The sequence below is a fragment of the Erinaceus europaeus genome, chromosome 22, assembly GCF_950295315.1.
Source record: "Erinaceus europaeus chromosome 22, mEriEur2.1, whole genome shotgun sequence".
Classification (NCBI taxonomy): Eukaryota; Metazoa; Chordata; class Mammalia; order Eulipotyphla; family Erinaceidae; genus Erinaceus; species Erinaceus europaeus.
Window position 1 is genome coordinate 13,407,768 of NC_080183.1, and position 72,089 is coordinate 13,479,856.

Genomic DNA, 72,089 nt, shown 5'->3' on the forward strand with positions numbered 1-72,089 from the left:
CAGGGGTGAAGCTACAAGTGTCTCTGGTTCCTTCACTCACATTCTCTGTTTCTATCAAACACAATAAAAGTATTAAAAATGTTTGTAATCCCTGATGAATCATTCCCATTTAAGTTCCTTATAATTGCCCACACAATTCTGATGAGCTACTGAGCCTGTACTGACTTACACTGCCCAGTTCTAGTCCACCACTTAGCCATTTAATGGCCACTTGAGAGTTTGATAACCTCCATTAGGCTGAGTTTGCCTATATGTAAGCTGTAGGTTATTTTATTAGTCCATGCATAAAAACTGAATTATGGACATCACAGAGTAAGCTACGACCTTGTAATATTCTGGGTCCTATGGAAAATGTAAACAATTAGATTAGCGAGTGATATGTACTTCAAAAAAACACTCATGGAATTTAAATGGACAGAGTTTATTCTGATCATTAGAGATATATCAGGATAGAGATCACTCATGACTAATATAAAAATTATAATGGGATGGCCTCTGAATTATGGACATCATGTAGTAAGCCATGACCTTGTAATATTTTGTGTCCTGTGGAAAATGCAGACAACTAGATTAGGGAGTGATATGTACTGTAAAAACACTCATGGAATTTAAATGGACAGAGACCTAGAGAGGAGGGGCATCAGATAAAGTATTTAATAGCAATAATTTGGCAATAATTCAGAGAAAAAAGACATGAGTTTTAAAAACCTGACCAAGGGAGCAGGGCAGTGGTGCAATGGGTTAAGCACAGGTGGCGCAAAGCACACAGACCAGCATCAGGGTCAGGGTTCAAGCTCCAGGCTCCCCACCTGCAGGGGGGGGTCGCTTCACAGGCGGTGAAGGTGTCTCTCTTTCTCTCCCCCACTCTGTCTTACCCTCCTCTCTCCATTTCTCACTGTCCTATCCAACAACAAGGACAACAACAACACCACCAAGAACAACAATGATGATAAACAACAAGGACAACAAAAGGGGGAAAAATTGACCAAAAGAGAAGATTCTTTTCATATAGTATATAGAGTTAACAGCACATACTTTATCTAGCGGGAGTGATTTAATAAAGAAAAGCTGAGAATAATAAAACATTGCAGAGGCTTTATGCTGTTTTCCTAAATGAATATGCATGGAGATATTCAGATTACCTGCCAACTACGCTTATGGGCATGCGTGTGTGTGTGTGTGTTCATGAATGTTAAATCATGCCTTGTCGTAAATTGTGCTTAGCACTTTATCTAAATAGCAACCGTTCCCTGCCCTCAAAGATCCATGACATATAAGTAAGGCAGAGTAAGAGAGGTAAACTAGAGGACTACACTGGTGTGTGAACCCCGCTGAGGGCAAACTGAGAAATTCAGGCCTGCACGTCCAGTCCAGTCTCCACCAGCTGAGGCACCCCCCCCCCCACACACACACACACACACACACAGAATCAAGGATTTTGCTGCAGGCTAACAATCAGTCCATTGATTATTTCTTTCCTGATAACTTGCTTAATCCCAACTTCGTCATCCTCCATTACAGTGGGTTAATTTCCGGCTTTAGAATTCCCATGTTTGCAGCTGTGTGGTGGTGTGCCTGGTTGAGCTCACATGGTACAATGAGCAAGGACCTGGGTTCGAGCCCTTGGTCCCCATCTGTAGGGGGAAAGCTTTGCAAGTGGTGAAGCAGTGTTGCAGGTGTCTGTCTCTCTCCTTCTCTATCACCTCCTTCCCTTTTGATTTTTGAATGTCTCCATACAATAAATAAAGATAATGGAAAAAATATATATATACATTTTTTTAAGAAAAGAATTCCCATGTTCTAGCTGTGTCTCTATTTGGTTGGGATAATGACATTATCACATGCAACACCCCCCCCCCCAATAAACATTGCAAAATTAATGAGACACTGAAATTCCCTGGGGGGGTGTTTGTAATTACAACCATACTCATATAATCAAAATTCTGGGCAATTCTACCCCCCTTTCCTTCTTGTAAAAAATGAAAACTATTTATAATCAAGGAGACAAGTAAACAAAAAATATTGACCAACCAAATGATGTTGGACTCAGTGATAACCTGCCCTGAGAGTAATCACTGTTCTTTCTTTCTTTTTTTTATTCTTTTTTTATATTTATTCCCTTTTGTTGCCCTTGTTGTTTCATTGTTGTAGTTATTATTATTATTGATGTCATTGTTGTTGGATAGGACAGAGAGAAATGGAGAGAGGAGGGGAAGACAGAGGAGGAGAGAAAGACAGACACCTGCAGACCTGCTTCACCACTTGTGAAGCGACTCCCCTGCAGGTGGGGTGCCAGGGGCTCGAACCGGGATCCTTATGCCGGTCCTTGAGCTTTGCACCACGTGCGCTTAACATGCTGCGCTACAGCCCGACTCCCAAAAGGACAGAATTTAACTAATACCATTGTACTGATAATAACCCAGACTCCTAGATTAAGCAGAACTGATCAGTTACAGTACCCCAGTCCTTCTTGAATATAGTTTCTAGAACAAAAGACACATCAGAGCCCAGGAACTTGTCAGAATAGGAATTCTTAATTCTGGCTCAAGTTGAACAATTCAGAAACTCTAGGTGTGCAGCTGATGAAACTGTAGCTTGACAATGCCACCAGGTGCAGGAAATGTCTGAGGAAGCTTTCATGCACAGTCTTCACCTCTGATTCCCTAGGGCAGGGCAGGGAGATGCAAGGAGTCACACGACTGCAGAGTGTCAGCCAACAGGTCGCCTCCACCAAGGCCTCAGGCTTTCCCACTGACACTTTCACTAGAAACCAGCTTCTACAACTTCTGAATGTGTTTCTCATTCAAAGACAAGTGGACATTCAAAATGTTGACAGTTTCTTCTCTTTTTTTCCCCTCTAGGTTGATTTCTGGGGCTTGGTGCCTACATGATGAGTGCACTGCTCCTAGGAGCTGTTTTTGTTCCTTTTCTTGCCTTTGTTATTTTTTTAAATTTTTATTAATTTTATATTTGAGAGAGATGCAGAGAGAGAGACATACACAGAGAGAAACACCAGAGCACTGCTCAGCTCTGGCTTATGGTGGTGCGGGGGATTGAACCTGGGACTTAGGAGCCTCAGGCATGAGAGTCTATTTGCATAACCATTATGCTGTCTCCCCCACCCTGCCTTTGTTATTCCTTATTGTTATTGTTGTTGTTATTGCTGTTGTCATTGTTGGATAAGACAGAGAAATCAAGAGAGGATGGGAAGACAAAGAGGGGGAGAGAAAGACAGCTGCAGACCTGCTTCACCAAATGTGAAGCAACCCCCCTGCAGGAGGGGAGCTGGGGGCTCGAACCCTGATCCTTACATCGGTCTTTGCAGCCCCTGCGCTTAGTGCCAGCCCCTGCGCTTCATGCCATGTCCGCTTAACATGCTGCACTACTGCCTGGCCCTCTTGGCAGTTGTTTCTTATTCAAGAGGTAGTGGAGGGGAATGATATCTATGTTCTCCAAGACACAGAGGGAATATTTTCTAAATAGTTTAGAGCCTTTTGATTTTGTAAAACTCAAGAGACAAGCATGATGCTGGTGGCTTTACAAGCGGCTCTTAGTTGTGGTTCAATTCTAGGAATTTCCCTTTGGTCTGGGAAAATTGAAAATGTGACATTCTGAGACTATAATCAGACAGGTTAGAAAAAAAGCCCAGAGATAAAAAACAAAACAAAAAAAAACAGGATATAGAAGAAACGCTGACCTTTAAATCCTGTTCTATTAAGAAAACAACCACAACAGACAGTTCTACTGTAACTGGAGTATCTCTACACAGCCCAATTCAGCTTCTTGGGTTTATTTCTATAACTGAAGAAAAGAATTTTGATCACGAAGTGCTTTTTAAAAGTGAACTTTAAGTTACCTTCCCTATCACTCCTCACCAACCTTAGTGCCATGGGAAGGATAGTTCTTTTTTCATCCACACTAACAGACACAAGTCATTTTATGTCCAAAACTAGCACACAGCTGAGAAAGCCCGACACCAGAAGGTGACCCTGACTGCTGTACTCAGCAGCTCCATCCCATAATGAACAGACTTTCTCTTTCATCTGTCCTGACGGGGTTCCAGAGATGCAACCAGTATATCTGATGAACAAGAGCCAAGATACTAGGTGTGCCCTGTGGCGTGATGTAGGGGCAGGATATCTGAACTCCACCAAATCCTCCGCACTGTGGACCTTGTGAGGAGGCGAAGGAAGGGAGTGGAAGGTGGGGAAACCGGCACGGCACCAGGAGGAGGAGTGGCAGTGGGATAGATCACTGAGGATTCTGATACTCCCAATGGCCTTTCTTAGATTGATGAAGTTGGGCCCCGGGATAGAAATGGGCCTCCGGTTCACCGTGCTGGAAGTCATCTCCTGGTGACTGGGACCCAGCCCTCAGTCTATGGCTTCTTAGATGGCCAGCATCATTCCAGTGGTGACCTTTGTCCCTTGACAGCCCTGAAAGAGACCTGGGCACATCCGGTGGGCCACAGATATGACAGGGGCTGTTTCTTCATGTAAGGCAAGTGTCTACGAATCAGTCAGGGAACACCTATTAATTAAGTCAGGGAACACCTATCAATTCATTTTATGTCTTCCCATTGTCTTTTGGAAAGTTGTCCATTCTAAATATCCTGGAAACATATCTTAGAATGTGTTAAGGGTGTGACCAGACCTTCTGGGGAGAAATTCAGGTCACAGGCGTCGACCAGAAAATTCGCATAAAATGTTAATCTGTGTCAAAAAGAAACCACAACTGCTAAATTCATGTTAAGTCGATCTACATAAGCAGGGGATGTATACACTATGAAATCGTTTGGTCTGGCCTTGCCAAGGCAGCACCGCTTTCTCATCACAATGTCAAGTGCTAATTTTTGAGTTGACACCTTTGTAGAATCCACAAATTAGGTTATACTCACTCACTGGCCCTTCTCAAAAAAACAAAAACTCCCCCACCTTTGACCAATAGGGATAAAGTTATTCTGAAAAAAATTGAATAATCATTCAGCATGGGGACAGTTCGCCAAACTTCAGCCCTTCAGCTTTGACAAATATCTAAGACTCTCATACAATGAACATGAGAAGTGAATCAATGCTTTCCTTAGCTTGCACTGCCAAAGGTTCTTGGAAAGCATAGCTGATTGGGTGGGAAATCACCGATAAGAAATCAAAGAGATACTCAGAGATGAATACAAGACTCACTCAGACTCTTTTGTTTTAATTTGGAGCCAAGAGATAACTCACATACCATAACACACACACACACACACACACACACACACACACACACACACACACACATATGTGTGTGTGTGTGTGTGTATATATATATATATATATATATATATATATATATTTCATTTTTTGCCACTTATTCACTTCAAATCCCACTGAATGGGCTTCTTCCCACTACCCTCTTAGATTCTTTAAGAATTACAAATTAACCTACTGAGAGACAGATCAATAGAAGAAAAAAATACTATTTTACATTCATTTTTAGTTTTGCATGCACAGAGACTGTAGAGAAAAAAAAAACCTTATGCAGTACATAATATAATTTAGCAAAGGGTAATAAATGGGGGTATGATTAGACAAAAGAGTATAGATCTGAGGAAGATAGCTTAGATAGGGTAACTTGAACATGTATGCGAAATCAGGACTTCAGAGACGGACAGCTTCCTCTCTGCGTCTAAGACCGAGAGTCTCCAAGTATTAAGTGTACTTCTTTTTCTGCTTAGGAGAGACCTTCCTAAGGGCCAGCTTAAAGGGAAGGTATGCCCCATATATGGGCAGAAAGAGGAACAGAGAATTCTTCATCTATTGTTTCTCTCTTTAAAAAAAAAAATCAATGTTGCTTTGGTTTATTTAGTATTTATTTATTTATTTTACCAGTGAATACACAAATGTGGCTTAGGGTGGTACTAGGGATTAAACCTGGGACCTCTGGTCCCTTGGAGGTGAAAGGCTTCTTCCATAATCATCATGCTGTCTCCCTACCCCTATCTACGTTTGTTTCTCAACTGCATTCAGCTCCGTAAAATAACTAGTTGTAACGTGGCATATTTGAGAGTGTTTATTTTGACCCACTCAAGGCTGCTGCTTTTTCTATTCATGACTCCGCTTAAAATCATTCCACCCGAACCTGCCACTCAAGAAAATGTCAATCTTTCTTTCTTTGGCATAGTCTAGTTTCTCTTATTCTCTTTATAAGCATTTTCACCATTACTAATTATCTAAAAAATAATGAATGATTCACTTATTAATTAGGTTAGAGAAATGTGCACTGTTCATTGTTCTAGTCTCCAAGACAAGATAAATACCTGGAATTGATAGATACAAAAAATAAGTAGATACATTGCCATAAAGGTACTGGTATTTATTTATTATTTATTTATTGGATAGAAATAAAGAGAAACAAAGATGGAAGGGTAGGCAGAGAGGGAGAGGGAGACAGACAGACAGACATAGACAGACATGCAGAACTACTTAGCATTCTTCTCCACTGCAGGTAAGGACCCAGGGCTTGAACCTGTGTCCTTGAGCAAGGTAAAGCGTGAGCTCAGACTGGGTGTGTCACCACCTAGTCCCTGAATACAGTCTGCTGCGCTACCAACGGCTTTGTGTTATTTATCTATCTATCTATGATGATAATGATGAGGATGGCGATGAGTGTTATTTACCAGAGCTCAGCTCTGTCATATTGTTGTATGTGTGTGTGTGTGTGTGTGGGGGGGGGACTGAACCTTAGACTTCAGACCCTCAGGCATGAATGCCTTTTGCATAACCATTACGTTATCTCCCCAGTGCAAAAATGCTGATTTCTGGTGGCCAGGAAGTGGTGCAGCCATTTGAACACACACTTTACCATCTGTAAGTATCTGGGTTCGAGGCCCTGCTACCCACCTGCAGGAGGGAAACTTCAGGAGCAGTGAAGCCGCCTCTGCAGATGTCTCCCTTCCTCTCCCCATCCACTCTCGAGTTCTCTCTATCCTATCAAATTGAAATATGAAAAAAATTAATTCATATTTTAAAAATGCTGTTATCTTAATGACTGTCTTCTCAATGAACTGCTTACTGCTTTTCCCATATAGCCATTTCTGTTTCCATTTCATTTCCCCCCTTCCTTATATTGTCTCTTTAAGACAACCTTGCTTAGACCATCAAGGCCTTAACGAGTAAGCCCAGGCGGGCCAAAGGACAATCTGCGAGGACTTTAGCTCCATAGGGGGAAAAATAAAAATGGGCTGTCTTCAGAATTTGCTGAACAGATGTCAACTCCATTTGCTACTTCACAAATGATTACAAAGGATAATTGGATTTCATTGCTCCTCAAACAAGGTGACACAAAGAAGGATGATACTGCCAGCCAAAGAGCGGGCTTTTGTCATAGCCAAACAGCTGAGAGTTGCCACTCAGAAAGTCACTCACAGATAGATACAGGAGCAAGATACCAACAACAAATGCAGAGGAGACTCTGCGACAGCCCCATGCTCTGGCCAGCACAATAGGGAGGAGAGAGAACTTCCACCATTTGCTGAGTATATCTGATCATGAATACAGAGAAAATAAAAACACTTGTCTGTTTTCTTACAAAGAATGATTCTCGGAAAAATGCACTTGAAAGTCAAGTACATAGAAGGTTAGATAGAAACAGGCAGAGTGGGGGTACATAATATAATGGTTATGCAAAGAGACTCTCATGCCTGAGGAGGCTCCAAAGTCCCCAGGTTCAATCCCCTGCACCACCATAAGCCAGAACTGAGGAGTGCTCTGGTGAAAGAAAGAAAAAAAGAAAGAAAAGAAGAAAGAAAAAGTAACGGAAAGAGAGTCCAGTGGTAGCGCAGCGGGTTAAGCGCGGGCGGTACAAAGTTCAAGGACCGGCATAAGGATCCAGGTTCAAGCCCCCAGCTCCCCATTGCAGGGGAGTGGCTTCACAATCGGTGAAGCAGGTGTGCAGGTGTCTATCTTTCTCTCCCCTTCTCTGTCTTCCCCTCCTCTCTCCATTTCTCTCTGTCGTATCCAACAACAACGACATCAGTAACAATAACTACAAAAAAAAAACAGCAAGGGCAGCAAAAGGGAATAACTGAATAAATAAATATTTACAAACAAAGAAAACAGAAAAAGAAAGGAAGAAAGAAAGATTAATGAAAGAAATACACAGTTTGAAAGAGGATGAGTAGTAAATGTGAGGACTCCAACAGAATAGGTTTCCTCTTCTTGGGGGTCCTGCCTATGTTCTGGTTTCTTAGCAACCTGACATCTAGCAAAGAACCTTTGCAAAGGCCAAGAGTCCTCCCTCAGGCAAACAGCAAGTGTTCCCATGGGAATGGGCCATCCCAACGGCTGAGAACATCAGCCCAGCCACAACCCTGCAGCTCCGTCAATAAGCACTGCCCTGTGAGGCTGCACTGTTCACAGTTGTGACTGCTATGCTGTGACACAGTGTCTGTTTTCACTGAGTAAAAGAAATTTTGGTTGTGAAATACAGAATGAGAGAAACATGAGCTGTGCACCGGTTGAGCATTTTTAGAAAAAAAATACACAGTGGCATATTATAACTGATGGTACTTCAAATAAAAGGCAGTAGACATATACACATCAAAGAAGAATGTCATTTCTTTAAATAGCTTAATATCTGCAAGACGTCTGCAAATGAACTAAGCATGAATACCAACAAAATTTCGTCTGTTTGCTTTAGGGATTTAGCTGTTACCCCAGAAGCGTTAACTGTGTTATATGCTATTCAAGAAACCACAGCTTATAGAATACACTCTACCTCTGTTCTCATTCAAGAGCAATGGCTAAAGATGTGTTTTGCGTTATCACTATGGGGTGGTGGGCTTCAGCACTTAGTAGGTATTGAGCAAGAAATGCTCATATTCACCCTTCAAAGTAGAGAACATCCCCCACCTGCATTACCAGTCGAACTCTTTCTAACCCTCAAGTGGAGACACCCAGCTCTTAAGGAGGGACATAGGCTCGTGGAGAGAGAGAAGGATAGATAACAACTTTCAAAACACTTAACCACCGTGCCAAGCAATATATTACTAGAATATTAGTACTGTTGATTTGAAAGAACTGAGACTCAAATGTACAACGTGGCATTATCTCACTCCGGAGAAGTTTCCCATAATCCTGTGCCAAGAATAACCACCGTGTTCCTGACTGCTAATTAGAGTGGTGCAGGCTACAGCTTTCTTACAGATGGCAACTTAATATGCCGCTAATTTCCAAGCTCAGTTTTCAATTTTCTAGGACTAAATTTAAACATTCAAAGCTATGGCATCAACTTTTTTTATATTCACTATAGTAGTGGCCTCATCTTTGTCACTTATCAGAACTGGGCATATGGAAGAACAAGGTTGGTTTCCAAAGCCATATGTGAAAAATTACATCTGGAAATTCTATGGAACATAGAGTCTTACTGAGTTGGGATAAAACTATGTCTGATGATTAACTATCCTCCTCATAGTCCTTTACATGTTTTCTATAGTATTTTTATTTTATTCACTTATGTATTGGATAGCGACAGAAAGAAACAAGAAGTGGAAAGGGGAATTAGAGAGGCACTGCTTCACCGCTTGTGAAACATCCCCCTTGCAGGTGGGGATCTGAGGCTTGAACTCACTTTCTCGCACATAAGTAAATGTGTGCTCAACCGCATCTACAGCTGGGCCTTGTACATTCACATTTTCTTAAAATGTTAAAAACCCTGAACTGGAAGGCAAATGCTTTTCAGTCATGAAACAGGAACTCTAATTAGGTGATTATGACAGATTTCAAAAATATCTTCACCTTTTGTTTAGCCATCCTTACAATGCTAAGAATCATTTTGCATTTTGCATCATTGTTTTGCTTGCCATCCTTTGAAAATTTTATATATTGGGGTTTCAATTTTCTTCCTCTAAAATGCACATATTAGATTTTCAAGGCAGCTAGACCACAGAAGCCATCTGCAAATTCACTAGAAATCAGTGACAACTGCTTAGCACTTAGCCGTCTCTGCTTAAATCATGTTCTCATGCCATTTTGTTACTTTGAAAGTATTTAGCTAGGGGTTATAAAGTAAAAAAGCAGGTCACTCTGATCCAGGGATATAGCCTGCCTTCTGACCACTGCAAATCGAGGTCACACTTGTCAGCAAATGATGTATTAGATGGAACAGTGACACATTATGTCTAGTTCAAAATGCAACAGACAAAAATCAATCTTCAGAATTTTGTTTTCACAACTACTCTCATGAACTGAAATAAAAAAATTCTCAAAATAACACTAATAGAAACATCTGAAATTTGTCCGTGAGTTTTGAAAATACTCTATCAGAAATAATAAAACACAAAATATTTAACATTTGAATAATACTATTTCTTATCTTTGTGACAGCTTATGTGTACCATTGCTATGCCAACACGAGAGAAGTCACACAGTACACTACTTCTAGTTATTAATGAGTGAGCCTTAAAGATATAGAAAAAGGTAATACAATCATGGTCTGAACCAATGAGAATTATTACAAGTTTAAGAATATAAGCCACACTGCATATTACTGACCACGCGCTATAACAAGAAGTCAACTCTCTCAATAGGCTTCAGTTCCTAAGATTTGATTTCCCTTGGATTAAGGAAAACAAAAGCCTGTTTCCCTTACAAAAATTGAGACAATTTCTCCACTTTTTGTTTTCAAATAGAGGCAGAGAAAGAATAAAATAAACCACAGTTCTGACGATTCTTTCCTTGAGATGAGGGTTGGGTTCAAACCTGGGTTCACGCATGGAAAAGCAGCTGACCATCTTCCTGAGCTATTTGGTTGACTCTCATTTTTTTTTTTCCCCACCAGGGTTATCACTGGGGCTCAGTGCCAGCACTACAACTTCACGGCCACTCTGGGTGGCCATGTTTTGTCCTTTATCCCTTTTCTTTCTAATTTTGATTAGATAGGGCAGAGAGAGAAGGACGAGATGGCAGGGGGAGAAAGACAGACACCTGCAAACCTGCTTCACTGCTCAGGAAGAGTCCCCCTTACAGTGGGGAGCAGGGGCTCCAACCTGGATCCTCGAGCATGGTAATCTGTGCATTTAAAAAGGTGAGTCACCACCCATGCCCCTTGACCTGGGTTCAAGTCCCTGATCTCCACCTGCATTGGAAGGAAGATCAGGAGCACTGGAGCAGTGCTGTAAATGCCTTTCCTTCTCTCTACCACTCTCTCCCTTCCCATCCTTCTCAGTTGCTATCTGAACAGGGTCACCAGGAATGGTGGGATCATACATTCAGCAAGCTCCCTATATCACCCTGTTGGCAAAAACAGATGAAAAATGAATGGATGGATAAATATTCAGCTCCCAAGTAGTAGTGGAATCATCCAGGCATGAAGCCCCGGAAAAAAAGAAAGTGGGGAGGGGGAGAAAAAAATAGTGACAAAGAACAACAGAGAAGGGGGCACTGGAAAATATAGTTAACCGGCTGGAGCACTGGATCCTAAAAAAAGAATAAACTGGGATGGGATCTACCCTCTGCTGTCTGCAGCTGTTGGAAGTCGTTCATTTGAAACGCTTATTAAAACCTGGAGAAATTAGGAGAGAAACACACTACCAGGCTCTGTTCAGCCGGAAGATCAACATCAGGGACATAGACCCAGAAAAGCGGCTGGGCTTCTCGTTTAAACTTGTCAACAAAGGGGAAAGGAGCCACAGTCACATGGACACTGTCCCCAGAAACTACCCATTCTGGTTTTTGCTTGTTTTTGCCTCCAAGGATACTGCTGGGGCTCAGTGCCTGCACTAGGAATCCACTGCTACTGGTGGCCACTTTTGTTGTCGGTATTGCTCTTACTGTTGTTGCTACTGTTGTTGTTGTTGTTGGGTAGGACAGAGAGAAACCAAAAGAGGAGGGGAAGAGAGAGGGGGAGACAGAGAGATACCTGCAGACCTGCCTCACCACTTGTGAAGCGACCCCCCCCACTCTGTTTTGTTCTTCTGTCTCGTGTTTTCTTCTTCCCTTTCCCCCCACAATGTAATCGGCAACATGTCAAAAAGAGCCCACGCTATGTTCCTCTCACTGAAGCAATGAAGCAGACGGTATCAGAAGCTAACACAGCCCAGGAATCTCGATCACACACAGCTGAGTTTGTGGGAGCCTTGAAAGAGAACTTTTAAAGACATGATGGGTCAGGAGGGAAAGCTGGAGAGGGCAGAGTGGCTGTTTGATACAAAGGAGAGAGAAGTGGTGGTGGGGGGAATATGTTAGGAACCTCTAATGCTGCTTCACTTTCAGAAGGAGGTCAACTCAAGACCAAGCTGTGTCTCCTGAATAGATTGTAGCTTCTCTAAAATATTGTAACAAGGCCAATGGATTCAAAGAGATCAGTCTGCACGGAAACTTCAACTAGTGTTAGAGCAGCGGACTTTCTAGCACGGAAGTAATAAAGACAAGATGGTTTGCAGTATTTAAGGACAGAAAAGACGCTGTGGGACTATAGAATGGAACGAGCAGTTGAGAGCTTAAGCTCCGGTCCCCACAAGCAGACTGAAAGTTTCACTTGTGATGAAGCAGTACTACAGGGATCTCTCTTTCCCTCTGTATCACCCCTCATTCCTATCAGTTTATGGCTGTCCTCTCAAATAGAAAAAAAAAAAAAAAACAAGGAGAAAGGAAAAAAAATGTCACAGGGAGTGGTGATGGTGATGTTGTTGTGCAGGTACCAAGCCCCAGCAATAACCTCAGTAGAAATAAAAATAATAAAAACAAAAACTGAAAGACACAGAGAAGGGAGTCTTCCATAAGTCGCAGGATGCCATTCTTGCAGTTCTACACTGGGCTTATGTTCTGCTTGGCTTCACTTGCGCACACAATTTCTCAATGGTCAGTGAGAGATGCTGATGCCGCCCACACGTGGACATTCCACAGACAGTAGGATTCAATTATTTTCTCAAAGTCACAACTTACAGAAACGCTGACACTGGCACCACACTCTTCCCTGAACCTGAAAATAGCTCACACCAGCAGGGCATAGGAAAGAGACAAAGGCACCAGTCAGCTATCTGACTGGGAAATCTACGGCGAGATCTCATGGTCAACAGTGGACTCGTTTCAGCTAACAGGGTGAGGGAAATGCCAGTGTCACTGAGGCCGGCTCTCTGAGGGTATGTGATGTCAACCTGACTATACCTGGGAAAAACGCCTGAAAGAGTTAAACAGGAGAAGTCACCCATCAAATAGCAGCTTCGTCAGTGACCTTGCCAAACTGGGCCACAAGACAGTTGAAAACAGAAGAGAACAGATTCCAACAGAGCAAAAGGCTTCCGCAGGCTTGCAATGTGCCTTGGGGGCTCCTGCCCTATATTTACACCTGCTCTGCCAACTCCACTTGCTCAGATGCCTCTGTGTGTGTGTGTGTGTGTGTGTGTGTGTGTGTGTGTGTGTGTGTGTGTGTGTGTGTGTCTAGGGAGGGGGCTCTGAGCGTGAAGCAGCAGGAGGCAGCCTGGCAGATTGGCCAGAGGCCAGTCCCGAAGGGCCAATTCCACTGGAAGAACTCTCTGAGAACAGACTTCTTGCAGGAGCTCTTGAAGAAACTCTGAACTTATCACAAAGCAAAAGTTGCCAGCAAGCCCTTACCCAGACATTATTTCACTGTCCACTCTGAATTCTGGCATCAGGAAGCCGCTGGTTAGTGCCTTCTTGAGTACCCCAGGGATAAAGGGCCGTGACTACAGGGGTGGGAGGGGGCGCTCAGAGGGGACAGTATCTCTGCCACTTTGTAGAGAAAAGGAAATAGATTTCAACACATTTCACAGATGCCCTGTCCTCACATGCATTTTTTTTTTTTTTAACAATGAAATAAGTTTAGGCTGGTTAGATTATAGATGTTACTGATCTGGACACACCACAAAACTTGACTTCTAGAGTTCTGGTGTTGTGTCTGGCGCATAGTAAAAATTCTGGCCACCCATCTAATCAGTTGGCCTTCCTGTCTCTTTTCCTTCTTCCCCCAGGGTTCATGGGGGAAAAGTTTGACTAGTGAATATCACAGTTATGGTTTAGAAACAGAAAGTTGTATACTGGAGCAACTACAGAAGCTATGTTTCCCATCCCAAACCAACTTGGAATGGATAACACGTGGCTTCTTTAGAGTTTCATGTAGATAGTGGTAGTTTATAAGACCACATAGGTTCAGAGTTACTATTCCATGTCTCTGCAAACTATGTTACCACACTAAAGTGTCCTTCACGCTTTTCACTACCCTATAACCCCATCATAACTTCAGAGTAAGGGTTCTTGCTTGGCTTGCTTTGTTCACAAGTGAGTGAACCAATCTGTTACTTGTCTTTCTTCTACATCTTATGTCACGAGTTATTTGTTCATTTCTCTTGTTCTCTCCATATTGTAGCCAAAGGCAAGACTTCACCTTTTCTTACAGCCGGTTAGTATTACTATCTAAATTCCATGAGAGACCTAGAACTTTATATTATTTCTCATTCCACTCAAACCCAAGACTCACACAAATGGTATCTCTCTGTGTTCTGTGCACTTCTACATGCCCAGATTCTACCAAAATGTCTAGAAAGCTTGAACTCAGAAAGTATTGGTTGAGTATGTGACATGGAATTTACTGGACTGTCAAATCCATCTGGACTTGCCTCTCTATTAAACTGAAAATCACATTCATAAGATTTAGAAACTGAAATTTAGAAAAAAGATACCAACTTTTGATATGACCCACTTATAGTAAGAAAAAAAAAAGTATTTTTTTGCATTTTTATTAATAATTTAATAATGATTGACAGGATTGTGGGATAAAAGGGGTACAATTCCATACCATTTCCACCACACACCAGAGTACCATATCTGGTACTCTCCACTGGAAGCTTCAAAGGGGTATTCCTTTCAAACAGGCTTGGCTCAGAAGGAGACAGTGTTTCTTGTAAAGTTGGCAAGCCTCCTTATACTTTCTTTGAGAAGTTTCTACCAGGCATCCCCTACACACACCTCCACAAGCTCAGTTGTGGCTATTGAGAAGCTAGTGTTTCTGAAGTACTACAGACTTAAGTGGGGGATGTGTGGCGACATATCTAGTTAAGCGCACGTTACAGTGTTTGAGCCCCCAGTCCCCACCTGCAGGGACAAGTGGTGAAGCAGGGCTACGTGTCTCTCTGTCTCTCTCCCTATCTCCCCCTTCAATCTTGATTTCTGACTGTCTCTATCCAATAACTAAAGATAATTTAAAAAATTTTTAAAAACATTTATAAGAAAGGAACTTAAACTGAACTTAAAAGGACTTCTATCAAACAAAAATATTCAAGGGTGACATTTACTTAAGTGAATCTTATTCAGTTTACCCTGAGGAAGAAAAAAATAAGAATATTTTAACTGTAACCACTCAGGGTTTTGTCTCACTTTCCAAACAGATCAGGTTGTCAGAAAAGTCACGGGGCATTTTTTTTTGCACAGAAAAACATGTCACTTTCCTGATAACCTAATAATTTTCAAAACAGTACCAACCTGATTAAAATGACTGCTTGTTGTGGAACCAAACTTTGTCTAAGTGAGCTCTGTAATTTCCTTTTGTAGAGTTTCACTCTTGTTATGTGAAGCTTTTCTTTTTTTAAGTGTATTTCTCTGCTTTTCTCGATAATTTCAACAGTCTGGGGGTTCCACCACCTTTCTAGAAAAAGAATCACTTCATTTCACTTTTTTTTTTTCACCACCTTAATCTGCTGCACTATATCCTGATACCCTCATTTCACTTTTTTATTTGGAATTATTTTTACTTCAAGTGAAATCTTTGTGAAATCCAGCATTATTATTTAGTCCCTTTAAAACAGATATTTCACATCAAGTCTGTGGTTCAGTCCTTAGAACACAGGAATTGACTATATAATGCCCCCCTTTCCATCTCCAGTATCTCATAGGACAGAACAGTTGTCCCTTGATACTCATTAACTGGTTCTAAAAATTGGAAAGAGTTTAAAAATTGGCACTGAGCCTGGGACTGGAGTTGGAAAAGAGATACTACCTACCTTGGGCCACCTTTCTGACACTTCCCCCCCCCCCCCCATCAGATCTGGAGCAGAGAACTTCTGACAGTACCTGCCTTAGGCTAGGAACCCCGCTAGCTACTTCGGTCTCCTCCCCTACTCCTTCCTGCTCTTAATCTGGAGAACACCCCTACCCTCCCCTTCACAGACCTCTTTTTAACACCCCTGACTAATGCTCAGCAAACACCAAGTGCTGAGGCATTTCCCCCTCCTCAAAATGTGTTGAATACTAAAGTATTCAAAAAATCAACTATATTTTGAAATCATTATTATTGTTATTTTTCAAGCAAAGCCTCTCATCCCATACTTTTACTGGCTCTCACAAGTTATACAGCCAGCACTGTGGTAGTGGTTTATAAGGAGCAAATGCTTCCTGCCTGAGTCCTACATGGGGCCCTCAGCTAAACAATGCTCTAGAGAGTAAAAAACAAATAAACAAAAAAATAAAACAAATCTCAAACTCTAAAATAGAGCGAGATCAAGTTGAATTCTCTGTCAGGTCCTCTCCTCCCAATGTCTTCTATTGACCCTACTGTTTTCTATTGAGTCAGCCTTAATTTGAAATTAAGGGTGAATTTGACTTAAATATACCTAATAGCTGAAAAGTCTCACTGTTTGCCAACACATTGAAGGAGGTGAGCAGAAATAAATGAAGAAAAGCACCGTTCAGCTCTGGTTTATGGTTGGTACTAAGAATTGCACCAGGGACATCTGAGGGTCAGGCATGGAAGTCTTTCTGTATACCCAGTATGCAAGCGCCCTAGCCCTGTATTAAATTCCTTAATCTATATCAAAGGATGAAACAAGTTAAAGACATGAAATTTAGGAGAACACTGGTTATGCAGAAGCAGAAAAAAAACAACCAAATAAGACACAAATTCCTACATCTCTGACATTTACAAATTAATACATCTTATTTGAAAAGCTATCTCATGATGTTACTTAGTGCAGACTTGTACCAAGACTTGTAAGAAGTTGACTCTGAGAACCCAAGTGAAGTGTGAGGGAGTACAAAGTATTGGCCTTTTTTTTTTTTCATTTCACTTCTTAAACATAATACTGCCAAAGGGGGCTCTGGTTCTTAACTTCCTATTGATTAGATGTAATAAGTTAGATCTGGAAAATCTGCTTAAGCAGTGTATTAATATTCACAAGAGATGATGATCAACAGTTCTTGAATTACTGTAATTACAATTTTTATCTTGAATTATTGTAATTTCATTCAACATTCCATTGTCTTTGATGAGAAAAGAAACGATAGTCGATGTTGAATGTAATGTTATTTGAGGATCTACTTTTGATCTTAGTCATTTCACTTAAATCTGCAGGTGTCTCTCTGTCTCTTTCTCTATCTCCTCCTCCCCTCTCAATTTCTCTGTGTCTTATTCAACAAAAAATGAAAAATGGCTGCTAGGAGCAGTGGATTCATAGCGCCAGTAACTGAGCACCAGCAATAACCCTGGAAGCAAAATAATAATAAAAAAATCAACACTGAATGTTACTGTAACAAAACAAAATACAGACAATTCCTGAATCAACTGAAGCTTGATTCTCATCTGCAGAGCCAGACCAAATGATTTCACAACGCATGCAGACCTTGTGGGCAGACTGATAAGTTCAGCCCCTGGTGTGCAGTGTACTCCACAAACCCCATATTGTATGAGGATGTATATCAAGTGGAAATGCTTTCAGTAATGGGAAACATAACTATTTTCTAAGCCAGTCTCTCTGCCTCTCTCTCTTTCTTTCTCTCATCTATCTATATATCTATATCTATCTATCTCTCTATATATCTATGTCTATCGATCTATATCTATATATATATCTATCTGTCTATATATATATATATATATATATATATATATGACACACTTTTCTATGTTTTTCTTTGTAGAAATGTTTCAGGACTTTTCTGACAGCCCAATATCTGACAGTGTGCCAGGGCTTAAACTAACCTTTATTTAGTATTTATAAGCAATTAAACACTTGCATACCTTAGAAATGTTGGCAGCTAACCAGAATAATGAGATTATATATTGCTATTTACAATGTTTTCTACTAGGTTTTACTGCATGAAAAAATATTGCTTTTAATTTTTGTTACCTTTATGTTGCCAAGGAGAGTAAAAGATAGGTCATGAAAAAGCTTTACAAGGGGCCAGGGTGGTGAAAACAGTTGGGAGAACATATGTGTTCCATTGTGCATGAACCCTGGTTCAAGTTTTCTAATCCCCACCAGAAGTGCCCCCACCGGAAGCCAGGTGAGAAGCTGGGCTGGGGGTGTCATTCTTTCTCACTCTGTCTTTGTCTTCCCTCTAAGTTTTTCTCTGTCTCTAGCCAATAAGTACATTTAGAGTACTTTTAAAATGCTTATCAAGTCATTTACTAAAGTAAGGGATGAATAAATAAATAAGATAATACAAAATACTTTAAATGGCATGGCATTTGACTCTATTAAGTATGCATCTTTCATTTAGATATAAACTAAATAATCTAAAAGACTACTATAACATTGCTAAGGAAAAAAAAGAAATGTGCACATAACATTTTATAAAAAAAAAAATCACTGAAATCACAAAATAACAGTTAAGAATCTAAAAAAATAAAAAGAAGCATCAGCATACTAGTCAAAAAGAACTATTACAACTGTGCTAATGTAATAAAAGGCTTCAAGTGAATACATAATTTTTAAGAGACAAGTTCATTTTGGAAAAGGAGATAACTCAACAGAAAGGGAGGTAATACACTGGGTATATCACATAGAAAAATGCATGTACATTAATAATCATTTAAGATCTAAAAATAAAATTTGCAATGAAAGAGAACTGGACAAATCCACAAGCACTGTTATTTTCATAAATCTGTGTTTACAAATGCTGAGACAGACACAAATCATTACATATAGAGAAGATTTGAACAATATATTAACCAGTTTATTTTTAGAACATTATACCCAATTACTTTAGAATGTGCATTTTCTTATGTACATTAAAACTATCTTTTTAAAATAGAACATATACTGGGTTACAAAGAAATAGTACCAAACATTATAGTTCTTTTTCTAGTAAAGACAGAACCAGAGAAAGGCAGAAAGAGAATAAAAGAGATCACAGAAGAGAAGCTTGCTCCTTCAGCGTGTTGGGGACCAGGCTAGAACCTGGGTTCTAGAACATGCCAAAACAGGCCATTATCCAAGTGAGCTATTTCACTGGCCTCAGATGTTAGGATATTTAAAATTTCAATGGTGTTTTACTAAATAAGAAAAAAAATGAGTTTGAGATCAATAAAAGCAAAATAGCCAGAAGATCCATAAGAATATGAAATTTAACTCATCATAAAGTACAACTAACCTGATAAGAAGAAAAAAAAACTATGAAAAGGTTTATGTTTTAAAATTAACATATCCCAGGGAGTCAGGCGGTAGGTAGCTCAGTGGTTAAGCACACTTGGCGCACGCAAAGCGCAAGGACTGTGTAAAGATCCTGGTTCGAGCCCCAGGCTCCCCACCTGCAGGGGAGTCCCTTCACAGGCAGTGAAGCAAGTCTGCAGGTGTCTGTCTTTCTCTCCCTCTCACTGTCTTTCCCTCCCCTCTCCATTTCTCTGTCCTATCCAACAATAACGACGTTAATAACAACAACAATAATAACTACAACAATAAAAGAAGGGCAACAAAAGGAATAAATGTTTTAAAAATTAAAAAAAAATTAGTAACATATCCCAAATAGCTAATACCATTGGAAAATTGTTCTACAATGATGCCATTACTCATCAGAAAATTACAGAAAAAGGACCATCCATGCCAACTATAGTGACTAAAATTATAATGACCAGCTATACAAAGTATTGTCATAGTTTAAAAACTGCTGCACTATCGGTGCAAAAATAATAGAAAACTGAAGTATTTCTAATCCTACACACATATAAACAGATCTGCCTAGCTAAAATGCACCGGACTGTTCAGAGCTATCTTTTTTTAAAAATTTATTTACCCTTTTGTTGCCCTTGATTTATTATTATTATTGTTGTTGTAATTATTGTTGTTATTGATGTCGCTCTTGTTGGATAGGACAGAGAGAAATGGAGCAAGGAGGGGAAGACAGAGGGGGAGAGAAAGAGAGACACCTGCAGACCTGCTTCACCACCTGTGAAGTGACTCCCCTGCAGGTGGGGAGCCAGGGGCTCGAACTGGGATCCTTACGCCAGTTCTTGCACTTTGCGCCTGACACCCCAGAGCTTTCTTAAATTTTACAAAATCAAAGCAATTAAAGCATTAATTGATATGATGGAAAACTTGGGGCCTACGGAACTGTTATCTTCTTCAATATTTTGAACAAAGTGCCATGCCATGGGAAAATATAGATGTGATAGCTGAATCTCACTGCAGTTTACGGAACGAACCCAGTCACAACCAAACACACACACACACACACACACACACACACACACACACACACACACACACACACACACACACACACACACACACTATTGCATGGTTTGTCTTAGGATATGTGAATATTAAGAAAAGGCACGATGAGCTATAGAAACAAACTGATTTCTTTAGGGAGGGCTCATTAAAAAATGAATACAAGGGTGCTAGCAGTATCATGCTATATCCAGTAAAATGTTTATAGAAATATTTGAAGATCCACTTGCTTAAAGGTATAAAGTGACTAGATTTCTCACTTTGTACTTGGGTACTGAGTTTGCTCTGTCATGTGCTCAGCTGTTGTGACCCCAACAGGAGTTTGGGGCTACCTAGCATACAGTGATGTCACCCTGAGGCCAGACACAGAGAAGGGAATGCAGAAAAGCCAAGGGCTTTGAGCACATCACTCTTTTGGCTGCTGCTTCTTCTCCAGGTCAGAAGCATCTCGGCACAGGTGCCCGCCATGGCTGCCTCTCCTGGGAACTATGCACGTGTGACTCTGCTGGCTGGTAAACTTTTAGACCCCTCTACAGCCATGAGCAACCTTTACCAGAGCTGATAATTGTTTATCTTATGCGACTAAACTTTTGGTAACTATACTCAGACTTTATAGACCTAGTGTACTCTGTACTCTTACTAACCCTTGATAACTGCTTATTTTGCCTTTTACCTGTTGTACTCTAATAAACCTTGTGTTGTTTAAACCAGTTCCCAGCTCCCCTCTGTGGATCATTTTATGCGCTGCAGCAGCCCCCACAAAACCCCTTTTTAAGTTAAATTACAACACACAGCCAAGGTTTGAGGCTACCCCCTAATGCAAGGAATTAACCCTAATGCTTTGGTGCTGTTTATTTACTTATTATTATTTTTCTCTCCCTTCCTCTGCCTCTGTGTGTATCTGGAAATATCTGTTCGGGGCAGTCAAACCCCAGCGACAGTAAAAATTACTGTATTTTTATATTCCATATTATAAATTGTCTCACGTCAAGTTGTTAGGTTCGGTAATCCAAGAAATTCACCAAGAGACCAGGGTGATGTAAAGACAAGGAGCTTTATTTACTAGACGGCTAGGGCCAAATTACCAAGGGGCTGGTGCAACAGTCTTCTGGCAATCGACCCCATACCCAAGTCTTATTAGGGTTTCTATACCTTTTACATCACATGGCTACGTGACAAGGTTCAGCTGCACAGTATGGCTGCATGACAGTTTTATAGTTATCTATATAAGATCTATATAGATCAATAGTTATCTACAGCCCCCAGGTGCAGGGGAGGGGAGGGGTCTTTTTGGCCTCGAGGTTATCTCCTTTTCCTGACCCTAGGCTCCCGGACTGTTTTCTCAGAGTCTGTCCTTGGATTTATCTCCTGCCTTCTGGATTCCCAGGCTTGTCTCTGTTTACAGCTTTAACCCCTGAGAACTGCTTTCTTCCTCAGGGACAGGCCTGTCTTATAATTGCCTACTTAACCCTTGGGTATCCTGAGACTAGGTTCATTTGTCTCATTATTTTACCATCTTACATTTATTACTTTTTGCTCAGTTCCTACAAAGTAAGGGAAAGGGGAAATAAATAAACTCTCTTGTTGGTATCTTCCAAATTCTGCTTTTAAAAACCCCTTCTGTTTCATTTGGTTTAAATCTCCCCTGCTTAACACTGCATTCTATGTACATAACCACTGTATTCTATTTACATAACCACTGCCGTCTATTTACATAAATCACTTTCACATTTACATAAAGCATCACCTTCCCTCCAGGGCATTGGTGGTTTAGTGGTAGAATTCTCACCTGCTCCACCCCCTCTCCTTGTCACACCCTGATTTTCACCAGTCACTTTTCTCTCCACCCTCTCTGCGTCACATCCTGTTCACACCTACTTGGGAAGTATATATAAAGACAACATTGTTCGTTTTAGTTAGTTGTTAGTTTAGCTTAGCTCAGCTTAGATTGTGCTGCGTCCTGCATGAATAAAGAGATACTGTGTGCAGCTCAACCATAAGTTCCTGGTCGTCTGTCTCCAGTCAGTGAAGCTCAGCCCGACATATGGCGCCCAAACCGGGACTGAAATAAGCCCTGAAACATGGACCGGCATCAACGTGGGACCTAACCCACCCATCGCCCAGATAAGTAAACATGGCTACCCATCCACCATGGGTTGCCTTTCTACTTATGAAGAGGTTTGCCAAAGCCTCTACTGTTTCATTATGAGACAGTTTCGACACTCTCTGAACATTTTCAACTCAATTCAATTTTTTATACTTTTGTAATGTTGATTCTTTTACAGATGATTAGTTTGCTAACAGAACCTCTTCTGCCCCATCCTGTGTAGCTAAGTATCTGTGACACTCCAAGGACAATAACATTAGCACAAATGTAACATTTGCATTGACTGACTCCGAGGAAAATGTCACTAAGACCCACCCCAGACCTTCATTTCTTAGTATTAGTTTTCTAAGTATAGATTATCATGCAATAGCAATATGAGAGATTCTGAGAGTGTAATTTCAGGATGTCGGCAGCAGAAAGTCAGGTAAGACAGCTCATGCTATGGATTCAAAGGAAAAAATGCAATTCAAATTACATTTAATCATACTTTTAAATAATTAAATTGACCCTGTATGTTTTCCTTGATGTTTGGTTAATAGTCTTTATTTTTTTAATATTTATTTACTTATTCCCTTTTGTTGCCCTTACTGTTTTATTGTTGTAGTTATCGATGCCATCGTTGTTGGATAGGACAGAGAGAAATGGAGGAAAGAGGGGAAGACAGAGAGGGGGAGAGAAAGACAGACACCTGCAGACCTGCTTCACCGCCTGTGCAGCACTGCAGGTGGGGAGCCGGGGAGCTGGAACTGGGATCCTGATTCCTGTCCTTGTACTTTGCGCCACAAGCGCTCAACCCGCTGCGCTACTGCCTGACTCCCAGTTTTAATAGTCTTTTTAAAGATGTTTAGATATTAGAGATAATGCGAATAAGCCAACATATCACTCTGGGATCACTGTCTGGACAATAATCTTGAGGACACAATGCTTTACCTACTTTACAACCTCTGGGAACCACTTAGGACAGTACATTTATTTGCAAGTATCTTTACAGTCTTTTTTCTGATTCCTATCACTACAAGCTTATCGTTGTGGCTTGGTAAACTTTATTGACTCAAATCTATTGTCACCACTCCTCCCCAAGTGTCTTGTAGGCTTCCCAGGTTGGGGGGGTCAGTGTAGCTGTAGGATGGGGAGCAGTCACTCCCAAAGCTCAATTTGTTCCCTTTCTCCCTTTGGAAATCCATTGCCAAATGGGTTGCTTATCTATGTGCTATGTGTTGTATCTTTTTTTTTTTTTTTTTTTTTTACCTCCAGGGTTATCGCTGGGGCTCGGTGCCAGCACTACGAATCCACTGCTCCTGGAGGCCATTTTCCCCATTTTGTTGCCCTTATTGTGGTTCTTGTTGTTAGAGCTGGATAGGACAGTGAGAAATCGATAAAGGGGAAGACAGAGAGGGAGAGAGAGAGACACCTGCAGACCTGCTTCTCTGCTTGTGAAGCGACTCCCCTGCAGGTGGGGAGCCGGGGACTGGAACTGGGATCCTCATGCTGGTCCTTGTACTTAGCGCCACCTGCACTTAACCTGTTGTGCTACCACCCAGCCCCGTTTTATTTTTTTTTAAGATTTTTTATTGATATTTATTTATTCACTTTTGTTGTCCTTGTTTTATTGTTGTAATTATCATTGTGGTTGTTACTGATGTCGTTGTTGGACAGGACAGAGAGAAATGGAGAGAGGAGGAGAAGACAGAGGGGGGAGAGAAAGACAGACACCTGCAGACCTGCTTCACAGCCTGTGAAGCGACTCCCCAGCAGGTGGAGAGGTGGGGACTTGAACCAGGATCCTTACGCGCTGGTCCTTGCTCTTTGCGTCCCATGCGCTTAATTTTTTATAATGTTTTAAAGTATTGCCTTGTAGCTGTGGAGTTTATGTGAAACAACTTTCATGCTCAAGGCCCTAGGTTCAATCCCCACTAATTCCACCATCAGTCAGAGCTAAAATGAATAAAAGTGAGGAAAATAATAAAATATTAATTAAAATATCACCTTAGGGGTCAGCTGATGGCTACTGGGTTAAGTGCACATGGTGAAAAGCCCAAGGACCTTAATAAGGATCCTGATTCAAGCTCCAGCTGCCACCTGCAAGTGGCTCAACTCTCAAGTGGTGAAGCAGGTCTGCAGGTGTCTGTCTCTCTCTCCCTGTCCTCCCCACCTCTCTCTCTCGATTTCTCTCTGTCCTATCCAACAGTAACAGTAGCTATAACAACAAAATGGAAAAAATGGCTTCCAGGAGCAATGGATTTAGAGTGAGGGCACTGAGCCCCAGGGATAACCCTGGAGGAAAAAAAAACTAAGCCACATGTATCACACCTCATTTTAAATGTAGAATGGCAGTATGCCTCCTTTTCTACCCCTGTCTGTCTACAATTCTGGGAGCTTCTCAGAGTCATGAAAAGGCCTTTTGTGCTTATTGATTTTTCATTCTGGGAAACTCATCCTTGCTTTGTCTACTACCCTAATCTTCTCCCTGTCTTTCTCACAAACACATCAACACACAAGCACTTTCCACCCAGTTTTCCTACACACACTGGAAATTTTTCCTTAAAAGCTAATATTTCATTAATATAGCTCAGAGGGAAGTTGAAAATCAGCCGCTTTTTTTTTCCCCTCCACGTCTTAGCATTTGGAGCCTCAGCTGCAGCTTTCCGGATGAAAAGTTTCTCTGACTTAAAGGAATTCCATCCATCAATACTCAGCTATTACAGGGAACAAGGTGGGTTTTGTTTGTTTGTTTTTTGAAATCCTATCCCAACACAGCCTGGCCTGGCTGATAGGTGGCGAAGTTTCAGGGTATTCACGAGGCATATCTTAACAGGCACTGGCTGCAGTAATTACCTGATGGTTTGGGTTTTACCTGTGCTGCACTCAGGCCCCTGGAGGAGCTTGGCTGGGTGAGGCCCACAGCACAGTGAGCGGAGACGCATAAACCCTGTGTCCCTTTTGCTTTCTCAACGCATTTATCAAAACCTGGCAAGACATCTCCCCCAACTGAATAAACAAAACTAAGATCAGTGTCTTTTCCTCAGGGGTGTTCTGTCTCTGCCAGCAAGAACACATCAAGGCTGACACCATTTATTCACAGTGTCTTCAATCAGCATCTCGGTGGCTCTGGGGAGAGATTTTTGGATATGGAAACTTGCTTTCAGTCTTTTTTTTTTTTTACCTTTTTATCTCTCTTTTATTATTATTATATTATTATTTTTCTTTTCGGGGAACAAACAGGCATCTTGAGACAGCCGAGCTTCTGGTTACCACGTGCTCTCTCTCCCTGTCCTTGGAGGACCTGTCTATCCACAGGCTTAGTGCCCAGTTTTCTGACCAAGTAGCCAAGTTTGCAAACCAGTCCCTGTGGGTATTTTCTTCTGCAGGGAAATTTGTTTCTGTAATCGCTCCAGGGTAGAGAAAAGCTTAAAAAAGGAAAAGAGGTAGGCACTGTTCATTCTCAAGGATTCTACTAGGAAGTTTCCACATAGTCTCCTCACTGAGAATCTCACTCTTTGCCTGACTTGTTCCCATGGAAACTGAGTTGTCAGCTCTCCTGGGGGAGATATCCTGACTATCACCCCACCCCACCCCCATTCTAAGACGACGACTCTTTACAATGGGTCCAGATTCCCTTTCATTTTTGCTTTTATTTATCTAAATTTAATTTCTGTACCCATATGGTCGTGAGAGTAAGAGTATGTAGTTAGAAAAGACAAAGTCTCATACTTGGGTCAGCTAAGTAGATGTTTCGTCTGAAGGAGGAAAGGATAAACCCAATAGGTAGCGAGAGCACTGTCCTTATCTGTGACGCCCTGGTTCAATTCCACAGCACCCAGTGAAAACACCACAGACAGCACCCACAGGCCAGTCCATGCACTGGAAAGACCACCTTTGGCAGTGCTCTCTCATCCCCTTGTAACTATAAAGCATAAAAAATAAACTTGGGCCGGCGATGCCCCTCAGTGGTCTTGTGCTTATGTGAAATCCCTGGTATTGAAGGGGACGGGGGAGGAAAGGACCTTTCTTTGCTGGGCTCAGTAGAATTCTTGAAGAAGTCAGATGTGGCTTAGTGAGATTGGTCCATACTTAACCCCGTCTCTTGAGCTTTCAAAGTCAGGTTGGGGGTCAACTAGGAAATCTCATTGACGCCACAGAGAAAGCCCAGTGCAACGTGTTGAACTGAATAGGAATTAACGGTTTGCAGTAAATATACTTGTTGACAAACATGTAGACTTTTGGAGATCTGACACCCTTCACCCCCAACACACACACACACACACACACACACACACACACACACACACACACACACACCTTCCTTTGCAAATAATACACTTTATAAATGCAACTGTGATTCGAAGATTCAGAAGACAGGATGAAGAGCACCTGTGCTATTTCATTTCGAATCATCAAGTCCTTGTCATTGTAAGAGCCAGGCATTTGCAGATGTGGACTGAGGGCCAGAAAAGAAAAAAAAAAATGCATAAGCCCTGAAACTTTTTCTGAGAAAATGATTGTCATAGGGTTCAAGATGATAGATCTGTGAGCAGGACACAGCATTTGCCTGTGTGACACCCCAGGTTCCATTCTGGAAACATTTATGCTGGAAAGGTTATACTGTTTACTCTCTCACTCACTTACTCAATAAATATTTTTTAATCTATTTTCATTGGTCCAGGAAGCAGCTCACCCAATGGTCCCCATATACTATTGTGCACAAGAAACTGGGTTTGAGTCCCTGGATAGCACCAAGTCCAGAGGACATGGTTTTCAGAGGGTGGGAGTATAGCTGCAATATATCTCCTCTTCTGTATCTTCCTCTCTCCCTCTGCCTAATAGAAAATTAAAAAAAAAAAAGGGTGCCACAGCAATTTGCAGTCACACACTACCAAGTTCTGCAATAACCATGATGAAATATATATATACACACACACACACACATCTTCACTTATAAATGCATAGCTTGGAATTCTTGATGAATTTTCTAATAAAAAGCCTATTTGGTAACTCATTTAAATACTGCTCCTTGAGGTTGTAAGTAGCAGAGAGCTTCTAGGTTATCCAACATGAAAACTGAATCATCATTTTGAGACGCTGATGAATTTAGGACATTCTTCCTACAAGTTCCAGGAACAAATCAATGATAAAAGACTGAACATGAGAATGGGGGGGGGAGTCTCTAATTATCATCTTTATTTGATATTCTGTAACTGCATTCTCTAAGCTGGATTTGTCATACTTTCACAGAGATAGATGGACAAAAGTAATACATAATATAAAAATAAGTTACTGAAAAAGACAAAACACTAAAAACAGATTTTTTTCCAGATGAAGCTTAGAAGGAAAATATGGGTAAGAAGAGGGAAATTAAGACTGAAAGTTAGGAAAATCAAATGCTGTGATTTTGATTAGTCACACAGTTGTTCTCGAACTATCTAAGGTTTACTAATACAAGTGATCAGCTACAAAGAATCAAGTAACACTGCTTCAAACTGTATTACTATATGATTTCAAGTGTATGAGTTAAAGAGAAGAAACACGGAGGAAGGGAAAGTAGAAAAGAGCAAACAAACCTAGAATTTATCGAAATAATTAAGTGATTGGAAAGCTATTAGTGATGAATGATGCGGAAAGGACTTTTACTTGGTTTTCTCCATATTTTCATTCATTTATTCATTCCTTTTACATCTAGGTTACTGCTGGGGCTTGGTGCCCGCACTAGGAATCCACTGCTCCTGGCAGTCATTTTTGTTTTTGTTGCTGTTGTTATTATTGTTGTAGTTGTTGGATAGGACAGAGAGAAACGGAGAGAGGAGGGGAGGGTGGGGGGGGGGAGAAAGATACCTGCAGACCTGCTTCAGCACTTGTGAACCCACCCCCATGTAGGTGGGGAGCCGGGGGGCTCGAACCAGGACCCTTCATGGGTCCTTGTGCTACAACCCCTAATTTCTTTCTTTTGTATACTTAGTATGCATAAATTCATATTGCTGGCATCTCTCTCATTGGTGATAGAGAAAAAAAAGTGAGTTTATTCTTGTACGCTTTAAATTCCTAACTATGAATTTAAAAAAAGGGAGTCTGTTCTGATTGGTACTAAGGAATTAAAAAAAGAACACAACTTTTTGGTCCAAATAGATTTTTTTCAGTGATAAACTCTTTGAAAATCAAAATTTTCAGTGTTGAAATTATCTAAAGATGTATTATTCTGGACACAACTGTTTATCACAACATTGTAATTCAGAAAAAGCTACTAAACTACATTTTTTTCTCCATTTGTCTTTTAAACATACTGTATATCTTTTCTACATCAACTAGTTTAAATACATTTTGACAGTCACAGAGTGAATGCATTGATTTCAGTGCTACTGAAATGACCCTATCATAAAAGTCACCCCTCACAAAATATAAAACGTAAATATTCAGATAGTCTATTTCTAAGCATTTTCTGAATTAACTCACTTAACCTCCCCAAATATGCAAAATAATGGTTAGTGTGCTGACTTATCGATGAGGAAACTGAAATATTGAAATTCATATTGTAATGTCTTAAAAGGCCAAGAATCGGGGGGTGGGCAGTGGCACAGCTGGTTAAGAGCAGGTGGCGCAAAGAGCAAGGACCAGCATTAAGGATCCCTGTTCGAGCCCTCTGGCTCCCCAGCTGCAGGAGGTTTGGTTCACAAGTGAAGCAGGTCTGTAGGTGTCTATCTTTCTCTCCCTGTCTTCCTCTCCTCTCTCAATTTCTCTGTCCTATTCAACAATAACAGCAATAGCAACAACAATAACAGCAACGATAAATAAGGGCAACAAAAGGGGGAAAAATGGCCTCCAGGAGCAGTGGATTTGTAGTGCAGGCACCGAGCCCCAGCAGTAACCCTGGAGGAGGCCAAAAAAAAAAAAAAAAAAAAACAAGAGTAAGCCCTCTGCTGACTCCAGATTTCCTACAAAACTTTTGTTTTAATGTGAAAGTTTATTACTTTAATACTGATTTTACAGATGGTCTGTGAGGCCAGGCAGTAGCAGATCTGATGAAGAGCACACTCACTACACTACCGCCTGACGCCCTGTTTTTATTTTTTAAACTGATTGAATAATGACCAACAAGACCTTAGGGTAAGAGCAGTACGATTCCACACAATTCCCACCACCAGAGTTCTGTATCCCAGCCCCTCCAGTGGAAGCTTTCCTATTCTTTAACCCTCTGGGATTATGGACCCAGGATCATTATGGGATGCAGAAGATGGGAGTTCTGGCTTCTGTCATTACTTCTCCACTGGACAAGGGTGTTGGCAGGTGGATCACACCCCCAACCTGTTTCTATCTTTCCCTAGTGGGCTCTGGGGAGGTGGGGCTCTAGGACACATTGGTGAGGTCATCTGTCCAGGGAAGTCAGATTGGTGTCATGGTAGCATGGTGGCTGAAACACATTAAGATATGAAGCAGAAAAAATAGTTTAATAATCATGAACTTAAAGGGAGTAGGGCTGTAGCACAGCGGGTTAAGCGCAGGTGGCGCTAAGCTCAAGGACCGGCGTCAGGATCCCGGTTCGAGCCCCCGGCTCCCCACCTGCAGGCAGGTCCCTTCACAGGTGGTGAAGCAGGTCTGCAGGTGTCTGTCTTTCTCTCCCTCTCTGTCTTCCCCTCCTCCATTTCTTTCTGTCCTATCCAACAACGACAACAACAATAATAACTACAACAATAAAACAACAAGGGCAACAAAAGGGAATAAATAAATAAAATTAAATTTAAAAAAATTTTTTAAAAAAAAGAATATTGAAGATAAGATTTGGGATCTCCATTTTGGAAAAAGTTAGAAAATCTATTTTAAATATTATAAAGGGCCCATGACTTTACTCATTTTACCTGAGCCATGAAGGTGGGCTAGAGGTCTGGCGAGATGGCGTCAGAGTTGGAAATAGAACTAGAAAGCTGGATTGGGGAAGAGAGTAGCTCCCAAACATGGGAAGGGTCTATAAATACCGTTAAGCATAAACCCCAGCGACCTTATTTGAAGCCCATAGTCAGCACAGGAGCCTGTGTGACCTCTGCGTCCCTGTAGGCCTGAGTTCACATCCCGTTTTTCACTTTGTTCCTTTGATTCCTATCTGTATATCCCACCTCATTAAAATCAGCCATACTTGTCTTGCTCCTTCTGACTTGTCACTGGAGCCCCTTCTATTCCAATCACAAATGTAGCAGAAGGCAAGTTTTTCACCCTTTATTAAAACATAGCAATATTGTGTGTTTATGCCACACCACCTCTAAACGTGCATCTGTCATTGAGCACTTGGCTCCTTTCCATGCCTTGGCTACTGTAAATACTATGGCAATGAACACAGGGGTGTACATTTCTTTTTGTATTAGTGGTGTGTGTGTGTGTGTGTGTGTGTGTGTGTGTGTGTGTGTGTGTGTGTGTGTGTGTGATATGTAGATATTAGGACTAGGCTTGCATCATATGGTAGAGACCAAATTTATACTCGATATTAACTACAGCTGTATTAATAGGTCAGCTTTATATGTTCAGGGAAATCTCCACACTACATGACATCTGTAAGATTCCACCAACAGTATACTGACATCTCTCTCCCTCCATATTCTCGCCAATGTTTGCTGCTTAAAGCCCTGTTAGTACAGACTATTCCCCTTTGGTGTAAAAGGATGCTAGTTGTTGTCTTGATTTGCATTAACCTGGTAATACCTGATGATGACATTTTGAGTTTCGTTAGCCATCTGTATGTCTTCTTTGATGAACTGACTGCTTTCGTATTCTACTTTAAGGAGGTTATTTTTACTGTATTCCGTGAGTTCTTTCTAATTACTGATTGAAACACAGCAGCCACTAGAGAGAGAGTAGTCTCTTGCAACAGAGTTACAGCAGGTCCTCAGACTCCATTTAGACTGACGTGAGGGCTTTATTCATAACCTCAGAGGCGCTCTCCTATTTCCAGAGCTTCAGGGGAGCCTTGTAATCCCCAGTGTCAAGGGCACAAGAGAATCTGATCTGCAAGCAACTCAGCTCATCAGCGCCAATTATTGCTCTGCCAGGCTCGCAAAGCAACGCAATCAGAAAGCTTGTGCCAGGCCCCGGGGAGGCCGCCCCCTTTGGCTCTGCCTGCTGCTCATCTCCAGCCTCCTTCCACTCGTCCATTTCCTTAACTGTTGGCTTTCCACACTCTTGACTCTCTCTTCTCCCTGGGTGGGCATATCTGTCTTCCTGGCTTCAGCTGCGATGTCGATCCTGATGCCTTTTCATTCTATATCTGCTTTTTTCAGAGTCAGCCTTTTTCCAGAAGTTGCATACCTGTATTTCCCGACTGCTTACTTAGTGCGGTGCCAAGCACGGTTCCCAGAACTGGCACCTGCTATTCCTCCAGCCCTCAGACACAGTTCTCACTCATAGCTCCTGCTCTGCATGGATGTCTCCACTCACTCACATGGCCGATTTGGCATAAAAAGAGTCTCCCGGTAGCGTAGCGGGTTAAGCGCAGGTGGCGCAAAGCACAAGGACTGGCATAAGGATCCCGGTTCGAACCCCGGCTCCCCATCTGCAGGGGAGTCGCTTCACAGGCGGTGAAGAAGGCCTGCAGGTGTCTATCTTTCTCTCCTCCTCTCTGTCTTCCCCTCCTTGCTCCATTTCTCTCTGTCCTATCCAATAACGACAACAACAATAAAACAACAAGGGCAACAAAAGAATAAAAAATGATAAATATAAAAAAAAAAGAGTCTCCAAATCTTCATGATTCACAGCCCTCTTTCACACCCTACACTTAGAGCACATCACAGCCACCAGATCCTTCTCCAGCCTGAGACATGGTCTAGGACTCTCCTACCTGGATGAACCTCACCTCCAGCAATCTGACTCCAAACCCCATCTTTGCTTTTCTTTGTAGAGGCCGCTTTCTATCACTATTCATTTTCTCTTTCTCGGTCAGGGTCAGTGTTCATTTTCTCTTTCTCTATCAGTCTAAGGAGGAATTCAGAGCATAAGCTTCCTTCCCTCTTTTTGGTGAAGAATAAACTTGTATCTCTCTCGCTTTCCCCTTTCAAATTCTTCTGTTTTGTGTGTTTTACTCATTGCCTCATGGGCTAGATGGACCTACCGGTAACATTGTGCACACCTCTTACATAGCAGAAAAGACAAGGACTGAGCAGCTGACCACCTGGTCTTCTAAGACCATCAACTGTTCCTCAATCTAGGGTGCCCTCCCTCATCATACACCAGGACCCCATTGTCCCTTCATTCCATCCCTTACTTCTCCAGAGTCCTCTGTGTCCCTACAATACACCACACTGAGTCCAAGTTCACCTTATGTTTTTCCCTCACTGCCCTTCCCCTTAAATTCCAACTATTAGTGAGATCATTCAGTATCAGTTCCTCTCTTTCTGGCTGATCTCATTCAACATAGCACCTTGCATTTTTGACCGATATATTGCAAAGGCAATGCCCTCATCAATTTCAATGGCTATATAATATTCATATATATATATAATGGATATATAATATTCATATATATATATAATATTCATATATATATATATATATATATATATATATATATATATATATATATATATCACATCACACTTCTTAGCCACTCATCTGCTGTTGGGCATCTGAGTTGCTTCCAAGTGTGGGCTATTACAGATTTCACTGCAATAAACATAGGTGTGCTCTGGTCTTTTGGACAGTTGTCTTTGTTTTCTTAGGGTGCATCCCCAGAAGTTGGGTTGCAAGCACAGGCCCACTACTAGCACTCTGATTAATCTCCAGACTGTTTTCCACAATGGTTGAACCAATTTACATTCCACCAGCAATACAGGAGAATTCCTTTCTACCCAACTTCTCCATTAGTTGGTGTTTCTGTCTTTTCTAGTGCATACCACTCTCACAGGTATACACTAGTACCTCATTTTATTTCCGTTTCTTTATCATTAGTGACTTGGAGTATATTTTCAAATATCTGTTAGCCCTAAGGACCTCTTCTTTGTAAAGGCCCCTGCTCATGTCTTCCTCCATGTATCAATGGAGTCTTTTGTTATTGTCAAACTTGGTGAGTTCCTTCTGTGTGTTGGTCATAAGACCTCTGTCCAATACATGCACATAAGGATAATCTTCACTCCTCCTGGAGTCTGTTATTGTGGAAATTGCTTTGCCATGCAGAAGCTTTTCACTTTGATGCAATCTCCTGGGTTTCTGTTTGTTTTTCTCGCAACTGGATTTTAATCGGCAAAGATGTTTCTAAAATTTACATTGAAAAGAATCTTGCCAATGTTTTCCTCTACGTACTTGTTGTCCTCTGGCATAACAGCTAAATCTTTGATTCTTTGGAAGTTTACATTTGCATACGGTGAAATATGGCGATCCGGTTTCATTCTGCACATTTCGGCCCAGTGTTCAAACACCATTTGTTAAACAGACACTGCTTTTTCCGTCAGATGTTCAAAACTTACATATGCATTGCTGTGAGGGCTGGTTACAGGGCTCTCAATTCGATTCCACTACTCTGTGTATCAAGTTTGGTGCCCGTGTGAGGCGGCTTCCTTTGCTGTAGCTCGCGTGTGACTTGAGATCAGGAAATACAGTGTCTCCGTCCTTGCTCTTTTCTCTCAAGGTTGCTTTGACTATCCTGGGTTATTTTATGTCTCCTGACAAAATTCTAGCTCTTCCGTTCTACTTCTCTTGAAATTTGGTGGGACCTTTGAGGGAGGGATTTTATTAAATCTGTACATGGCTCTGGACAGAATAGTCCCTGTGGTCATGTTAATCCCCCCAGTTGATGAGCCAGGGGTGTCACTAGATATTTGGTTGTTTTTGCTGCTATGATGAATGGAATCAATTTCTGGGTTTCCCCTTAGAACTTGGCATTTGCTTAGAGGAATACCACTCATTTTTCTATGTTAACAGCATAGCCTGCCCCCCTTATTATAATGCTTAGTAGTTTCCAAAAGGTTCTTACTAAACTTCTGAATTTTCTGTGTATTATATCATCTGCCAACAGTGACGGTTTGACTTGTCTTCCAATCTGTGTCCCTTTAACCTCGTTCTCTTGCCTCACTGCTGTGGCGAGGACTTCTAAGACTGTATTGAATAGGAATGGAGACAGTGATCAGCCCTGTCTTGTACCGGACCACAGAAGAGCTTTCAACTGATCAACATGGACTATGGTTTGACTGGAGGTCTGCTGTATATAGACTCAGCTAGTTCTACGGAAAAGCCTGGTACTTGCCAGAAATCCAGATGTTCTACCTCCTTCTGCAGAAACCACACACAGGAAGACTGTACTATTTTCTACCAGCTCAGTTAAGGCTGCACCCCTCCAGGCTATACATATACCTTGTTCTTGCTGTTACTTCATATACCTGTGCATTCTATGTAACTTCTCGGTCAGTTTTTATTCTTTTAATATTTTCTATATTTGTTTGGTTTTGGTGGGGGGGGCCACACTCCTAATGGAATGCTTGCATGTAAATAAATATTTTTCAAAAGTCACCTTCACTTAACATTCAGAGGTCATCCCCTGACATCAATCCATTTCTAAAGACACTTTGATGTTTCAGATGTTCGCTCCCCCCTCCATTACCCTTTTTTAAGGAAAACATGTATATCGGGGAAAAAAGGAGTATGGAAATTTTGCCTTTTACTATTAACTATAAAAATATTAAGAACATTCCCAGAGGATGGTATACAGGACAGGAAACAAGATACACAGCTAAGTGTGGACAACAGAACTGATTCTAAAGCAATCACCTGCTTCCTTGTAGCCTTTCTTACCAGTTTTTATAGATAGTTTCCTTCCACCTGCCTAGAACTTGATACATTGTTTTCCTTTAACTCAGAACTACTTTATAGATTTATGAAAATCTCTCAAAATCAGAATCTACATTCAGGACTGCATTCTGTTTCTATACTGTCCTATACTATATGGTTCTGTACTGTTTTCTCCTCAGATCGTCATTAAGTTGGCAGAGTTTCTAACCAACAGTAAATCACCATTAGAAGATAGTCATGTAATTATAGAAAGGACACAGTACAGCGGGATGAGCCTGTGTTTTCTGATTAGATGCTAAATTGAAATGTGGACAGTCTTAGATCTAATTAGTTTCTGGCATAGATTGAATTATCTGACCTTCTTTGTATCTTTATAAAGAAGTTTGGGGGGGGGGGCAACAACCTCTTTCATACAGTTCTTTAAGAATCAGATGATGAAATATACAGACTTTGAGACTGAGACAGACTGTCCATCTGCTGTTTGCCTTATTGGTGAAGAAATATGATATTGGAATGAAAATCTGAACTTTGTAAGTTGAAAAGTCAAAGATTGAATGATGGAACAAATTGCATCTTCCTAGAATTCTCAGAGGTTATCAACAGAGAAGATAAGCGGAAAAGGTGAATTTATGTGTTAGCAAAATTAGTCAGATTGAAAAAGGAAATTTAATAATTCCCAGCCTCCGTGAAGGTAATAAACAACATAGCATGTATCATATATTTGGATTAATATGCAAAATGTCAATTTTCTGTTTTAGTAGCACTGAATACTTTATTTTTGAATATTAAAATTTGATGAACTGAATTTCTGTGATGCCAATTTTCAATTTTATTAGCAGCAAAATAGAGTCATTTTTATCTCATGCCAAGCCAATGACAGATTATGGCAAAAATTATTTTTTGTGTCCTTTCTGTGGTAGGGAGCTTTTCATTTTGGAAGTTACTTATGGAACTCATTCTAAATCAACAAGACACCTTGTTGTTGTCATTATCACAAATATTACTCCCAGTTTGTCATTTATATTCCATTATTGTTTATGAGTTACTGTCTTTCATTTAGCATATTTAGACTGTCTTTTCTTGTTTATTTACATTATTCCATTTAAATATATCCCTTTTCATACTAACCTATGTGAACTCTAACTTCAGGGTTCAAGTTTAGTTAGTGAAGGCTGATGTTTCAAGTTTTTGTTTTGTAAATAAAGAATGCTTTAGGCGAGCCAGGCGGTAGTGCCGCAGGTTAAGCGCACATGGAGGCAAAGTGCAAGGATCCCAGTTCTAGGGTTCGAGCCCCTGGCTCCCCACCTGCAGGGGGAGCCGCTTCATAAGTGGTGAAGGAGGTCTGCAGGTGTCTGTCTTTCTCTCCCTGTCTTCCCCTCCTCTCTCCCATTTCTCTCTGTCCCATCCAACAGCAACAATAACTACAACAATAAAACAAGGGCAACAAAAGGGAAAATCAAATAAACAAAATAAACAGAATATTTAAAAAAAAAAAAAACAGAACTGGTTGAGAAAAAAAAAAAAAGAAGATTGGATTATTTAATTGCAATGAGTTAGAAAGTACCACGCTCACTGCTCGCTACTTTAATGGGTTTATACTTTATCCTTCCACACAATACCTGGGATCAATCATAAGGAGGACAGCAAAATACTCTTCTTTTGCTCATTATCCAATGTGCCAACAGCAGAACAGGAAACAGGACCAAAATCTGTTTGCATCTAGAATACAGATACCCTCTCCTCATCATCTTGCTCTCCATAAGATATATATACCATTGTTGAAACCTAGGACCATCTTGAATTGATGATAAAAACAATTCATAGTTCTCTTTTTAAAGGTAGGGTTAAAATATGTGAAGATGTATTTTTCCCTCTTAAAAAATCAAATCATGCACTACTGAGTCAATTTCTAATTTTCCTTGGTTCATGAGTTTGTAAATAAACATGGCACTGCTTTTGGCCATGTGTCAGTCTGACTCGTTTTCACAGCAGAAATGCCATGAAGTCATGAAGTAGCTTTTCCGGCCAGGTCATAACAATGTATTTACAACATATCAGCCTTTTCAATTCATATTGATTTTTTTTATGCTGAAGGACTTCCAGAGCTACAATAGAAGCTAATTCTGTGCTGAGGAACAACAGTACCAAATTAAATGTTAAAGGCATGTGCCAATTGGAATATTGGGTTAATGTTACAAAACAAACTTTGCTTCTTTTCAACAATATTGGATTCACACATGACTAGAACGGTCTATGATGAAAAAATACAAAACACAAAGATATAAACCAAAAGTAATTACTTGTCTAGGCTAAGGATAAAAGTTCTCACCAAATATTACATTTAGAAATGTTATGAGTGTGAGAAAAGAAAAAAAAGATTCCTCAAAACGATTTTTAAAGGACATAATAAAGGAAACCAAAGTTCAGGAAGTATGAGGAGAACACCTACTGTTTAAACTGTAAGAAGCCATTCTTCAGAGTGCTTTTTAGTCATTAGTCCTACATAATGGTCTCTGTTTATTACTTCATTTACATTATATTTAGATCTCATATCATCTTAATTAACTTATACATGTGATTTAATGGTGGTGCATCATGTAAGACTTAAGTTTTACTTCTTAAAGCAAATAATAGTGGATCTGTACAGTGGCGTACATGGCAGAGCACACATCACAACAAGCAAAGACCCAGGGTCAAGCCCCCAGTTCCCAGCTGAAAGGGAGAAGCTTCAAAAGCAGTGAAACAGAGCTGTAGCCATCTCTCTCTCTCCCCCTTTCTATCTCTGCCTCTCTCAATTTCTCTTTTTTTAAAATTTCATTTATTGGACAGAGACCATCAGAAATCTAGAGGGAAGGGGAGAATAGAGGGGGAAAGAGGAGGGCAAGGTGATGGTGCACCTGGTTAAGCACACTCACTATAGCGTGCAAGGATCCAGGTTCAAGCCCCTGGTCCCCTCCTGCAGGGAATAAGCTTCACAAGTGGTGAAGGAGACCTGCAGGTATCTCTCTGTCTCCCCCTTCCCTCTGAATTTCTCTCTGTCTCTACCCAATAATAAATTAATTAAATAAACTTTTTTTAAAAGGAGGGGAGAGGAAATGAGACAAGAGAGACATCTACAGCCCTGCTTCACCACTTGCAAAGCTTTCCCCCTGCAAGTGGGGACTAGGAGCTGGACCCAGGTCCTTGCACATTGTAGCATGTGTTTTCAACCAGGTGTGCCACCACCAGACCCCAACTTTCTCTATCAAAAGAAAGAAAATGGCTAGTGTGGCCAGTGTGGGCAGCGGGTTTGTTGTCTATGCACGAACCCCCAGATGTAATCTTGGAGGCAATATATAAAAATGACAAATAAGCAAATAATAGTGTTTTGAAGCCAAAGAAAACTAAACCATCTTTAATTTTCTTTATCCCATTCTTCCTTAAACTAATTCAACTTTAGTTTTTGAATTCTTTCCCAAGCACCAAGAAATTCCAGAAAATTATAAGATTTTTTTAAAAAAGTTTTCCATAAATTCAGTGAGAAAATATTATAACAGAAGTGCAAAGAAGCCCTCTTAGCACCTTCAAAAAGATACATTTGTCAGCCATTTCCTATCTATGCCTCTTCATACACTTTTCCAAATTTCTCCTGAAGATAAGCACTATAAACTCCACAACCAAATTAAGAACTTGATATAGTTTCAACACTATAATCTGAGCCACAGGCTCCTTGTAATTTATTCAAATATTCCAATGATATGGTCAATTTATCTTTCCTGGCCCCCATAACCTTCCTACAGTCAAAGGGTGCTCCCTCATCTAATTCAATTTCAATTTCATTTATTTATTTATTTGTTCATTTATTTTTTATATAGAGAAACAGACTGGACGACACCACAGCACTTCAGTGTGGTGGGAGCTAGGCTCAAACCTGAGTTTTGCACACAGCTATACAGCACCTTCTCCAAGTAAAATATCTCTCTGGACCTCTCAGTCTTTCTTTCCCCTTAAACTAACGTCCTTGGCAGACTCAGAGTAGATGGATTCCTCATTCCATGTTTGACCACGCTGACAGTACAGACTGGACACCTCTGTGCTATGCCATCTTTCAGTCCTTCTGTCTTAGCCTCTTGTCACTCTCTTGTTAAAATTTCGGAAGGCTCTTGCCGGGCCAGCTAGCTTCACGGGCGGGTAACAGAGACGCGGAGACAACGGCTGGGCAGGGAAGCTGTATTTCTTTATTCAGGAACAACGATTCATAAACTAAGACAAACTAATCATCAAACAGAACTCGGCTATCTCTTTGCGGCGGCACAAGCACTCCCTCTTACTCTGGAACTCAGGAACTCTCCAACTCTAGAACTCTCCGAACTCAGGAACCCAGGAACTCTCTCTCTCTGGCACTCTCTCTTACTCTGAAACCCTGAAACTCTCGAACTCAGGAACTCTGGCACTCACGAACTCAGGAACCCTCTCCCGGGGTTCCTTGGGGCGGGGCCAAGCAGGCCCGCGAAATTAACAGGACTCATCCAATTCTCTTGGCGGGGGAGGGCTAGAACAAACCAATGTAAAGCATACGACACTCTCTTCTGTCTGAAAAGATCTGCCTGGAGCACTCAAGTCTTGGACTTGAGAATCACACCATTTTTTCTTTCCTCCCCAGTTTCTGAACTTACCAAGAGAAAAACCCAAAACTGAATGGTTGGAGAGAGAAAAACAGAAGTTCTATTTGCCCACTGTCAGACTTTCTAGTACTTTCACTGATTCAAGCTTAGCTGTGCATAACTGTTGACCCCCACACTCTCACGACCAGGCTCACTTCCCCCTGGACACTTACACAAATGACAAGAAGGATCAAAAGAAAGGAAACTATGGGCTTAGCAGGAAAACTGACTCAAAGGGGAAGCCTGGATACAGCAGAGTCACACATCAGCTTCCTCCCACCCCCAATCTCAACAAACAAGTAGAGAGAATGGGCTTTTGCATATTTAAATTTAAGGTGAGGGGACAGTCTTGAGTCTTGTATGAACAATTTCCGACAATAATCACTCTAATAATCTGCTATTCCAAAGCACTATTTACTCCTTCAATGGGATATGTCTACTGATCTGGCTTCTTTGAGTTTCTTACCTTAGCATATTAGTCAAATCATGGATTAAAAACATGTGCAAAGTTCTTTAGCATGGCCTTTCTGCAGGAGTGGCATGAAGTTGCCTCATTAAATAAATGTGCTTTCCTTTGAAAATGACTTTCCATAATCACCCTCTTCGGTAAGTTGTGTTTTGCCGTACAAAATGTGGTCAAGAATTTAGGGAAGGTGTTTTTCCTGCTTACTGGGCTGTTCCGTCTTCAAAACAAAACCACCTGCTGCTCTCATAATGGCAAGAGTGCAGTCTTACCATTTACAAAGCTGCTTGTTAGACGTTTAGAAGTGCTACTACCATCTGATTTATGATACCATGAGTGAGGTTATGAGTCAATCAACCAACTCTGTTAGTATTTTATAGGCATCTAGTATTCTGCCTACATCTAAATGAGATCACAAGCTCTTTGGGGCGAGCACCTTGTCTGTGCTGTTTTATGCTTTGCTAAGCTCCATTGTACACTTACCACCTCTATAAATATTCTTAAGAGTTTTTATAACAAGTCTAGCATGGCAAGCAATTTCGCCGGGGTCACTCTACTCTAGTGTACTCAAAAGTGCATCAATTACAGTTGCTACTGACTAATATTTGATCTAGAAAAATTTTACTTCTGAAGCAACTTTCAGGTCCCATTTGACTTTTCTAGTTTGTCAAAAGATAATCTCCAACGGTATAGTGCCACTTCAAAGCCTACTCATGTTTCAGGGAACCAACTTAAGAGCAAAATTACTTAGACTCAAAGTCTGAGGTAAATATATCCAAGTTCCTATCTCAGCTCTGCCACTCTTTATTGGTACTTGACTTTAGACTTCTCTAACCTGCACTTTCTTCTCTTGTAAACTGTCATACTAGTAATTTTATCTAGCCTTCTATGGGTGCTGTAAAGATTTAATAAAATCTCATCGTTGGTTTACAGTCCATACAGTCCATACAGTCCATACTAGTCAGTAGAAATTTTGGTCATATAAGTGTCATTGGATAAGTAAAATCCATGTTGGTAGACTTCTCTAAGTTTAGAAGGCATCACAAATAACTAAGGGTAGGCCAAGTAAAGAGACATCGAGAAACTCAAAGGTCAATTGGTCTCATTAAAAATATGAACTCTAGGGGAGTCGGGCAGTAGCGCAGCAGGTTAAGCAGACATGGTGCAAAGCACAAGGACCGGCTCAAGGATCCTGGTTCGAGCCCCCGGCTCCCCAACTACAGAGGAGTCGCTTCACAGGTGGTGAAGCAGGTCTGCAGGTGTCTGTCTTTCTCTCCCCCTCTCTCCCCCCCCCCATTTCTCTCTGCCCTATCCAACAATGACGACAACAATAATAACTACAACACAAAACAACAAGGGCAACAAAAGGGAATAAATAAAATGAGTACTAAAAAAATTAAGAAATATGAACTCTGGAAATTGGTTTGAAATATGACTAATTATGATATGCTCTGAGTAAAGACTGTGCTGAAGAAAAAGCATCATTCCCAGGGAATCTAGCCAAACAGAATCCTTGAGCAATCACCAGTGTGCCTGTTTCACCGATGAGAATAGATCTTGACCTGTTGGCAAGTATATCCTTATCCAGGAGATGGATACTTGAAGCCATCAAACTGAACGACAGCTCGGATGATCCAACTATCTTCCTCTGCTGTAAAGCCATGCTCCTCCCGTCCACTGATGATGAAGGTTAAGGCAGCCACCCCCTTTTAAGGAGAGAGTGTCGAGCTGCCTGTTGCAGTTTTAATGAACACAGTGGTAACTGAGTTTCTACACCAGCCTTCTGTGAGGATAGTGACACTGAAATTGACTATTGCACTTGGAATGTCTGCATTGCAACATGGTTTCAGATACCGAGACACTCAGAAATATCACCTGGAGGATCATGATGGAAGATTATGTACAAATCCACATTTCCCTTTTCGTCAGCCATTCAAATCACCAAGTAGGATACACAGTGAATTCTCTTTCACAGTAACAGAACCTCAACATAGAAAGAGAAAAGTCTCACTTGATCCTAGCCTCCTCCAAGAGAAAAAGATGCGTGGCTAAAGGATGATTCAAATTCTACTGACGAGTACCCAGAAATATAATCCATTTCTTGACTTTCCAATAAAACTATGTTTCACTTATATATTATATTCTTGACACCAGGAAAATAAGAGGAAAGAGGTGAAAAATGAGAAGAGAAAAGCAAGAAGACACTGTGCTGATGTGTCTGTCATTGCTTTTATTCCAGTAAGGAAGTGGGCAAGATAAGACACACGATCCTGGGGTAACACTTAATAAGTAAATGAAAACAAGGAATCGATCTGCATTTTAATCTTTCATCTGTGAAATATTATGTCCTACTTATGTTGCTATTTTTACTTTTGCAAATTACAGGATGTAGATGATCATTCTAACATTCAGATTTATAAGATTCTGTGTTCTTTCTTCAAAGAGTGCCCTCTTTATGGGTAAATACCACTTATTCTCACAAACCACACATGCCTGTTAAGAAATGAACTGCAGCTAATTTGCATGACTTAAAAATGTGGTGGTTATATAATTATAGGGTTTTGATTTCATTTAGAAGCTACCTAATCTGCTTCAGTCCCTATACTATGTAAAGTTCATCATTTGTGATTATGACAACTTCAGATCTAGGAATAACATTTTTGAAATATTAATAAAAATATTCTTGCCATGTAGCATGGATCTTACTCATATTCACTTAACACTAAGCAAAAGGTCTTTTCTGTTGTTTTCTCCACGCTGATGTTTTCAGATCAAAAGAGTGAGGCAGAAAGAAAGAGAAAAATAGACCACAACATAAGGACCAGGCCACAGGTGGAGTCATGGGGATTGAACCCAGGTCCTTCAGTGTTGTAACAGGTGCACTCAACTGGGTGTGTCATCACCCAACCCCGCACCATGTTTGAACCATCCTTCCTGTCAACGCGGTGTTTACTCAAGTCTGAGACTCCCTAGTTTACACATAACATTTCCCTGACTGGTTTGAGTGCACATTGTACAGGGTGATTTTTCAGAAACAGGTGGCTGATGAAGTTAGAGCTGAGCGAGGAAATCAAAGGGAAAACTATCCCACCGAAGTTTCAGCCCAAGTTTCCTTGCATTCTCTACGAGAAGTCTGATTAGCACTGACACTGACCTCTCACAAGTGTGAGGCTCCTGGCACAATGCTTTTAATCTAGTACAGACTCTTGACCTCATCGCTGACAGCAGGTTGGCGTTTCTGATACACAAAGACAAGACACCCTGACCTTTTTGAATTGCAAAGACTGCTGAGATTGGCAGGTCTTGGCCTCTGTTTTGATGAGGATGTGGCACATGGCACCCTCCAATCGTAGAAAGACCCTTCATCCTGTCCTCCACAGACTGGAGTGTGACAGATGGCTCCATCTGGTGATATGTGGAGACCCTGTTCTCTTTCACTGAGTATGTGGATTGTTATCAGCTTCCCGATGGCAACAGTCTAGTAGGTTGTCAGCTGCTATTCCCTACACTGACCGAGACAGCTTTGACAGACAAGACCTTTGTGGGAGCAGCAGTGAGAGTTGATTCTGACAAAAAGGAGAACGTTCTTCTGAGATGGTATAGCTCACGTCAGCTCACAGCATCCCGCTGAGAAAGGAACGCAGGAGTGCAGAAGCTAGTGCTGTTATGGCTTGTGAAATCCAAACACATTATCTCCCCTATCATCTTGTTTCATGTTAAAAACAAGAGGGGGCCCAGTGGTGGCTCACCTGACTGAGCGCACATGCTACAGTGCACAAGGACCCAGGTTCAAGACCCTGGTTTCCACCTGCAGGGGAGAAAGCTTTGCAAGTGGCAAAGCAGCGCTGTAGGTGTCTTTCTCCTGCTCTCTAGCCCCCTTGCCCCTCGATTTCTAGCTGTCTCTATCTAATAAAGATGAAAAAATTAAAAGTTTAAGAAAAGAGATAAAAAAACAAAAAAGTCACAACTGCTTCCTTATTGAGAGACCAGAAGGCAGAACACCAGGGGATTCACTCAGAGGGCGCTCACACTCAGTATGGAAAGATGAAAGATGGACATATGTTCATATCTGAAGAAGCAACTTCTATTTAGGTTATTGCTGAGATAGAAAAGAAAAAGTGAGGCGAGAGAAAAGTGAAAATAATACAATATATTAATATTTTTCTTGTTTTTGAAAGATAGCCAGAGACAGAGAAAGACAGAGATAAAGACCAGAGCACTACTCAACTCTGGCTTATGGTGGCACTGGGGATTGGATGTGCAACTTCTGAGCCTCAGGCATGGAGGCCCTTTTAATAATTATGCTATCTCCCAAGCCCAGGCTTGCTTTCCTTAGAAATAATCTAAGGACAGCAAACCTCACTCCACACTCCCATTTCACTCAAACCTCTTATTTATTTTTCTATTGGCTCACACCAGTGATACTATACTTACTGGCACTATCTTTCAGATAGAAACAGGAAAACAGAGACAAAATACAATTCCATGGTATATGTATTTCATAACCTCTTTGGATTCAATAGTAAATGGGGTTCCCATTCCTCTGACTTCTTTTACGTATAGAGAAATGTTCCAGATTACCGTGTATTGACTTTGTATCCTGAAACTTTACTGAATGTATTATTTCTGATAGTTTTTTGGTAGAGTCTTTGGGGTTCTCTACATATATTGTTATGTAATCAACAAACGGTGATATTTTTATTTCTTCCTTTCCAATCTGTATGCCTTCGATATCTCTGTGGTGGTGAGGACCTTGAGGATTATGTTAAATAATAGAGGAGATAGTGGACATCTTTGTCTGGTTCCTGATTTTAGGGGGAAAGCTTTCAGCTTTTCTCACTGAGCATGATGTTAACTGTGGGTCTGTCCTAAATGGTCTTTGTTATACAGAGGAATGGCCCCTTCCAGTTCTAGTTTCTGGGGAGTCCTTATAATTGTGCTGTCTAAACATGGAGTTACACAATGGGAGGATATATCGTCCTGTGATCTTCCACGATTTCATCTTTGTGAATTTTAGAAATAAACTGAATAAATAAAGAAGGTCAACAAAAAGAGATCTCATGAAGCACGAGAGGCTTAACTTTTCTTCTTGGACCAAAAGGCAAAACATACTTTCATTGTCACTGGTAAGATTCTGAGTCACTTAGCTTAAGATAGGACACCCTGAAAGGCAGCATGCCATTGACATGCATGTCTCCATGTATACACTGCACCAAAACACAAACTTAGAATATGCATATGGAGAGAGGCGAAGCACATTCAGTTCAACAAATAAAAATGTACCAAACTAGAGTTCAAGACTCAGTCCCACACTTACAACCAAAGCAAGCTATATATGAAAACGCTGAAGTTGAAGCTATTTTTCTATTTAAAGGATATATTTAGCACAAACTCCAGATCACCTTTTCACCACAGCATTCATATATATTCAATGTTAACTGAGTTCCTCGTAAATGGTTTTTGATATATAGAAATATTGTCAAATGGTCTTTGATATATATGTTAGTATATATTAGACATAAAGGACAAGATTGCTTGTAGCAGTTAAAGTGTTAATTCAGCAAAATAAGAATTTTGAGGGAAATATCTCAGTGCTTACTTTATGTATCAACTGAAACTAATTCTACATTATGATGCATGGAATCAAACAACCCTTTTTAGTGAATGCTTTCGCCTTTCCTCTCTGGGTATGACTGTGTATGTACTCTGGGTATGTAGCCTAAGGTCCTGGCATACGATTTTAATAAAATTCAACTCATTTCTTAATCAGGTTACAGCAGTAAAAATACATGCAGATTTATGGGGCTTTCAATGAGTCTGGCCGTGAAAGTCATCATTTGTCGAAGCAACATAGTGGTGTATGAACAGTGTGTGTGTTCACCTTAGCACTGTTCTGCGACACTCACTTCCTATGGGCAGGCTTTCTTCTAGAAGGAATGATTATGATTTTGCCCTTTTTTGAGGAAATTTAAATGAAGTTGGAAAGAGGGAAGCGACAGAACCGCGACACCATAGTGCTATCAGGAATCAAGCATCTGCTTTGAGGCTTCTTGCTCTAGTGGATGCTCTTCCCCCAAGAGGAACAGACATCTTGGGTGAATTTGTAGAATGGTTTTCTAAAGTAGTACCGGAGTCTCACTCACAGGCAATACAACACTAGCGTTAAGAAATGCTTTTCGGGGGTCAGATGGAAATGCAGCTGGTTAAGCGCAGGTGGTGCAAAGCGCCAGGACCGGCGGAAGGATCCTGGTTCGAGCCTCCAGCTCCCCACCTGCAGGGGAGTCACTTCTCAAGCGGTGAAGCAGTTCTGCAGGTGTCTATCTCTCTCTCCCCGTGGTTCCCTTCCCCTCTTGATTTCTCTGTCCTATCCAGCAACAGCAACAGCAATGACAACAATAATAACAATGACAACAACGAGGGTAATATCAAGAGCAACAAAATGGGGAAAATGGCCTCCAGAAGCAGCGGATTCATAGTGCACGTATGGAGCCCCAGTAATAACCCTGAGGCAAAACAAAACAAAACAAAACAAAAATGCTTTTCATTCTGAGATGGAAGGAGAGAAGGGAGGGGGAGACGAGAAGTGAGAGGAGATAGGGGCAGACAGAGAAGAGACACCATAGCACTGCTCCCACCCAGGGAACTTGTCTCAGTGCTGTTTATGGTACGAAGTGGTGGCGACATAAACTCAGACATATGTTTTACCAGGGGAAACATCCCAGTTACATAGAGACATGTTACACACACACACACACACACACACACACACACACACACACACACACACACATATTCCCTGTTGCTTTTTATTGTTATTGATGTCGTCATTGGATAGGACAGAGAAAGGGAGAGAGGAAGGGAAGACAGGGGAGAGAAAGACAGACACCTGCAGACCTGCTTCACTGCCTATGAAGTGACTTCCCTGCAGGTGGGGAGTCAGGGGACTCAAACCAGGATCCTTATGCCAGTCCTTATGCTTTGTGCCACATCCACTTAACCTTCTGCGCTACCGCCTGACTCCCCAGAAACGTATGTTTGATAAAGGTAAAAAATATATATATATAATAATCACAACTACATACAGGACAAAGCACATGACCACTCTGGTAAGGAACCTTCTTACCCTGCAGGATTATTTGATATATTCATAGAAAAATGTAAGGTATAGATCCTTTATAGTAGTTAATTTTACCCGACCAGAATGCCACACACGTACCTTCCCCTGCTACCTGAATTCCTCATCCGATTTATTACTCTTCGAAATTCTATATGGGTGGGCATGTTTTCCATTGTTTGAGTCACCATTCTTTAATCTTATCTTTGGCTCATATACTTTAATGTGAGGCAATAAACAAACACATGGGGGGGGGAGAAGATTATTAAAAGAATCTCATAAAAATGAGGCCATTAACTAAGGAACACCACTGTGGCAGGCTACAGTTCTAATGATGGAAGATGTGATTAAAAAATACCTCAAGCCTATAATACAGCCGGAGAAATCTATCTCTGAGGCCAACTTACCGCAGGTCGATAAGAACTCACCATCCACCTGTGGGTGCATATTGCAGAAGCGCATTTATGCTTCTGAGTGTGGAGACCTCACAGCAGGACTGTTTAAGGTAGCATCTTCCTCTAAGTCTGTACAGTGTAGCAGAGCAGGAGACATTAGACTAGGTCAGAATTAAACAGAATAAATTGCAAATGGCACTATTAATCTTAATCCCCACTGACCGTGGATTCCTAGTTAACAAAAGAAAGGCAAATTAAGCTCAGTGTTTCTTAACTCGAAGACCATCTTTCTCCTGAAGCAGGCCCCTTGGACAGAAATGACATTAATCCTCCCTAAAGCGAGACCAAGGGGCCTTGTGTTGGCAAATCTGGTTAAGCACACACATTACAGTGCTCAAGAACCCAGGTTCAAGCCCCCAGTCCCCACCTGCAGGGAGAAAGCTTCATGAGTGGTGAAGCAGGGCTGCAGGTGTCTCTCTGCCTCTCTCCCTCTCTGCCTTCTCCCCTCTAAATTTTCTTGTCTCTATCAATGATACATAAAATTATTTTTAAAAAGACACCCTATGCCTTCCAGTGTCAGTAAGCAGTGTATTTTTCAGGGATTATTTCTTATATGGTATCTTGTAGGGAGATAATGCTAATAAAATTGAGCACAATCATTTTATATCAGTGAGCATACCTATCAAGTATTAATCAATTTCAGAATATTCCCAACTACTACACTAGAGCAAATGACTATCTACAGTTCTCTGATTACTCATGAATAGGCAAGAGAGACAAAACTAAATGTAAGACTATAAGAAATGGACGTCTATGGCCATACCACCCTGAACACGCCAGATCTCATCTGATCTCGGAAGAAATGGACATACAAGAGTTGAGTTTAAGTTCAATATGTGGCAACAGAGTGGCAGGATAGCTAAAGCTTAGTGATATCTTAGATCTAGTAACCGACTGCAAATCCAGTAACAGGGATATTGATTCTTTGTTTCTATTTAGACTGAAAGAAATCTGCAATGGAAGTCTTCACTCTGGACATAGCATTTAGAGAGAAAGACAAAACTAAACTATTATGTGGATTTCAGAAGAGAAGAAAGAGGATGACAGAGAACCTAAGTCATGTCATATGTATTCACTCAACAGACCGACACTAAGGATATGCCTTAGGGGGGGAAATGAAGGCATCATTTTTAGCCAAAGACAAAATAACAAGAAATGCTTTCTTAAAATAACAGCAGAGAAATGATACTAGAATTACTGTGAAGACTATGTAGTTAATTGTGGAGAAATAGATTTAGAATTTACATCAAATCAAAGAAACACCACCAAACAACTATAGTCGTCCATAGCAGAAGGGAATGAACGCAGAGTCTGGTGGTAGCACAGCAGGTTAAGCACAGGTGTCATTTCACGAACATCTCATAAAAACTGCAGCAAAGGTGGGCGCAAGAATAACATCATTGCAAGACTGGCCAGCTCCTCATGGGGCGCGAGCGCTTCCACACTATGATCATCATCTCTGGCATTATGCTATTCCACTGCAGAATATTGTGCCCCAGGATGGTTCCGTAGCCCCCATGTCCACTTGGTCGATTCCAAATTATATTCCTCCATGAGGATCATTTCTGGAACCATCCGTTCCACCCCGGTCCCATGGCTGCCAGTTCTCAGTAACATCGCCCCACCAGATATTCGTCGGGATGCGGCATCATCTAAGTTCATTTCCCACGTCTACGCTCGACCAGACCTGCCAATATAAGCGGAAATATACGCGGATATCTTCGCCCACCCTGTCCAACGCTTGACGTCTCGTCACCCAATCTGGTCCCCTATGCCTACACTGAACTTCTCTGTTCCAGTCTCTTGGAAACAGAGTTGGCAGTCAGCTGAGGTCAAGAACAAACACCTCATCACAGACCCCTGTAAGCGTCAACCCGGCTTTGACCTAGCACGTTATGATCGGGCCCTCCTCCATCGCTATCGAACAGGCCATGGCCGGTGCGCCGCTATGTTCCATCGCTGGGGAGCCAGAGACGACCCGAACTGCCCCTGCAGCTCCAGACAGACTATGACCCACATTGTCAACGACTGCCACCTCTCCAGATTCAAAGGAGGTCTCGAAACTTTACATCAGGCTCAAGCTGATGCTGTTGACTGGCTGCGGAAGAAGGGCAAACGCTAGAAGAAGCAGCAGCACAGGTGGCGCAAAGATAAAGGGCCGGCTTTAGGATCCCTGTTGGAGCTACTGACTCCTCACCTGCAGGGGATTCTCTCCCCCACTCTGTCTTCCCCTCCTCTCTCCATTTCTCTGTCCTATTCAACAATGACATCAATAACAATAATAACTACAACAATGAAACAAGAGCAACAAAAGGGAATAAATAAATAAAATATTAAAAAAAGGAAAGCACCAGTCTTTACTTCAATCCTGCACGGGGAGCAGGGCGGTGCAGAAACTCCCCCTCTGAAGTGTAGGGAGAAGAGGAATCTGTTCTTTGGCTAAACTGTTGAACTTGCTGGCCTCCCTTCCAGTGAGTCTATTTATTGAATATTAGGATAAAGGTCTGCACTAGTGTTTACAATTCAGGAACTAGCAGCCACAATAAAAACTCAGGGTGTGGAGGCTTGTGTGTGTGTGTGGGGGGGGGGGGGGAGCTGCAGGGTAGAATCACACAAAGCAAAGGCAAAGGGGGTGGGGTGGGGGTGTTGAGGCTTATCAGCCACGTGCAGCTCACCTCACACGTGCTGTGTTGCTAATAGCCCCAAACTCCTTTTGGGGTCACATGTGTGACTCTGCTAGCCTAGCCGGTAAACTTTTAAGACCCCTCTACAGCCATGAGCGACCTCTACCTTAGCTGAGAATCATTTATCTCATGGGCGTGAGCCCTAATAAACCTTGTATTGTTTAAACCTGTCCCCAGCTTCCCGCTGTGAATCCTTTTATACGCCACAGCAGCCCCCAAACTCCTTTTGAAGTAAAGTTTCAACACTGAGTTTAAGGGTACAATGAGACATCACTCTCCTAATTCTTGCAGAGTTAACACCCTGATTATTACAAGCTGTCACTCACACACACTGCAAAAGTAGGCCAGAGGAGATAGGCAGTGCTTCCCCATTTGCAAGCTGGTTTCTAGAAGAAATCGTCTAAGTACAGAACGCAAAGCTAATAGGACCACTTGATCTGGAAATGGTACCTCACACACATTCCTTCTGCGTGTACCTTCAACATCACTGTCTCCCTATCCCGGGTACCAGATAAACATTTTTTAAATTTATTTAAGAAAGGAGATATTAACAAAACCGTAGGATAGGAGGGGTACAACTCCACACATTTCCCACCACCAGAACTCCATATCCATCCCCTCCCCTGATAGCTTTCCCATTCTCTACTCCTCTGGGAGTATGGACCCAGGGGCGTTGTAGGTGAGATAAACATTTCTGACCTGTGTCCTGATTCTAAGTTGTGGTCTGTTCTAAAGTTTTTCTAGTCAGGTACAAAGCTCAATGGTTGAACATAGGACTTGCACACCCACATCCCCAGGTTGACACTGCATAAACACCATACAACAATGCCCTCCCTGGTGTCTGTGTGAAAAATAAAGCAGTAGGTGGGGCAGGAGTAGATAGCACAATGGTTATGCAAACAGACTCTCATGCCTGAGGCTCCAAAGGCCCAGGATCAATCCCCTGCACCACCATAAGCCAGAGCTGAGCAGTGCTCTGGTAAAATAAATAAATAAATAAATAAATAAATAAATAAATAAAAATAAAGCAGTAGGGTCAGAGATATAGTCAATGGGTAGGATGTGTATCTTTTCATTAGAGTGTTTAGCTCAGCTTCAATCCCCAGTACCTCATGTCAGTGCCATACCATAGTACTGGGCAGCGGGATGGGCTAGGGGCGGGGAGGGCCAGTGCTGCTGTCTTAGCCCCCTGGATCTGTACAAAATCTGCAGTTAACCCTGTGTGCTACCACAAGACCTCCCTCCCGAGGCTCCTGTATCTGAATGCAACACCATTGGCTTGGTGGGGACATCGTGCATGTGTAAGATTCTGGCTGCATAGAAAACAGAAAATAAAGTTTTAGGGCTGGGGAGACAGCATAATGATTATACAAACAGACTTTCATGCCTGAGGCTCTAAGGTCTCAGGTTCAATCACCAGAATCACCATAAGCTAGAGCTGAGCAGTGCTTCCATCAGTCGGTCTGTCTATCTATCTTTCTATTATTAAAATAAAAAACAATTAAAAGTAATTTTCTTCTAGCTCATCCAAGCAAAATGCTCAATTCTCTCTTCAAGTGATCAGTTTTGTGCTATATCCTTCTGAATTAGATCACACACACACACACACACACACACACACACACACACACACACACACACACACACACACCTCTACTGTGTTTCCAAAGGGAATACAGCTGACTTTTATCATTTTGGTTTCTCTCATTCTGCTACAACAATTTAGTTTCCCAAGCCAGAAAGGATATCGACTCTTAAGAGTCTTCAAAATCCCCAACATCTGAAAAGCACCCTACCATGTCCGTGTTTCATGTTTGTTGTCTTAGCTCAGCCCGATATATTCCCAATTTTATTATGAGGCATAGCAAAGAGCAGTGTCTTGTCCAAGACACATAATTACAATTTTATCTGTCAGCCAAGTCCTTATCTGACTTGATAAACTGAGTCAGTTGTCCCATGTGCCGAGAAAAGAAATCCTAAAACTTCACTGCAGATTCCATAACAAACATTTTCCAATGGAAAAGCTTTAACACAGGCTTCCCTCCTCCCTAGGTGGATTAGTAAAAAGAAAGAGGGACCAATCTTGAAGCTTTAGAAATGACTCCAATGAATGTTTACTCCATAGTAACAGTAAAGTTACTGGGGTTCAATCACCAAGCCCAGTCCAAGTCCTACTGTTTCCCCTTTCTGTTCACACTGTGCCACCAACCAAATTCACCTTCTTCTGAGAATGTGAAGCATTTGGATATCCATGCATTCATTTCCCCGGTAACTCAGTTAAAGAATTATTGCTTCGGGGAGTCAGCCAGTAGCATAGTGGGTTAAGCCCAGGTTGTGCAAGGTGCAAGGACTGGCGTAAGAATCCTTGTTCGAGCCCCGGGCTCGCCACCTGCAGAGGAGTCGCTTCACAAGTGGTGAAGCAGGTCTGCAGGTGTCTATCTTTCTCTCCCCCTCTGTCTTTCTCTCCTCTCTCCATTTCTCTCTGTCCTATACAACAACAATGACATCAATAACAACAACAAGAGCAACAAAAAGAAATATTAAAGAATTATCGCTTAGAATTCATTTATTCTCTACATTCTTAACCATTTATTCAAATAATTGAAATCAAAACCTGTGCTCTTATTATTGATTTAATATAGAATATAGATTAAATTTACTATAGATTGTCATATTAATTTAGACGATCATATTAATATTTTAAACAAAAAATTTAAAGTTTTTTAATATTTATTTATTTTTCCCTTTTGTTGCCCTTATTTTTTATTGTTGTAGTTGTTGTTGTTATTGATGTCGTCATTGTTGGATAGGACAGAGGGAAATGGAGAGAGGAGGGGGAGAGAAAGACAGACATCTGCAGACCTGCTTCACTGCTTGTGAAGCGACTTCCCCGCAGGTGGGGAGCCGAGGGCTCAAACTGGGATCCTTTCGCCAGTCTTTGCGCTTTACACCATGTGCACTTAACCCACTGTGCTACCGTCCAACTCCCTTAAACAACAAATTTATATAAACATATAGTGATATGATCATTCGTAGACACATTTTATATAAATCCAGAAAAATGAACCTTGGCTCTTCAGAATCAAATCATCTGTGCCGAACTACTGAGCATTTATTTCTAAGTAGAACAAGGTATGAGATGCATTGCTTTGCTCTCAGCTTCTCATTCCTATGCAACACCTGAATACTAGTCCCTAGCCAAGTGCTATCACTACTATCATTCAAAAACGTACACCCCAATTTCTCGGCAGATGCTGAGGCCTACTCCTAGGTTCATTTGGCAACCGTGCTGTAACTGGGTTCTCTAAAGCCATTAAAGCCATGCCTGAATCCTAGGTGGTACTTCCCTCGTTTACTCTGAAGGAGACCCACATGCACAGTCAAATCCACTCAGCTACTTGGAGAGGGGATGCTAGAGAGAGAAAGAGAGAGAGAGAGAGAGAGAGAGAGAGAGAGAGAGAGAGAGAGGAGTCTGGTATATGTGTGGCCCAGGTTCAAACTCCAGGACCACATAGGAATATGATGGCACCAAGGGAAGCCTTGGTGCCATGGCCTCTCTCCTGCAATGTCTGTCTCTGTTGCAATTGTTTATTATTTTGGTTGGCCTATGTCATTATATTTCTTTCATAACATTTACTCTTATTTGTGTTATTTTTTATCTTTTGATACAGAGGTGACAAAGAGGCAGAAAGAGAGAGAGAGAGAGGGAGAGAGAGAGACCACAGCTCGAGTGAGGGTCGGGTATGACCCTGGGTCATGCATGTGGCAAAGCAACACACTATCCAAGTAAGCCATTTCAGCAATCCTCCACTTTCATTCTGAATTGGTGATGCTGCATGAATTACTCAACCCTAGCCAAGGGAGGCTTTAGCATACACAGAGAAGTTTCCTTTTATTCGGAAAATCCTAGACTAAGTAGTAACACTATGCCTCTTTTAGTATGCTTTGTTAATTAATCAAGTGATGTGCTTTCATATTTTCCACGGGAGACACTAAAAAGAAATCACTATTGTTATTAATAATTAAATTGAGACTAGTTGTATTTGCCATGACAGCGTATCACTAGTTGTTAGTTGAAAGAACCCCACCACTGGGACTCCCTACGAGGAATGCAATTAAGAACCACTGGAGCCATCGAGAGACCCAGTGAGTACAGAATATAAATGGACTCCAAAGATTTTTAAGAAAATGGTTCCACGGGGGGGTGGGGGTGGGGAGTCTAGTGACATTAACTGCCAGAGCTCAGCCTTTAAATGGCTTCTTATTTTTACCAGAACTCTGGGATGGAATTAATTTGATGCAAATTACTACAAAACATCTATTTTGTGTTATAAGTTGGAGATATGACATTACTTGTGAACTTTTGTTTTGTACTGAAACATTTAAAAACTGAAGCATCAATTATTGAAAGAGCCATGCTAGGAATTATTAGAGTCATCCCAGCACTTCAACGGCAGGGCTGTAGGTGGCAGAATGCTTTCTTAGCATTAGGGGGCTACCTCTCAGGGCTTCAGTGAAAGGTTTGAACTAGGAGCCCACACTCATCTTTACTCCCCAGACTTGGTTTCTTCCGGCTGTAATCAACAGTTTTCAGGAAAGGGGATATTAGAGTGTCTCCTAAAGAGTGATTCCTCGGCTTTCCACTGTCAAATGGCTCCCCACAATAAAATACCCCAATTTTAACACAGTAGACACACAAAAAAAGGCGAAGAAGAGGTGATTTGTCAAATAAAAGTCCCACAACAAACACCACAGGCTGGTGGCTTCACAACAGAAATCTGCTTGCTGACAGTTCTGGAGGTTCTAAGTCCAAGACCGAAGTGTCCATGGGTTTGCTTTCTCCGGAGTGAACACAAATGACTACATTCTCATAGTGACTTTGTTTGTGGGTACTCTCTCCCTCTCCCTCTCTGCAAGGAAACCAATTAGATTGGACTAGAAATCCCGGTCTCTGCACAGAGTCACATGCTTTGCTACTGGGAATCAGGGCTTTAATATAATTTAAGGGATACAATTCAGTCTGTCACAGGAAGAATGAACAAAAGGGAAGCATATCTGAACCATTGGGGAAAATCCTGTAATCTCATTTGCAGGAATTGGCTCAATATGACTGGGGAAGCAGTAACAGAAACTGCCAGTCAGTGTCTGAGTTGTATAGTAAACATCAACTATCAAAGTAGCCAGTGTCATCATCAATACTGCCTGTGATCTGAATAATGGACGAATAGTAATGTTGACTACACTGGCCCTGAAATCGCTGAGTTTCCTTGCCACACCCTTCAGGGTATGAGAAGTTTTCATTCGCAGTCACCAGTGCAGTTTTCACTCTAACTATTTATCATTTGCTATGACAGAGACACTGAGAGGAAGGGGAAGCAGAGAGGGAGAGAAGAGGCTTAGCAGTAGCACACCGGATGAAGTGCAAACAGTATCCTGTGGAAGAACTCCAGTTCAAGTCCCCACTCCCCACTTGCAGGATGGAACATTCTTGAGCAGTGAAATAGGTCTACAGGTGTCTGTCTCAATTTCAAACTCAATCTCTTCTCCCCTTCCCACTCCCCCTCCTTCCCTGGTCCCTCTCCCCTTCACCCCTCTCCCTCCCTCTCCCTATCTGCTATTCTCTCAATTTCTCTGCCTTATCCGATAAAAAAGAAACAAAAACATATATATATATTTTTATATTTATTTATTTTCCCTTTTGCTGCTCTTGTTATTTATCATTGTTGTTATTGCTGTCATTGTTGGATAGGACAGAGAAATGTAGAGAGGAGGGGAAGACAGAGAGGGAGAGAGAAAGACAGACACCTGCAGACCTGCTCCACCGCCTGTGAAGTGACTCCCCTGCAGGTGGGGAGCTGGGGGCTCGAACCGGGATCCTTACACTGGTCCTTGTGCTTTGTGCCACCTGCGCTTAACCTACTGTGCTATGCCCGACTCCCAAAAAAAAAAAATTTAAAGAGGGAGAGGGGAAAAAAAAGGCACCTACAACACGGCTTCATATCTTATGAAGCTATCCACCCATACAACTGGGGACTGGGGGCTTGAACCCAGGTCCCTGCTCATATTAACATGTTCACCCAACTGGGTATAGCACCACCCAGTTCCTACTAGTACAGTTTATAACTGTACATTTATTTGAATGCATACACCGTAATAACTAAATTGCTCTTACTCAAGAGCATGGTGCTTGCATGACTGTGACTGTCAATGGCAATATGAATTTCATATATGTTTGCCCATTCTTCTGACTCCAACTTGAGGATGTATTTAAAATTGATAGTATCATCATTCGGACTTTTTACATAGGAAAAGAGGCACGAGTCACCATGTAAACTGCCAGCAGTTGATTCCAAGTATACACAGCTTTCTAGTCTCCTCACAGCCAATATACTATTCTGCTTAGAATTCTGTTTGGAATTCCTAATCTGGAGTCAGTCCTACCATTCTGATTATGTTACACATCAAAGTTGTAAAAGATAGCTAACAAAGTTTTTAAAAGGCTCCACATGTTTGGATTAACTGTGTTGTTTTAGACTTGTGATAATTAAATTTCAGTAAAGCAGGTACAATTGATGTCCTCTAAACATCATAAAAATTATGTTGATATGGAATAAACTTTATTTAAAAATAAAGTTTTGAATGCCAGTAAGAGTTTAACATTGGGGGGGGGAGTGAATTTGTGCCCAATACTCATCATAATCACCAGAATTTTCACATTGACTGTGGCAACAAATTATGTGAATGCAAATGAGTAACCAGTTATGTGACCTCAGAAATGCTAATTAACCACCTACAAAACACAGCACACCTTAGTTTTGGAATAGTTGTAAATAGAGTACACAGCATACGTAGACCAAACTTTGCACACAGTATGTGCTGTAGGGATTAGGGAGTATATTGTCTTGTCTTAGAATTCTGATTTGACTGCACTCTTCTCAACATCACCCTAGACTATCCATAGCTGAGTCATTTTAGAACTGATGGCCTTGGAATTCACCTAGAACTCAAGAAAAGAGTTATGGTGACATTCAGCCAGATTTCAAAGTTTCAGAGTCTATGTAAAAAACTAGCCAGTTCCCAAACACAACTGAAATCATGTATAAATAACCTTTTGCTGTCTATTATAATTAATATACCCAACTAATTAGAAGCAGAATTTCCATAGAGCAATTGTTAGAATATATATATATATATATATATATATATATATATATATATATATATATATATATATATATTGTTTTTGTTGTTGTTTGCCTCCAGAGTTATTGCTGGGGCTCAGTTTAAAAATTTTTCAAAATGAGCAGAAACTCAGTATCAGCAGGGGAAGTTTTAAACCAGAAGATAATTATTTCAGGTAACTGTTTGACACAACATGATCTTGAGATCTAGCTAAAGTAAGCAGATTTCACCACTGAAACATGAAAAAGATCAACAGTCTAGCTCATCGTGAAATACATCTATATGTAGTAAGATTCAGCATTCAGATATAATTTGGGGGGGGGGGATAGCATAATGGTTATGCAAAGAGACTCATGCCTGAGGCTCCAAAGTCCCAGGTTTAATTCCCTAGTCCCCTGCACCTCCATAAACCAGAGCTGAGCAGTGCTCTGGTAAGAAAAAAAAAAAGGCAAATACAATTTAATAAATATTAACTGCAAACATCCACAACATGCACTATGCACTCCTATAGGCAGAAGACCTTAAGTGCAACAGTGATTGCAACAAGAGCTGTTTTTCAATCCTTCAGTTTCTATTAGGTAAGGCATACAACTTTTAACATCACCTCAATTTATCTTCTCATATTTCCTTTTGGCTTATAGTGCTATTAAATTTATGGAATCAAATGTAATATAATAAGAAAAAATTTAATTTCAAGAGACTAATGTCAATAAACACAAGAGGACCAAATTGTCTAATAAAAAACAGCCAATGTCCAATAAAATATAGCAATAAAGGACTGAATGGAACAAAGTTTTATGATGTTTAAGGTAAATATATATAACTCAGTATCTAAATATTGAAAATGAAAAATTTGAAAGCAAACAAAATCTATAAAGATTTTTTTTAAAAAATGGATAGGGAAAAATAAAACTATTGTAAATGTTCTAAATACCACCAAGAACTACAGCCATAGCAAAAACAATTAAAATATTAGTGCAACATTCATTTCAAAAATAAATTTCACTTTTATGTTAGTGGCAGGAGAAATCATTACTACCATCAAAGTAAAACAAAATTAAGGTACCCAGGAATAATCTAATATATACAGTACTTAGAGAAAAAATATAGTAAGTAAAATGATTACTCCATACAGTAAAAGAACATCTAAATGCATTGAATAGTAGCATATCTTCATTAATGAGCACACAGATTTAATACTGGAACCACGTCCAGTCTCCTCAAAGTATCTACTGTTCAATTTAATCATAAAGAAAATATTGAAAGTCAGGCGGTAGCGCAGCAGGTTAGGCGCAGGTGGCGCAAAACACAACAACCAGCTTAAGGATCCCGGTTTGAGGCCCTGGATCCTCACCTGCAGGAGAGTTGCTTCACCAGCAGTGAAGCCCGTCTGCAGGTGTCCTAGCTTCCCCTCCCCTCTCCATTTCTCTGTCCTATCCAACAACAATGATATCAATAACAATGACAATAAAAACCGCAACAACGATAAAACCAGGGCAAGAAAAGGGGAAAAAATAGCCTCCAGGAACAATGGATTCATAGTGCAGGCAATGAGCTCCAGTAATAATGCTGGAGGCAAAAAAGAAAGAAAGAAAGAAAGGAAGAAAGAAAGAAAGAAAGATGAAAATATTAACAGTGGTTGGAACCATGGTGGCTGAAAAGAGAGGACCCTCACAGACTCGTTTTTTCCATCCATAGTGAAGCCACACAACATATGAAAGAAAAAAAATAAATAGAAACAAACTTACGACACAAGAGAGGACGACTCTGTGTAGGCAGCTGAGACACGGACACCTTCCCACTCGAAAACAACGCTCCACAGGGCCGACCTGCAATTAGGAAGAGATAAAGATATAAGACTTCAATCTGAGGAGCAGGGGACTGCTCGCATCTGACTCTCGACAATCCTGTTACAACGCCGCGCTGCTGCTTACAACTCTACAGGCTGGAATGAAAATGTATTCAATGGTTGAGAGCCATGGCCGTAGTTGTGGCCAGTGGACATCACATTGGACTTGATCTCCACAGTAACAGGCCCAGGGGGCAGGTCTGGGGAGCCCACTGGATTCTGTAGGTTGCCAGACTGGTGATGGGCCAGTGGACTTTGGTAGGGGGGATGAAGGATGGGGATACGCTTGGTGGTAGATGCGGTATTTCAGAGGCTTGGGGTTTTATTTCTAATATTTAACTTCCATGCCTGTTAAGAAATATATAAGCTTACTTGCCAGTGCCCATGTCCAGCAGAGAAGCAATTACAGAAGCCAGACCTTCCACCTTCTGCACTCCATAATGATCCTGAGTCCATGCTCCCAGAGGGATAAAGAATAGGAAAGCTTCCAATGGATGGGGATGGGATGCAGGACTCTGGTGCTGGGAACTGTACCCCCGTTATGTAATTATGATTGACAGGCTTGTCAATCATAATTAAATCAATACAAAAATAAGTATATAAATTTAAATAAAGACTTCAAAAATAAAATTAATTTTCAAATCGTGATATAGGCAATCATTGGGTGACTACATTGAGGTCATGGGACGTATTCAATTGAGCGCTAAGATTCAATGAAAATGATGACAATATGTCTTACAGTCATTATACTTAGTGCAGTGAGGAATGAAGGGAGAGACTGGAAGATTCTGATCATGTGTGGTATACAGAGGATACCACACAAGACTCTGGGGGGGGGAGGGATCTCTAAGGTGATCATGAACATTGTTGGTAAAAGTTGGCTGGTTGGGCTGGTGGGGACAGACCTGGGTGACTGATGGGTATAGCGTGGAGCTACACCCCTATAATCTTATTATCTTGTAAGCCACTATTAACTTACAAGCTGAAGCTTAAAAGCAATTGAAATAAAACAATGCATCCATTAGCTAAAACATTAAAGGTATTTGGAGGGATACAGAAGAGTTATTATGAGTTATAGGAAAGACAAAGGACCATGAGCAAATATTACAGCAGTAGAGTATGATCAGAATACTGCTTTCTAAGTCTAAAATGCATATTTGGCTTGATTATAATAAGCTCCATACTGTGGATCATAAAACCACTGAACAATGTAATAATATGCACATATATGAAACAGTTCTCAGATTATTGTATTTATTGTATAAGTTTTGTACTATTCAAATAATTTGAAAAGAACTACTTATATGTAGATATTTTTCAAAACATGGCACTACATTACCCTTGAAAGAATTCTTTTGTATATAAATTTAAGATAACTAAAAGTAAATGAATACCTACAGAGGTGACAATTAGAACTTTATTTTAATCACTTACAAAATAATTTGGAAGTGAATGTACTTATATGTATGGCAGTCAGACAATTGCGCTCTAGAAAGCATGTGTGCATATAATGTAATATATATATATTTATGATACACAGTACATTATATATTTTGTAAAAACCACAGAGACAAACTCTCAGAATAAAATTAATATTAATAAAGAGGTGGCTATGATTTGACAATTTAGTATGTTCATCAAATAACCATTAGAAAGCTTAAGGAGGCTAACACCAAAAGGAACTAGAAAAAAAAAATAAGTGAGAGGTAAAAAAGCAAAAGAAAGAAGACACAAACTAGAGTCAAAATAAATAAATAAGAGTGCAAAAGTTAAGCAAAAAGACTAGTGAGACTCAGAACTGGTTCTTTGGGAAGAAAAAAAAAAAAATCACAGCCCTTTAGCAAGAGTTTAAAATAGCTCTAAAGAAGAGTATCCGAAATAAATTAAAGTATCAGAAAATAAAACAGAAACACAAAGTGTCATAAGGGAATAGAATGAACATTTAAGAATACGGATGTCAATGAATTTGAGGACCTAGAAGAAAGGTAAATTCTTGTACTCAAACAGCTACGTAAGACATGATTTGGAAGAAGTAAAAAAAAAAAAATCTGAGTAACTTAATAGTATGGAAATTAATAATTAAAAACATCCCTTCCCTTCAAAACAAATATCCAACCCAGTAACTTCACTGGTAAAATTCTACCAAATTTGCAAGGAACCTCGTACCCGTAATTCAGATACTAAGTAGCACTACTACTATTCAGCATAGTAAGAGAAGCCCTAGCCGGGAACAGCTACATAGGAAATGAAAGGCAACCAAATACAAAAGAAGTAAAACTGCCACGATTTGCAGATGAGACGATTTCACACCTAAAACTATGAATCAATCTATGAAAAAAAAATTAGAAATGAGTATATTTGAGTGGTGCATTTCTGTAGGCAGTGAACAGTTAGAAAGGGAAATCAGAAAAACCTTATTTGCCAAAACATACAAAGCATACTAACATCAGTCAGAAATACAAACACCACATCATATGTGGAAGCCATAAAATAAGTGAAGGAAGAAAACTCAACTATAACATAGTGATTGTCGGGGGCGGGGGGAGAAGCAAGAGAAATGGAGTTAAATCGGGTAAAAATGGTCATTTGACAATGCTGGTGGAATTATAGCCGAGACCTGTAAGTCACTGTTATTTCCGGTTTTAAAACAGAACTACTTGTAAAGCAGAAACTCAGATGACAAGCGAACCTCTAATGGAAAACTTTTTTTTTTTTTAACACAGGAATGAGGCAGCATTATATTGAAAATGGTTCACGACAAATCAAATGAAAGTTAACAAATTGATATAAAATTAGTCAAAAATGTGGTCTACAAAAGGCAATACAAAACAGTGATATCTTGCAGGGAGTGGTACTGGTATTTGGGACTAGGCAGTGGCAGACCTGATTGAGAGCACTTACCAGTGCTCAAGCACCTGGGCTCAAGCCTCCAATCCCCACCTGCAGGGACAGGACATAAGGAGTGGTAAGGCTGGTCTGTAGGTGTCTCTCTCTCCTCTACCTCCCCCCTTCGTCTCAATTTCTGGTTTTCTAATACACAAAGATAATAAATTTAATATCAATTTAATAATACTTTAGTCACTTAATTATAAATTAAAAATAAAAATGACTATAATCATCAAAACAATTCTCATAGCTCCCATTTCTCAATTTTTCCTGGGGTATGTTCCTTTCATGTGCCAACTTGGCTAGAACAGTTACATGATCTTTGAGCAAATGCAAGCCTAGATATTGCTGGGAAAAATGTATTTTTAGATCAGAGAGCAAAATGTAAGTCAGAAGACATGTGCACATATGTGTGTGTAAGTTAGCTGTTAAGAATAATGAAGTCAAATATTACAGAGAGGCGAGAAATTGTACCCACGTTTCAACAACTATAGTGTAAAGAATTAAAACAAGAGGATGACATCATTTTGGATGGAACTTGTATATACATAGTCACCGTCTTTTCTCACACATGCAAAATATCACTATTTGAGATGTTTTTTAGGAAAAGAGAGACAGATACACCACAGCACCAAAGCCCTGTTAGAGCTGTATTTCCATGCCATATACTGGGGGCTCAGGCCTGAGTCGCTTATAGCCAATCAATGCCCTGAGAAGCGCTCTATCTGGGGCCAGGGCCATGGTGCAGCGGTTTAAGTGCACAAGGTGCGAAGTGGTTCAAGCCCCCGGCTCCCTATCTGCGGGTGTGTGTGTGTGTGTGTGTGTCACTCCACAGGGGGTGAAGCAGGTCTGCAGGTGTCTATCTTTCTCTCCCCCCTCTGTAGATTTCTCTGTCGTGTCCAGCAACAGTGACAACATTAATTAGAATAAACAAGGGCAACAAAAGGGAGAAAGTAGCCTCCAGGAACAGTGAGTTTATAGTACAGTCACTGACCCCCAGCGATAATACTGGAGGCAAAAAATATATATATAATTAAAAAAATAATGAAAGGCACTATCTCACTATCTAACCAGTCCTATAAAATGAATAGAGCTAAACGTTAGTGTTTCACAGCTGGGTTAAAGTAGTTAGGTGCTATTTAGAAGAAAGTCCCAGGGGCTGATAGTCCTACACCTGATCAAGCACACAGAGAACAGCACAAGAACCCAGGTTCGAGCCCCCAGTCCCACCTGCAGAGGGAAAGCTTTACGAGTGGTGAAGCAGTGCTGCACGTCTCTTTCTCTCTCCCTCTCTATTCTCTCTCCCCCAGCCCTCTCAATTTCTATCTAGCTCTGCCCAATAAATGAAGATTAAAAAAAATTAAAGACAAAAAGCAAGTATCACAGGTAACAACAGGTAGTGGTTAACTTTGCAAGGAGGGGACAAGAGCAGAACATATTGGGGAGTCTTCTGAAATATTAAAACAGTATTTCTTGACTGTCTGCTTTTATGTTGGAATAAGTGAGCCATTCGTATTTTGCTTCTGGTTTATTTCACACACACACACACACACACACACACACACACACACACACACACACACACACACACACACACCCGTACCCACAAATGTATATTAGGAAATAAGAATGATACACATGTACTGGGGGGGATAAGGCCACATGCAGAGAAACACTGCTAGTAATCTAGTTTCCTGTCTATTCAATCCTAACATTCGCAGGCACTGAATGTGAAAGCTAAGTTATTACTAGTAGCTTGTATGTCCTTGATTTCTGGTTCATTCCATAAAAAAATGGAAACTCGAGAAGTCTGAGCTCAGAACAGTCACCCTTTCCTAGGCTGGTGGTTAAGAACCCTGCTGAGGCAGATGTTCTCAGCAAATCAGTCCTTGCTTTGTTAGTAACATCAGACTGCAGGCGAGACTGAGCATTTGGAGTGATCTGTGTTGCTTGCAATCTGTGCAGAAGCCAAGGAGAGCTGAATCAATGATCCCAGAACACCATGTGTGGCGTCAATCACATCCTGAATCCTTTAGCCTACTGCAGCCCACTGACCACTGAACAGCGCTGCATCCATAGGGCTTTGCTAAATAATATTCTTGCCCTTAACGGATCACAGAACTGACTATGAGACACTGACAACGCCTGAGACGTCTGTCTGAAGAGCAATTTCACCTGCTCCAGTGTGCTAGATTAGAGAAAGCAGTGTCTGCTCCTGAGCTGGGCCAAGGCCATGGCAAAGGATACCCTCACATACCCCATCTATAAGGATACCCTCACATACCCCATCTATAAGGATACCCTCACATACCCCATCTATAAGGATACCCTCACATACCCCATCTATAAGGATACCCTCACATACCCCATCTATAAGGATACCCTCACATACCCCATCTATAAGGATACCCTCACATACCCCATCTATAAGGATACCCTCACATACCCCCATCTATAAGGATACCCTCACATACCCCCATCTATAAGGATACCCTCACATACCCCCATCTATAAGGATACCCTCACATACCCCCATCTATAAGGATACCCTCACATACCCCATCTATAAGGATACCCTCACATACCCCATCTATAAGGATACCCTCACATACCCCATTTATAAGGACTTGTCCCTTGTACTTTGCTGCTTTAACTTTACTATCAGTTCAACCGTCTTTTATTTTTTATTTTATTTTGAATCCGCTACTGACTCAATGGGTAAATTTACTATGGCCAAATAGCATCTTACTTCTCGGTAATTTAGCCCATATTCAGTCCACGCCGCCAATTGCTTTACAGTCACAGTCCTTAAGCTGTTCTTTGGAAATTAGCACATTGAAGCCCCATGAACAAAATCACAGTGTGTAAAAATAAATAGCACAGAATGAAAAATTTTAAAAAAGCACTCAGGTAAATGAGGAGCAGGGCAGCATAGCAACACCTAAACACTTCAGCAGCACTTGTATTGACACTCTTTTGTTTGGCTTGTGAAGTCATAGAGACCCTGGCCTTTAGCTACTGTGCAAACCCCAGGCCACCTGCACGGCTACCCCTGCTGCCCCAAAGTGCTTTCATTGGGCAAAATGTGATCGCCGCTCGAAGTCAGGTTATTAATGCCTGCTGGTCAGTGTTTTAAAAAGATCACTCTGGCATGCTTTGTTCAGAGTTGCATCTCTTGCCAACCTGACTTCCCTGGGCAGACAACCACACTATTGTGTCATGGAACCCCACCTCTCCAGAGCCCTGCCCCTCACTCAGACAGACTGGAAGTATGGATCAACCTGCCAAAGCCTTGTCTATCCAACAGAGAAGCAATTACATAAGCCAGACCTTCCACCTTCTATACCCCATAAAGATCTTTAGTCCATACTCCCAGAGGGATTAAAGAATAGGAAAGCTGCCCGTGGAGGGGATGGGGTATGGAGCACTGGTTATGGGAACTCTATGGTCTTTCTGATCATTACTAAATAAATCAACAGAACTATATCTTTCTTTTGCTGAATACAAGAACCCAAGTGTAAGCTCCCTCTTGATTGTGGAAGATGAAACCATAACGTCTAGAGTTTCAATGATAATTGCACTTAAGTTAAAAAAAAAAAATCACAGACAAGACTCACTACATTTTAATATGTATCAGTGTTTTTTACTTGGAACTCAGTCGATTTGGACTACAGTGAGTTTAAAGGATAGATATGCATGTAAATAAATGTTATAATGTCCAAGGCCCCTGGGCTGACGCTCCCAATCTCCACCTGCAGAGGGGGAAATTTCACAAGCATTGAAACAGTGTTGCCTCTCTCTCTCTCTCCCTCCCTGCCCCTCCCTCCCTCCCCATCTCCCCCACCTCTATTTATTTTTTTTCTGCCTCCAATATTATCACTGGGACTCAGTACTGGCACCATGAATCAATCCATCACTCCCAGTGGCCACTCACTCCCCTGTATTTTATTTTATTTCATATGATAGGACACAGAAATTAAAAGAGGAACAAGAAACAGAGGGAGAAAAATACCTGCAAAGCTGCTTCACCGACTGTGCAGCGCCCATCCCTCCTACAGGTGGGAAAAAGTGGATGCAACCCAGGTACCTGTGCTCGGTACTATGGTGTGTTTAACTGGGTGAACCGCTGCCCAGCTCAATTTTCTCTGTCCTACCAAATAAAAATAGAACACCTTCCATCTAAGTCACTCTGCTCTTGTGTAAGAAGTGTGTGTCTGTTGGGGAATAGAATGACACTTCTTTCTTAAGAGGAGACCTGCCCTTCTCTTGAAAGGCTAGAGAGATATGATAACCAAAGGCCAACACGCCCAGAGTAGTGCAGTCATGCCCTGCCTGCTAAGCAGACATCTATTCTGCCTCTGCCAGTCGCCTGGTCTCTCCTCTCAGCCCCAATACCATCTTTCATTCTCCCTGGTCATCGTCACAGTACTGACCTTTGGGAGTTCCAGAGCCACAGTGGCATTAAGGACGTTTTCTGATTTGATTGTAAGAGCTCCTCCTTAGGACTTTTCTGTGGACTCGGATGTGCTATTTTTCAACAAAAACAACATTTCTTAGGAATTATCGCCAGTCTTCTTCAGACTAAGAAGCTAAGGCTCCAGAGAGTTGACTAGCCGTCTCTGGGCAGAAAGTATGAAGGATAACATTAAGAGGGTTGGCCAGTGAGTTTAAAACATTACTTATATGGGACTATACAACATACCTGCTAGGAATCTGATCCAGAAGCTTGATGTAAAGTCACTGAAGGGGATATATAGGTACTATTTTGTTGGTCCAAATGAAAGCAAGTCACTTGATCTAACAGTAAACATATGAGATCCCCCAAATGCCTCTTTTGGTTTGGCTTACTGCCCTAACACACACACACACACACACACACACACACACACACACACACACACACACACACACACACACACACACACACCCCCCCCAAAGGAATCATTGTTACTGAAGGGCAGGAGAGAGCTGTTGAGTTTCTAATTCTTTTGAGACAAAGCAGAGAGATGAAAAGAAACCACAGCAACAAAGTTACCTTCAATGAGCTAGAGGCTGGCCTTGAACCTGGGCTGAACACATGACAAAAACGTGCTCTTGGGGACCAGGCACAAAAATTACGTAAAACTAGGTGGAATCTTAACCTGTTCAAGAAAACATCCCAAGGACAACAACATCTGATCCATAGTACATGGGATACTTCTTGGCGTCATAATTATGGTATCAATACTCTCAGAGGCCTGGCAGCCAATGAGTGATCACAATCTTGTTCATTACAGGGGAATCCTTGACATAAAGCGTTATCACTGGAGATCTATTATGATACTGCACATAAAGAGATATAGAGGGAGTTGGGCGGTAGCACAGTAGGTTAAGAGCATGTGGCACAAAGTGCAAGAACCAGCGTTAAGGATCCCGGTTCGAGCCTCTGGTTCCCCACCTGCAAGGGAGTCACTTCACAGGCAGTGAAGCAGGTGTGCAGGTGTCTCTCTCTCACCCCGTCTTCCCCTCCTCTCTCCATTACTCTGTCTTATCTAACAACGACAACATCAATAACAACAATAACTGGTTACAATGCAAGAACAGACTTATAGGCCCCTCTTGGCAATTAACAATCCTATGAATTAAGTCAGATTAGAATTCAGGGATCAAAATTGAAACACAATCATAGTACAAATATCCTAGAACCTGCTTTAAGGATCCGAAAAGACGAGAAACAAACCCTGAAACACGATATATGCTCATTATTCCAGAAGAAAATGTCATTTCCTGGAGAAAGATAATTTTAAATATTTTACATACATGTGTGTGCATATACATCGATACATATAAATATACACACTTCACAAAGGTCCTATGTAAATTCCTTCTAGTTACAGAACCTCTGATTTGGTAGCGTTACTGTCAAATCATCTGAATAATTCAAAACTATTTCCATGTGTCACTACTCACTATCTTGCAATAAACAGTACTACTTTATTTACATGCATATTCTTGTTACTAGATCAAAAATATTGCTCAAGTCTGCTGGAATCTATTCTCAACACTTAAAAAATACTCCAACTTTAGCCTCAAAATGTACACATTTCATTTTTTCTAACGGCAGTATATAGAATTCAAGCTTTATCTTTAACCCCAAACATGTAGATGGTAATGAAAATGTCACACAGTTTGCTAGAGTGTATTATTAAAAAACTAAAATATAAATCAGAGGAGGTAGGGATATTGCTGTAGAATTTACTGGCGCTAAGCTTTGTCTCATATTACTCATCAAAATTGAAAAAGTCGTACTTATTCTCACAGGAAATTAAGGAGACTTGGAATGACTTCATGCAAGTTATTTTAACTTACAAGCCAGTTGTGTAAAAGTGAAGGGATTAAATTCCCACTTTCAGAGGAAGCCGGGAACAAGAAAAATACACAGGCAGCTAAAGGGCAATAATGGAATAATGAGATGGCTTGAATGCTTGAGGAGCAATTCTTTTAGAAGACTTGTTCAGCAGGCCTCTTCAGACTCACAGATGTTAAGGTCAGGACTAGTAGGTCAGCAGCAATCAGAGGGCAGGCCTGGCGGGTGACCCTTCTTGTGGCCGAGAGAATAATGGAAATTGACAAATGACGAGTAAGTGTGGGTAGTATTCAAGACCGCATCACAGACACCCAGATCATGATTACTGGAGGAGAAGTATCTGGCCCACCACTAAGGACTAGATAGAATAAAAGAAGTAGCCCGGGTCAGGGATTCCCACACCAGCATACATACCAAGTTAACTGAGAATCTGCCATCATCGCCAACTCAAAACTACAGAAGCAAATAAATAATATAAATCAAGTTGGGAACCCAAGGGTCACGAAAGAAAGAAAATCTAAGAATATCTTTCTATACTAATGGTCCTGGGTCACATCTTTGGAAGAAATAATGTAATCAGACATATATATGGAAGACCAAATACAGAAGCCCCAAAGCAGATGTGACAGGTATAGATAGATGCAGAGATCGGTTTGTTCCCAGCCAAATACAGAGTAGTCATTAATGACACCATTTTCCAAAAGGGTTTACAGTGTCCTAGAGAAATAATTATTCACACGAGTGAATTTTTTCACAATTGTGTATGAATCACACACCTAAAAAATGCGGTGTATAGTAAGGCCATACAAAACTAAGTTTAATATTAAAAAACTTTGTGCAAACTAATTCAGTAGTAGTCTCAGATAATTAAGACAAGCTACCAAATTTATGTGAAGATATTTACTTCTATCAGAGCACTGCTTAGTTCTGACTTATGGTGATGCAGGGGATTGAACCTGGGACTTCAGAGCCTCAGGAAAGTCCTTTTGCATAACCATTATGCTATCTATAACCCCCCCCCACACACACACACCCCCTGAAGATTAATTACAACTGTTTCCAACCACAGAGTCTGGTAGTAGTCAATTCTAACTGCCTTGAGAGACCCAGTTTTTCTCTGAAAAGACACACCTGGCCAGCTGACAAGCATCAGCATCACCTTAGTGAAAGCCTGTCACACAAACCTCTCAGCCTGTAGGAAATCAGGAGTGGAGCCCTGCGACAATTCCTCTTCCTGTTTCATTTCATCTGCTGCATTGCCCCATTTTATTTATTTATTTTTGCCTCCAGGGTTATTGCTGGGGCTGGGTGCCTGCACTATGAATCCACTGCTCCTGGAGGCCATTTTTTTCCCCCCCATTTTGTTGCCCTTGTTGTTGTGCTTGTTGTAATTATGACCTTTGTAGTTACAGGAACTGTAACTATCCAGTCAGAAAGGAAGAAAGGAATTTGCCTTTTTTAAGTGAGAGGAGAGAACTGGAGAAAAAGCATAATGGTTGTGCAAACAACTTTCAGGTCTGAGATTCTGAGGCTCTGAGGCCTCAGGTTCTGTTCTTCAGAGCTGAGCAGGCTTTAGTTTCTCTGGCCCTCTTTCCCTCTCCCTCCCCCTACTATCTCACTAAAACAAAGTATTTAAAAAATGAACAGTTGCCCTGAAAGCAAGAATTAACTTACTGAGAATCATGACAGCAAACAGGAAGTAATGTTTCTCAAGTCTGTACAGTGTTAATGATCTCTTTATCATTGTATCGAGATTAAAACACTTAGATTTGGCATGTGGTGGCAGTACATGGGGGATCGAACCAACAATGCATGGGACCTCTGCCATAGAACGTTGCCCTTTCTCTCCAGTGCCCAAAGTCGTGTTTTTCAAAATTAAATAAAAATAATGTTAAATCCCTGAATTTAATATCCAAGGTCACGTGACAACCTCAAAATGACCAACAGCATGTTCTTGGAACGCCGCTACCTTTAATTCAGATTTCAAGTAGACAGACTGAGTCCACTCACAGCCAGCATTGCCAGAGATAACTTTCATGAACCCAGAAAGGAAATTCTAGTTAACCAGATTTCACTACGCTGTTATTTTTAGGTTGGAAGCATTTCGAAAAGCACCACTATGAAATAAACCATAGCATAGTGTAAAATGTTTCCTAGTCATGTGTTTTTACTTGGCAGAGTTATATTGTCTATGTCCAGTTATACTGGCTTGGAGATACCCTATTTTTTTTTTTTTTGCTTCTGGTTGCTAGGGCTCGGTGCTGGCACTATGAACCCCCACCCCTCCAACTAAGTTCCATGAACTCTGTGCTTCTGCACGGTGCAACGTGTGTTTATTTATGCTGGGGCACCACGGCCTCGCTTCCCTCTAAGGTCAAGTTAATTCAACCAAATTTGAACCTTCCTTAGAAGAAATGGTTCTTGTTGGACACATACATTCTGTGATGACTTAGGTCTACTTACAATCTACTGGCAGAGATGAGCTTGATTTAGGTTGTTCGGGCCCTTCGCCTCTGGGGAATGTCTGCCTTCCCATGATTATTCAGGGATTTCTTATTTCTATAAATATTTTCTGCCAGCAGTAGGGTGAAATGGACCTCTCTTATGAATATTCAACAGAGACACTGCTTCGAGTAAGTATCTTTGTATCCTTGTGATGGGTACTAACCACTCCATGTTTATATATTTCCTCCATTCATACTTCGTCTGCATAAAACAGGTAAGAGTCTTGAGTTTGAAGTATTGCACCAAAGTAAAAAATCTCTAGGTAGAGGGTGAGGGTAGACTTTCAGCTTCACTTTGGGGGGTGGGGGGTGGGCACACAGACCTTTGGTGGCAGTGACAGGAATGATGTTAATATACACTCCTATTAACATATGCTCTTACATAATAACTATTTAATCAATAGAAGGGAAAAATAGATTGAATGTCTCAAACTTTTTGATGCATAGACTACAGTTATGTGTATATATCCCTTCAATCTAAGCACTTCAGACTTCAAATTGGTAACCTGACTGAATTTCAACAGTGAGCTCAAATTGTTAACACATTTCTAATAATGACTTTTTCTTTGAAATATTAAATCATCTTTCATCTTAGACCAGGGAGGACAGTAGCCAACTGGTTGCATCAATATATAAGATACAGTTTCTATGTGTAAATAGCATTAAGGA